The sequence below is a fragment of the Equus caballus genome, chromosome 2 (assembly GCF_041296265.1).
Source record: "Equus caballus isolate H_3958 breed thoroughbred chromosome 2, TB-T2T, whole genome shotgun sequence".
Classification (NCBI taxonomy): domain Eukaryota; kingdom Metazoa; phylum Chordata; class Mammalia; order Perissodactyla; family Equidae; genus Equus; species Equus caballus.
This window is the reverse complement of record NC_091685.1, coordinates 75,256,629-75,328,717: the sequence shown is the minus strand read 5'-3', so window position 1 is coordinate 75,328,717 and position 72,089 is coordinate 75,256,629. Positions and strand designations below refer to the sequence as shown.

Here is a 72,089-nt window from a genome sequence, read left to right as displayed (position 1 = left end):
GACAGCAGAATGCCTATGTATGTGGGATTACTTTTATGTCCTTGAACAGTATTTATTTTATTTTGCACAGTAGATTTTTGGATTTTTTCCAGTGTACTTTAAGGTTACTTTGTTACTGTCATTGTTTTTTCCTCCATCACCAGAATTTATTTTACTTCTGTGCCTTCAATGAGCCATTTTCAGTCTGAATCTTGTGCCTTTATTTAACCTGGAGAAATTTTCTTTTCTTATTTCTTATTTTATTGTCTTAGTTCTACCTTTCTGAAACTTTTTTAACCAGGTGTTGAACTTATATTAATTCTCCATGTCCCTTAGTTCTTCAATTTCTTTGTCTTTTTGCTCTATGTTTTAGGAGACTTGCTTGAATGTAACTTCCAGATTACTAATCTATTCTTCAATTATGGCTATTCTAGAATTTGGTCCATGTATAGGAATTTTTAATTTCAGTAATCATATATTATTTTCCCAGAACTCATTCTTTTACTCTGATTGCTTTTTTTAAATTAGTGGACGTTTCTTTTTTTATGGATTAAATACTCTTTTTCACCCCTGAAGGTACCATTAAGAATATTTTAAAATTCTCTCTGTTCTCTGTATTATTTCTTTTTCCTCAGAGTCAGATAATCTGTTTGTTGATCTTTGTTTTTTCTCAAATATCTGTTGTCATTTATTGTCTATATTTTTGCATCAAGGACTAGGTTGATTGGGATAGGTAGTGAATACGGATTTTCTGGATGTATAATGGGACCCAGCACTACCTCACCCAATTTCCAAAATATAGAGGTCCATGCAGTTCACCATCTCATGTACTTCTCTCCTGGGCCTGGCTGTTTTGCCTTTTTTTCCCTCCTGTGATTGCTGTCGAGAACTGGAGTTTCATACTGGCTAAACACACAGACTTTTGCACTCTCTGAGCTTCTATTGCAACTCGACCACGCATTAGGTGTGCAATCTTGGGCAAGTCACTTGATGTCTCTGTTTCTCTTTGACATGGGGAAAGTAGCAAGATCTACCTTGTAAGGTTATTGTGAAGATTAAGTGAGTCAGTACTTACAAGCTGCTTAGAACAGGCCTGGCACTTAGTAGGTACTTTATAAGTGTTAGAAGTTTTTGTTAATTTTGTTATTATCTCAGTAGTAATGTAAATTAGGCCCCGTTATCCTTCTCTTAATTGAGATACTATTGAAATATAACATTTTATTAGTTTTAAGTGTACAACATAATGATTTGATATTTGTATATGTTGTGAAATGATCACCACAATAAGTCTAAGTTAGCATCCATCACCAGACATAGGTACAATTTTCTTTTTTCTTGTGATAGGCCACATTATTCTTCAAAGAAGACTTCCCTAAGAAGATTACTTAGTTGTGTTAGAGAGCTATTCTCAGGTATTATCCTATATACACACACAGTGCTGGCTGTTCAGCTTAGTGAAAGAATGGGACAACAGAAGCAAAGTTGTTAGAATGTCTTTTTAATTCTTTATTTTGAAATATCATTGAAACCTCTGGTAGTTTTTTTCTGCGTGGTGTTTTGACCCTTGTTTCTCCATTCTTGTTCTCCTTCAATGCTGTCCTTTGGCTGTTAATCTTTCAGGAATTCCTCAAAGTTTCCAATTTACATTATTTCAGTCTTTTTTATTTCTTAATGAAGTTGTCGATTTATCCTTTATTAAAAGTCTTTATGTCATCACAAGAATTATGTTGCAGGAAGTGAGATAAAAAATTATGTTTGTTCCATAACCTGGACCCAAATGCCGTCCTTTGGATTTTGCAACATGAAAATCATGAATGACCCTGATAAGAGCAGGTTTAACAAAGTGGTGGGAGGAATGTAGATTTTTGAGGATTGAACAGTAAATAGTGGATGCAGAAGCCACAGCAGTAAGTCCAGACAATCGCCTATACAATAGTAACATTTCCAATTCAGATTATCATTTGAGATATTTGACATGTGATCTTTGTTTCTATGTAATAGAAACATCGTATAATATTTCAGAGGAACTGATAGCTTGAAATGCAGCATACGTTCCATAACTGTAGAAAGGCAGATCTTGTACAGAGTACAGAGCTCAAGAGACTAGAGGCTCTATTTCCAACAGCTGTTCAAACACGGATTTGTTAAGTCACTTTGAGTAAATTACTTAACCTAGTCTATAGAATATTATTTCTTGTCCCCTGCCCACCTCAGACTTGCTTGGTGAGGATTCATAGGCACAGCACTTCTTGACTCATATATATGATCTGTCAAGGTTATACGTTGATGGGGCATTAATTGCTCAATTAGCGTCTGAGAACACGTTCTCTAAGCCAGTCTTTTTGAGAGATCCCTGGTCCACCAACATTAAAATTATCTGGGTTTCTGAGCCACAATCCAAACCTACTAAGTTAGAATGTCTATGGATAGGCCTGATAATCAGCATTTTTCCAGCCCTTTCGTGAGTCTACCCCAGGCCGAGTTTGGAGGATCACTGCTTTGGGCCAGGAAGCTCTGCATGCCTGCCAACGAAAGAGGTGATTAATGTTCCTGTCAGGTTACACTTATTTATATGTCAAAGAACAACCACAATTTAAAATAGGAAACTGACTTTTAAATCAGCATAATTAGGATGCTCTTAAATGATAACAGTCAAACTTTTGGGGGAAAAATTGGCTTGGTCCGAAGCACACATTTACGGATGATAATATCACAATGTGAGAGACTGTCCCACATTTCTTTCACCTTCATTTTGGAATGTATTGCTACCACATCAAATACAGTTTTCAAGGCAAAATTTGATAGCTTGAGGAGTCATTCACTGAGTCCCCTTTTTCCCTTGGTTCTCCTCTGCTACTGGGTAAGAAAAAAGTCAAGTCTCTAAGTCATTCCAAATACACAAATTTTGTGTATAAAATTGTACACAAATGATAGAAAAGGGGAAAATTACTCTGGTCAAACACAACTTGTGTAAGAGTCCCAGCCTTAGAAACCTCTTGGGGGACTGCAACCTTTCAGAGACTTTTGGTTTGAGAAAGCTAGAGACTGGAACTACGGAGTCACACAGAGGAAATCCTGTTAACTGTTACCAGGTCGATCATGTGACCCAGGGCTCTTTAAAATGAGACAAGAGCTTTGTCCTCTGCCTCTGCTGCTGCCCACAGCACCTAGAGTCGACTCAGGACCACGCACCCTCTGGGCGGTGAGAAGCACCAGAAGATGCTCCAGTGTCCACCTCTTCTGCTTTTCTCCCCCAGCTCCCTCACTGATGTTCTAGAACACTCTAACCACTTGACCCACTCTGTGATGGTCTTTTAGTTTTAACATCAAAGGAGAAGCAGTAGATGGAGCGTTCATATGTCTTGATAAATATTTTCTCTGTCCTATAATTCACAATTTTGGTCTAACACAATTGATTCTATGATATTAAATGATTGAAAAAAAATTTCTTTTTTACTAAATGAGAAATTTCTTTGAAAGGATTATATTTGACTTATTGTTTTTGTGCGTTTGAAACCTCTCATGGCATTTGCATTCCACCAACTGTTACACTTAAATTTTCTTTCATTTGGATTAATAGAGTCTTGAGAGAAGATACCTTGGTATCCTCTTGTCTCTTTAGCTTCCTGTCAAAATCTTTATGAATGTGCTAATGAGGTCATATGCTTTTTAAAAATCACCGGTTAATTCTGAACCAAAACCAAACAATTCCGTATATGATCATCATTACAATAACAAATAATTCAAGCCCTGGAATACTGCAGTTCCTGCTCCTTTAAAGGCCTCTACCAGAGATAGATGAGGAAAATACCTAAGCATTCAGTGAGTGAGTGTTTTTACAGACAAATGTCAAATGCATTTTTTGGTTATCTGGAAGCTTCTATATTTTTCTGAGAACACATCATTGGAACCTCTAAATAATTAGATAGTCATTAAATGTGAACTTTGGTTTTGTTTAGTAGTTAGGACCAATGTTATCTAATCAGAGACTTGGTTTCAACATTTTCCCAGGAATTAGTCAGAAGTAGTAATGAAGAAAGCAGGTATTTTCATTCAAAGTAAAGCATAGAGTTGAAGAGACCTAGCAATTCAGTGCTGAATAGTAGCTTGTAATAATTAGCAAAAACTAACATCTGAATGAATCAATCACGTCTTTGTTTTCATCTTGCAGTAAAGGCAATGAGACTTTAATGAGTGTCCGTGTGTATAAATGAGGTAATTACTTGGGTTTGTTCTGCCCCCCACTCCCTGCCCCCACTCCCCTCACCCTAATCCCCCGCCCACGTTCTCCTCTTCAACCTTTCAGTAGAGGTTTTGAGTTTTTCCACCATTCACGTATAACCTCTGTTCAATAATGGACAACTGAGAGGGAAAAAGACACAAATTCAATTAAATTCTCAGGATGCCTGCTAACTCAGCAAAAAAGAGTTTTCACTTAACTATTTTTGGGAGAATTTGCATTATATATTTGACAATAGTACTGTTAACATCTTGATTCCATAATGATTATATGAATTGTGAGCCCCTTCAGTGTACAATCCAAATTACATCTCTCCATTCTCTTCATACAGACTTGCTTTCTTCACAGCACACAGAAATTATTTCACAAACACTTTCTGAGTTAAATGAGATTTTGCTACCTCTTGGGGTTTTTTTCTTTTTTTAAAAGATTGTTAAGGTATGCTTTTGTTTTTGGTGAGGAAGATTGGCCCTGAGCTAACATCTGTTGCTAAACATCCTCTTTTTTTTTTTTCTCCTTAAAATAACACTACATAGTTGCGTATCCTAGTTGTAAGTCCTTCTAGTTCTTCTATGTGGGATGCTGCCACGGCATGGCTTGATAAGCTGTGTGTAAGTCTGTGCCCAGGATCTGAACCAGTGAACCTGGGGCCACTGAAGCAGAGCCCGCAAACTTAATCACTCAGCCATGGGGCGGGCCCCACCTCTTGTTTTGTAACTCACTGAAGTCCACAATTGCAAGTTTCGGTCCTGCAGAAGAGAGTGGATGTAGCCCTTGAGGAAGAAGAATTTGAAAGTGAGTTTTCCTCTCAATACAATGTTCACAATCTGAGTTTCTGGGGATTAAGGAAGCACCACCGTTGAATGCTTTAATACACCGGGAAAGAAAATAGAAGATTAATAATTCTAAGACTCTATAGACCTAGCTGGGGACAGGGAGCCAACGGGCTTAAGAGAGATCAGGCACAGGTAACAGATGTGCTTTTCTTCAACAACAAAATATCTTGATAATAGAGAAATTGCACATAAAAAAATGTAGAGTTTTGACTTCTCTTGGATTCTAGTAGATTGGGCAACACTTAGCAATAATCCCTTGGAGCTGGAGAGGCTACTCTCTTGTTACAGACTCAGTTCTCTGGTCTAATACGTTCCTGTAAAGCTGTATTGTTTTACTTTGGGCCTTTAGACGTTTGGCTTTGTGACTCCTCTCCCATTACAAAGGCTTAAAACTTAAAATTAACTAGGACAAGTTGGATATTTTTTGGCATTTAAAAACATTTGCAAAGAGGTTGGAATGAATTAAATTTGTACTTTCTTGAAACCCCCATCAGGAACTCCATGCCTCTCTGGAGCTCCCACTAGCACTCTCATTCCCAACAGGGAACTGGAATATCACTTAGGGTCACGTGTACAGGAAATGGTCCTCCCTACAGTGAGTCCCAATGTTGTGTGAAAAGACCTGGGGGTCTATCTTCTAATCATTCATAGCTTCAAAGATCTGGTCCACGGTGTCAACTGATATGATGAGGGATATTGGTAAAACATGATGAGGTGCTGGATGAAACTTCTCTCTTCCAGCCTGACCCACAACCAAGACTTTGCCTGCCTTTGTATCTCATATTGGGGTAAATCTTCAAAAATGGCAAAATTATTTTTATGCTTATTTAAATTATGGGTTTCACATTTAACATTGTGAGTGATCCTAAAGATCCATGGAATATAGTAATTTATTTTATGTTGAATCTATTTATAATTGTGTTGAATCTAGTCTTTGGAGACTGGTAATCAGGACATTAATCACTTCACTAGCTAGTGAGCCTTATGGGTCACACATACCTACATCTCCATGTGGCATTGTTGTCCTATTTTTATTTTTATGTATGTATTTTATGGTGGTATATATATTATATAATACTATAGTTGTAGTCTCAAAATAGGAAAATGTCATGGGTCTACTTTAATAATAAAGCAATGTAAATATACCCTCAGTTTACCTCAAGTACAGATTTAAAATATTTTTTCCAGATTTGGGAACTATTTCCAGTAATAAATCATATGGCATGTTGGCAGAAACATTTCTCTAGGCTCTATCTGTCTTTAATTTTGGATGTTGTTAGTATATTTATTTCACTGCTTCACAGGCCTTCTTCCCTGAGATCTATGGGGTTAGTAATATTTTTACGCAGAGTCACAATAGCCCTGTGTCATTCATCCCAGTAACGTGCATGAGCTGAGAAGTTGGCTTGTCTTACAAATGTTAAGAAAAAATGCTTCATACCAAACTTCTTAACAGTGGCCTCTTCTCAGAGAATAAATCATTCTATGTTTTCTTTAAGATTCACTGCCAAAGTTTAAATATTTATAACTTCACATGAAGCAGGAATCAGGGTTTTGAAGTCCCAAAGCATAAGCTAAAGTCTTAAGTTCTGTAATTAATAATAAACTGCATGTTTGTACAGATACAACAGGTGTGTAGAAGATCAATGTTTCCTATTTGACAAGGAGAAGTGAAAATTAAGTGTTCAACACTCAAGCTTACTTTTCCACTAGCAAAAAGGGGCTATCTTATCAATTTAATCTCACTGTGTAGATATACGGGTGGCAATGATTTGAGCGAAAAAAGTAAAGAAGCAGGCCAAGAAAAGCAGAGGAGACCAAATACAAGCGTCAGAGCAGAAATAGTTCAATGGCCTAGTAAATAACTAAGTCCAAGAAGTTGCTGACTGAGAGAGCTGAGCAAGACCCAAAGCCCAAAGTCCCTGTGGAATAGTTTCCCATCATGGTGTCCATAGGAATGGGGAGAGCAAGGGCAAGCAACTCAATAAAACGACGTGTGTGCAACACTGAGAGTAGGACAAAGTGCTTGGAACAATTAGTTTTCCCAACCTCAACTGCCTTTTCTCACTCTCTCTGGTTAGTGTCAATTCCAATATAATTTGACAACAGGAATACAGGTGAAGCTAACTGAGAAAAACTGGAGGATAGTGTGGACAGGGGTCAGGGAAAAGTCACTGTTCTCTAAGACACTTTTCTAACAATTACAAGAAGAAAGAACAAATTTAGGGTCATTCTTGAATTCCTCCCTTAAGTCAGGTTTTATTTCCAGTGTAGGAGGTAACTTGTTTCTGTGCTTTCTGGCCAATAGCCAAGAATCTTTCTTTTACTTATAAAGAAATTTCCATAAGGATGTGGAATGGGAATCAAAGAGCAAATGGAGAGTGAAAAAGGTTGTGGAGCCAGGGAACACTCGTCACCCCTACTCTCCCAGTCGCAAAGTTCCACCCTACACCCAGCGGACAACCTGCCCTGATCCCAGAGCCCAGGGGATGCCCGCCTCACATGATGGCAGATCTTTGGTCAGAATGAGTTCTCGCTCTTTCACACAACTCTGGTTATAATCCGATCATCTCCCCTACTCTCCTCACTCCTTTTAAATATTTAGCTTTCTTTGCGAGCTCCCTCAAACAGTTTAAGTTCGAAATCTTCATTCTTAAAGGATCAGCGTTGGTCCTTCACAAGAATAGTACTAATTAGGAATGATTTTTGGTCTCCTCCATTAACTCAATCCAGATCTGTCATCTGATATTGCCCTGAGAGACTAGTAGAAGTTAGACGTGCTGGTTTTTAACACTGTGTCTGCTCTAAAGCCAGAGTGAATTCCAAAGATTTAAAGCAAATGTCTCTACTATTCAGGAAGAAATCACTTCCAGCTTAGAGATTCTTGACACAGTCTGGTAAGCCTTCTATAACCTCCACTATAGCTTCAGTAAATAGCTGTCACTGAGTCAACTCTCTCTGGGCCATAATGAGCTAATGTAGACTAGCGCTAATTGATAGAAATAGAATGCGAGGCACAGATGTGAGCCACACGTGCAATTTTAAGTTTTCTACTTGCCACATTTTAAGAAGTAAAAAAGAAAACACAAGTGAAATTAATTTTAATAATATTTTTTTAACGTGTGTTTAAAATATTATCAATACAACATATAATCAATGTAAAATTTGTTAATAAAATGCCTTACTCTTGTTTGTACTAAGTTTATGAAATCTATTGTGTCTTTTATGCTTATAGCACATTTCTCTTTGGACCAGCTGTATTGCAAGTGCTTAATAGTCACTTGTGGCTAGTGACTACCGTGTTGGACTGAATAGCACTGGTCTTAAATAGAGGGCCTGGGGGTGAGAGTTTCTTTTTCTCACACGTGCTGGGATTCCTTTGAGACACACAGTTCCCTAAAAGAAACTAATTTTTCTAAATCCTATACAATTTTTTTATGACTTGAAATATGCACTAAAGATACTTTCAGACACTTTTCCATTCATTGTGATTCTGATTGATTCTAACCTCTTGCTTTTTGCCAAGTGGGTGACTGTCTTTGCATCTCTACCCTATTTCACCCCCAGCCCCTGCTCTACCACCCCTACACAGGAGCAAATTTTCCACAAATTTAAAGAGCCACACATTTTTATCATGGTGCCGAGATTTCCTCCAAGCAACTCATTTGGTTTTTCCTCAACTTAACCTGCAAAAGAGAGAGGGTGAGAAAAGAGAAACTGTGTTCTTTCTGTTTCGCTGGATCTTGCTGCTACAGTGGATTTTGGCTTGAATACCAGCTAAAAATATTACTAATCAGGTGATGGACAATCTCTATCAATTGTCACTTAGGAAAAAAATGTTTGCTGAGACTACATGACATGTGGACCAATTCTCCATGAAGGTGTCTGCCTCCACCCTAAGGCTGTTCAGGTTTAACTGATTATTTGTCTGGGTTTCAAGCCCCTATCTTTATTTGTGCTATAATCTCCTCCATCAACATGTAAATTAAGCTGTCAGTTTACTTCATTTATTTTTTTACTCTTCATTAATCTTAACTTTAGGACAAGCCAATAATTCTCTACACAATTTCAGTGTAAATGAACACAAAATATTTCCGAAATACTGATGACAAGCTATTGTTTAATTTGCAGCGTTTTGGAAGAAATGGAGTTTTTTCCCCAAGATATTTTTCTAGACTCTAGGTCCTCAGTGTGGTGTCTTAGCTCTGAGCCTTCAGGTCTCAGTGGTCTTGTAGATTTCCTGATAGCTGTAGAGAAAAGTAATCCCAACAAGAGCAAAGAAAAAGCTGTTGTGTGTGCAAATGCCCTACTTTTTATCAAACACCATATAAAAGAACAAAATGGAGGGGATGAGCCTCACCTGAACTAATATGCTTGTCTTTAAAATAGGAAATGTCTCATTCAAGAGAAATGCACTCTCCTTATGGCTCTAACTGGTCGGGGAAGACACAATTTCTGCAGGCAGAGCTGTGCGTTCTCTTCTCTGGTCACGAGAAGGTAGACTACAGAGCACCTGGACAAAGGGGAATGTTTTCAAGAATGCCCTCCAATGGGCACACAGTGTGGGCAGAAGAATTCAGTAAGAAATTTAGCCGTTGGACTTTATACAGGATTTCCCCCACTAGTGTAACTCCTTCTCCAGAGGATTGCCCTATTAGTTTTCTTTTCTTCTGGGTCTATCTTAGCAACTGGCATCTTCCATGTCCTCAATAAATATTTGTTGAATTAATAAACCTAATACCCAAACTTCTAAATGTCCATTATGGATACTATGAGAATAATGTTGAAAGATACACTTTCAGTTAATACAGGGTGGAGAATACACTGGTTCAGGTAAATTGTTATAAGCGGAACAGTTGCTAAATTATCGTAATTTTTTCAAAGAAGTTGGGAAAAATCCCCCTCCCCCACTGCCCCAGTCCCTGCCCATCACCCAACCTCCCAGGTCCACTCACTAGAGAATGAAGGCCTTGGTGAAGCAAGGGGTCTTCACTGGCCTTCAGTTCTAATCGGGCAGGTTGTGGACAGCAGTGCTTGGAAGAAAATGTTTTGAATATAATTCTCAAGTGTGTATGGAACAAAACCCTTTGGAAGAGCATATGACGTTAAGTGTCTTAAGATATATTTATACTCACTGAAAAACATTCCTGAAAGGAATTTTTTAAAGGTTTTTGTTGTTTTTCTTATGTTTTCATAAGTCTCTCAAGAGTAAACTATGAAAGAAACTAACTGAAGATAGGGACCTTTTTGTGAAAATAAATTCCATTCTGATTTAGTATGTGCTCTTTGAAACCTCATTCATCTCTCTTATGATTTGTTTGTTGTGTTATTAAAAGGTTTTCTGCATGACTTTGGCATTGCAGTAGTAGAATGTTTTAAATAATGTGGGAAAAACAAATTATCAGTGTTTATCGGGGTAGGGAATATTTACAAATCTTCAATTAAATTTGCAGTAGTTGGTCACATGGAGACAAAAACATGAAAGAATATCTGAGAAAAATATTTGAGATGAGAAGAGAAAAATAAAGCTGTCATGAACATTTCTGATGCCTTTTTTATAGCTGTAACTCTCTACACTACATTGTGTCATTATTTACCCTGCAGTTCAAATCTTACCTTCCATTTTGTGTTTGGGAAGAGGAAAAATGGACAAATTCTGAACAAGATCAATAAGTCAACAAAGAAAAAAGATATTTAAAGAATTCTCGTAATCTGATTATGTGTTCTTAAGCTCTCTCTAAAGTTTGGATATGACTAAATGAATGAGTGTTCTAAAATCCTATTTTTACCATTGGTGAAAAAAATAGTTTGTCAAGAGTATTCCTTTTATAGAATGAAGCTTCAATACATGACAGAGCACTGAATTTTATTAGGTGACTTAAACCATAAAAAAATAATAAATTTTTTAGAGAATTAGGCGATGGAAGACTTATGAAAGTTTTATTAGCATCTGTCAGCTGGATTCAACAAATAAATTTGGTTAAGCATGAGAGGAAACCCATCTGTTTTATCACAGTCAAAATGCTTTCAGGGGCCAGCCCCGTGGGGTAGCGGTTAAGTTCGCACACTCAGCTTTGGCGGCCAGGGGTTTGCCGGTTTGGATCTCGGGTGTGGACCTATGCACCGCTTATCAACCACGCTGTGGCAGGCGTCTCACATATAAAGTAGAGGAAGACAGGCATGGATGTTAGCTCAGGGCCAGTCTTCCTCAGCAAAAAGAGGAGGATTGGTGGTGGATGTTAGCTCAGGGCTAATTTTCTGGAAAAACAGAAAAAAAAAGCTTTCAATAAAAATTAGTGTTGGGGTCCAAATATGTACATAAAATTGCTTTACCTTGGGATACATCCAACCTTAATACTACTAGTCTCATGAATTTTAATCCTCCAAAATAAATTTATAACAAGACAAAAGATAAATAAAGAAATAGAGCCCCCAGTAAATCCATGGGACTCGGTGAGGTCCTTACCCTGAGGACTAGAGATGCAGGTGTTAGGAAAATTAGACTATATTTTGTGGGTCTGCTTTCCTCAGATGCAGTCTGTGCTATCTCAAATATTTTCTCCATGTGCTACACTTTTTCTAAATCTTGTTACTTCCTTTTCTTGTCAAAATCTTGCTTAGACTCTCCCCTAAAATATATTAGTTCTATTAATAATCAGTATTATTGATGCAATAGATTCTTAAAGATACAACATAAAAATTGTTGAATGTGCTAAATAAATTCCAGTATTGATAGTGTAATTACATTTTATCTTTATTTCCCGTTTTTCAGGAGAGGAAGACAGCATCAGCTGAGAAAGATATTTTGGAAGGAACTACAGAACAAATTTCCATGTCAAAGATGAGGGTACATGCTAGTTAATCTATTCTGTTTATTTCAAAACCACTTTGTAATGGACTGGAAAATAATTAAAATTTTGCCTTTAAGAATCACAGTGGAATGAAGGGCGTTAATTATTCCAAGAATTGGAAAAGATTTTAGAAATCATGTAGTCTTGTGCTCTTCATTTTATAAATGAGGATGCCGAGGCCCAGAGAGGATCAATGATTTCTACAAGATCATGTCGCTAGTTAACGGCAAAACTAAAACGGCCACCAAGGATTCCTGTTCCCCATTCCTGTACGTTGTACCATGGCACCTCATTTATACTAGCAAAAAAATAAGTATCATTATGGATTTTAAAAACCACTATCCAACATTCACATACACCCTTAAGTGAGTGCATATGTTAGAACACACCAATTAACATTGTGTATTTTCTTCAATTACCTCAATTTTTCTCGAGGTAGTCTTCCTCTCTTCAGAAGAACAAATGTTTTGATGAAAACCTTAAACTTTTAAGGAAAAGTCACTTGATGGCTAATGTTAGATAAAGTAAAAAAGCAAAATAAACTTTTGTCAATAAGTAAGGCACAACACTATAGTAAACTGTCTGAAGAGTAGACTACTTAGTCCCAAGCACTCTGAGACTTGTCAGAGTTGGTAGCAGGTCCTCTGCTCCCACAAGGGCATTAGAAGGTTGGTTCTTTTTCTTCTAGTGCAACATGTCTGTAGAGTGGTGTTAAATAATGGTTTGGACGCAAGAGCATCTCAAAGTGGATCATATGCGACCTTGTGCATTGCTCCCACAGTCAGATAAACTCCTTCCTCCTTTCTTCCAGCCTCCACACCAGACCCTTTAAAAAATCCCATATGTTATTGCTTTGTGAAACTCAAATCTTGTGTATTCGTCCTTGAATATGACAGTAGTGTATACTTTATTTTCCAGATGGAGAAAGTCTTTGTCATAAAAATCAATAACTTTAAAATATATATTAGTTAACAGTAACTTGGAAATAATTCAAAGGAAAAATAAAGCTATTTTCAACATTAGTAAATCCAAGGGAATCGTAAAACTTTCAGTGGTGTTTGGATCAAAATGGAGACTGCTCTTTCTTTAGTTAATTGAAGTCACATAGGAATGTAAGATACTTCTACTATATGAAATTTCTTAAAATCTTTTATATTTTTATTATGTATTGCCTTTACTTTAAGTGTCTAGATAGAACTAAAATGGTCAAGGCACATTTCTAAATCTAATTAACTACACATTCAGAAAAGCATTTCTCTCCAAATATCAAGAGCAAAGTGTGTTAATTTCATATATCCCAAGCTTGAAAATATTTTAAGGCTTTTCAAGTTTTTCTATTTAACTCACATGTTCAGCCAATTTATATTTAAATTAAAAGTATTCTTATATTTTTGGTCACAATTTTAGCTTCTTAAAATCTAAAAAGAAAACATTTTTAAAACCTAATAGAAAGATTTCTGAGAAATAATTTCAGTGCACGTTAAATACACTAAAACCATTTAGGCATACAGGAAAGGAGATTTCACTGCCTGGATTAAATTAAGAGTTGCCTTAAAAATACATATTTTAATACATAAAATATATTTTCAGATTGTTATTCAGCTTAAGTACATGTTTATAATATCATTGCTTGAAAAGTGAAACTAATAAATTCTTTCATAATTCAAGCTGAGAAAAATACTAAAACAGCAAAAAAAAAATGGTCATAAAATGAAATATGTAGGTGGTGGCTGATTTATGTCTTTTTCAGTCTTTTAGCTATTTCAGATGACTTGCAGTTTAATAATTTAGTTTAATAGCAACAATTAAACTCTTTCTCTAAGTATCCAATTTCTTTTTGACCATGTCACTTCCATGTGTTCTCTTAGATATGAGTTAACAAGACAAATGAGCCCAGAAACTATGAGTACGCTGCAAGGGAAAATGCTCCTGGAGAACATCTGCTTTGGGTAAAGCAATTAAATTACAAAGATCCTGGTGGTGTGGTCAGGATTCTTTTCAAGAGAAGAGCAAGAAGCAAAAGAGGGCAGTGGGAACCCCTGACACCCTCCTTCCTTACGGAATTTTATTATCAGCAATGAAGGGGCCAAGAAAAATCTGTCTTCTTTTGTTTTCCTTTGTATCAATTTCCTCTTCTGAAATAAGGAAGTCTAAACAAAGTGGTCTAACTTTTGAAATTATATATATATATTTTGAAATTACATATATGTAACATATACATAATACATACACACAATATATACACATATATACATAATGCATATACAATATACACACATATACATGGTATATCTATCTGTACACACATATACACACACACGTATTCCAGTTTTAGGTCTATTTAGATGTATTCTCTGAACAGTAAAATCTACCTTAGAGATATTATAGAGACTGTCAATTTTCCTGAGATTTCCATGCCTATTTTAATCTGTAGAGTGATTGAACATCATTCTTATGAACATGTGGGCTCAGGATCAGTGCTTCACCTATATACCTCCAAGACCAACAGTGAAAAGCTTTCTAATCAGGCTTATGTGGGGCAAAGGCTGGTGTAGGAAGTAACATGAAGTAGACTGTGATTTGTGGAGAAATAGTGGCTCATATTAAAAAACAAGATTATAGGAGAAATCAGCTATTATACCATCTGTTTAGATACCCTTCTTAGCATCATTAAAACTTTGATGGAATAACATTTGTGGGATTCATTAACATTTTTCTTTAGTGATAGTGTTTGAGATAGTAAACATTCAGAATTGAAGGCATTTGTCACACCCACTAGGATGGGCAGGCAGGAGCCAGGAGCACACAGTGGCATCACAGCCTTCAGTAGGTTGGCAGGAGTGCCCACGTTAGTTCTCTTTCTCTTTGGTTACCCAGTTGCCTCTCAGGTCTAGACATGAACCAAGAACAACTCTTTCTGGTCAGAGATGAAGAGAAGGAAGCAAGGGACATCTTATGATACTATTCTGAATGAAATGAAAAAATGTGGGCTGTATGACAAGCTAAGCACTTTCAAAATATGGATTAATAGAATGAAGCCAGTCGTAGATGGGATGTCTCTCAACATGTACTTCAAGGTCTACCAGTGGGCTGTGGACTGAAGGACTTAAAAAAGATCCAGACATGCAAGTTGTTTCATTTGTTCTTACAGGTAAGTGGTCCTAAAGTTCTTGGACTTCTATTTTTTTGTATAATTAAAGGTAACTTACTAAAACTAAAAAGCATTGCTGACAGTTGCTAACATTGGGTTTGCAGACACTAAAATGAACATGCTACTAAAGTTTGCTGAAGACTTTAATTCCAACGTCTTACTAGAATTCCAGTGATTTGACAATGTTATAAAACCTCTTGTACAGAGAGTAGAGATAAGGAGTGGTAAAAGTCAAGATTTGAAAACATATCTCCCACTAGCAAGTGCTCTTTATACGTCATTCAGCTGAATAATAGTTTGGATCATGAGGGTTTCAAATACCTTCATAGACTGGAAGGGGATGACAAATCTAAGAGGAAATTTAATTAGGAACAAAAATTACACAATTTTAGACTTCATTTTGAAATATCAGCTGAAAACATAGAATTAGGGACTCTCTGCTTTACATATATGCATGAGAAACAATTTCAAACTTTAGGAGGGACATTGATGAACTTGAGTTTGTGCAGGGAGCAGTGAACGGTCTGGGCAACACGTAGAGTTAAAAGAACTGGAAATGTGTGACCCAGAGAAGAAAGGATTTAGAGTAAATGAAATAGTTGTCCGATGGAAGAGGGATCCTTTATTCTATAGAGTTCCGTGGCTTCATCTGCAGAAACACAAAGAAGAAATATGTTAGACAATTACATAAAAGAGGACGCTTTCTTCTGCATCTCAGCTTCCTACTCTGAAAGAGGATAAAAATATTGATCCTTATACCAGGAAACATCTAATTAGCGTGTGAAATCTTTGGATCATATAGTGGAGGTTGTAACATACGTCCCATTCCCCCCCTTTAGAATGAAGGACTACTTATCCTGGCTGCCAAGAGTGCTGCTGAAGGACAGTTCTTACCTTTTTAGAAAGTTGTAGCAATGGTACATCTGGGATTAGGCACATGCAGGGCTGGCGGGCACAAGTGAGCTGCATAAGTAGGTAGTCCAGAACACTGGGAGCCCCATGTTATCTACCATTGATATCCCGGTGCCTCTCCCTCCACTCACTCCTATAGCTACATTAGGGGACCCACCTTACAACAAAGGAAATGAGACAATGGGCACATGACCGTAAGATCTAGCGATTGTATCCCATACCACACCCTCCGGAAGCTGTTGGGTTGAGAGAGTGATAAGAAGATTGTTGCAGGCACAGCTGAGGCACCAGGTTGGTACGCCACCAACTTAACCATTCAGGATGCAGTATAGACTCTAAATCAACGATTGTTATATGGTGGTGTGTCCCCAGTGGATAGAATTCAGGAATTTGGGAACCTTCACTCTCTCTTATCCTCTTGGAGAATTTGTGCTTCCATTCACTGAATCTCCTGGGCTCTGTGGGTTTAGAGGTCTTGGTTCCCAAGAGGGGAATGTTTCCAGCAGGGGACATAGCATGCATCCCACTAAACTTAAAGCTACATCCTCCCCAGGCACTTCAGGATCCTCAGGCCAAGGGACCAGTAGGCAAAAAGAGGAGTTACCATCATGGCAGAAATAACTGACCATAATCATCAGGGAGAGGGGCAGCTGTTGGTACACAATAGGGGCAGGGAGGAATGTGTTTGACACTCAGGTCATCAATTTGGACACCCCTTGACCAATTTCGATGGTAAATGGATATATGCTGCAATCTGGCCTGAGAACAGCATGAGGACTCAGGGCTCAGATAACTCAGGGATGAGAGTTGAGGTCATGTCAACAAGTCAGCCACCCAGGTCAGCAGACGTGATAGCTGAGAGTGAGCAGTACCTGGAATGGACAGAAGAGGAAGGAGACAATGAGTGTCAGTTGTGGCTTTGAGACCAGCAAAGGGGTCTATAGTCAGTCCCGTTATCTTTCCTTTTTTAAGTTTTCCCCAGGAAAAGTGTATCAGAATCATGGAGGAGCTGCTCTAGGAGCGTCACTCTCCCCTCACACTCCAACACCACCTCCTAGTCCATGTAACTAATGTCTTTCACCTGAAATAGTCTTTACCTTGTCTCTGCTTCCACTCTTGGGTCCTACATTATTCACCACATAACAGCTAGAGTGAATTTTTGACAACATAAATCAATCATGTTATTGTTCTGCTGAAAAGACTCCAAAGGTTTCCCATTGTCCTCAAAATAAACTTCAAGTTCATGGCCCCAGGCTACACAGAACTTATCTCCTCCTACCTCTCTCCCTCTAGCTCACGCTGGCTGGCCACGTTAGCTTCACTCTTTCTTGAGCACATCGAACTCCTTCCCACATCGGGAGCTTGCTTTAGCCTATCGTCCCTTCTGCTTGGACCGTACTTTCTCCTGATCTTCACATGGCTGGTGGGTTCACTTCCTTCAGGTCCTTGAACAGATGTCACTTCCTCAGAGAGGTCTTTCCAGACCACTCTAGCTGAAATACCCCACCTCATCCATCACAACCTAATTGCTTAGGTTGCTTTAATTTTTTTCAATGTACATGAAACATTGTACATGTAACACTTTCTCATGAGACAGTTATTTAAGTATTAACTTGTTATTTAGGTATTACTTGCTGTTGAGGTAATATTGTCAGAATCCCCACTCTGTGTGAGCTTCATGAAGACGAGTCCTTTTCCTCTCTCATTTATCTTTACATCTCTAGCACGTAGCACACCGTTCAGCAGGTATTAAGTGCTCAGTAATGATTTGTTGAATTAATGAATGATGCAGACATTTATTAAATGTTGACCAACCGATCGTTTCATTGAACCTGTTGCCTTCTTTTGTGGTGAATTTGGTTTCTTTTTCGATCTAAGAATAAACCAAAAATAGGGACCATTCTTAAAGATATTGCGAACAAAAGATCGTTATATTCTTTATATTTTAAAGAAAGGGTGCTATTTACATGGCTCGGTTATACTGTCTATTGCTCTGAAGAAAATTGCTCTTGAGCTCACTTTAGTAAGAGTGTTTGATCTGCCTGGCCCAGATTTTAATTATAAACTTCCAGATGAGTCATTCTTTCTTTGGGAACATTTATCCTACCTGTTTCCACCACTTCCTCGGGGGAGGTTAATCTAAATTCTGATAATGCCAAGAAGGGCAGAACTTGAGTTTTGTTCTTATTATTAACAAGTTTAAATGAGTTCTTTTGAAGGTTTCCTTTTATTTGAAACACATTAATTGTGACTTTTTAAATTGAAGTCAGCCATTAATACATAATTCAGAGTACTGACGTCACTGTTCTCTTTCTCAATGGTACAGACAAAGCACTTTGTAAAGCAAAGCCTGGCCTATTGTTACAGTAAAGTTCATGAGCATTCAAGCCTAATATTTTGAAAGCAATCTTTTAAGTCACTAGAGACACTGTCCTACCTTTGTATGCAGAAGAACTTGTTGATTTACATTTTATTTAAACAAAAGGAGTTGATGAAATGTCCAGCTAATCGACCTGAGAGTTCTTTTATTTTCGTTTTGTCAGAAGTCAGGACTACTTTACATTCAATTTAGATATTAAATGACATTTCTCAGGAACATTCAGAATTAGAGACAATTGCAAAAATAAAATTGGAAATGAGCCTGCAGTTCCCTCAGTTGGAGATTTGGGGGTGTGGTGGGTAAGATGAAGTACTATTTTCAGGTGACTCACATGACCTAACAGCACAGCTTCTCTGCTTTCTCCCCCTTTAAAGGCAAGATCCTTTCTCAGACATAGGAGGACCTGTTAAACTTCACCTCAAGACAGCCTACAAGGGGCAATGTGTGTTCACCTTCTGCAGTAGACAGAATAATGGCCCACAAAGATTCCATGTCCTAAAACCCTAAACCTGTGAATATGTTAACTTATGCGGGAAAAGCTAGTTTGCAGATGTGATTAAGTTAAGAACCTTGCGATGGGGAGGTTATCCTTGATTATCCAGGTAGGTCTAGTGTAATCATAAGGGTCCTGATGAGAAGGATGCAAGAGGAGTCAGAGTCAGAAAAGAAGGCAATGAGACAACATGAGCAGTGGTTGGAGTGATATGGCCACAAGCCAAGGAATGCTGACATCCTCTAGAAACAGGAAAAGGCAAGGAACAGATTCTCCTCTGAAGGCTCCAGAAGTAACAAGCCATGCAGACACCTTGATTTTAGGGACTTTGGACTTCTAGAGCTGAAAAAGAATAAAGTATGTGTTGTTTTAAGCCACTAAGTTTGTGGTAATTTTTTACGGCAGCAACAGGAAACTAATACACTTACATTATCTTGACTAAAGCTAGGGTGGAACACGTGTTTAATAGTCCCCTAAAAGCTGCTCTGCCTGGGTGGGTGGCCAGGAAAAGCCTCCCTGTTGTGGTTAACATGTCAGGTTTGCAAATAGGGGTGATGCTAATTTATCTGCTCAATAAGATAATTAGTGAGTACCTAGCACGCTGTAGGAATAACTGTAGGTACGAGGGTTACTGCAGCAAAAATACATCCTAATGTCAGGGGCCCTACCCATTAAATATTTGCCTGCAGCTCCTCCTCTCGGTTTTGGTATAAAATAAAAGCTCTTTGGACTGTGGTTTTGAGGATACATGATACAAGTGAGTAGAGATCCACTTCAAATTACAAGTTCAGTTTAAGCTTAAGCACTCTTTATATCTTAATTCTTTTCTTTATCTATTCAAATCTAGTGCAATGATTCTTGAGCAAAAGGCATAATCCCACAGAAGGCATAGCAAAATCTCAAGAGGTACATGTGTAATTTGAGTAAGGCCACTTTAGAATGGCCATTGCTTTAATTCTTGTTATATTATTTCATACTTTTTGAATTTTCAAATGAAATTAAATGAGAACATGAGACTTAAGGTTGAGAAAGTCTGATTTAGAGTCACTGAGGTCTGTCAATTTTTCCTGGGAAATTCCCCCCCATATCTTATTTTTACTCTTTGCTATTACTGTGACAGCATCTTATTGCATTATATTGACTTCCTCAACCACGCCGTTATTTCCGCCATGATTAGCACCATGCCTTAGTCATCCATGTACTCCACAACTAGTATAGAGTTTACTGTTTAGTATATGCTTGATACATGCTTAATAAATTTGAATTCCTGTTCTGAAATTTTCCACATTCTTTGCCTAATATTTTATAATTCCCAGAGTACTTTTCACAATGCTGATGCCAGCAAGGCATTCAGTACTTCTGGTCAACCAATGAATTATTTGGCTAAACTATAGTTATACCCTTGTATCCTGTATCAATTTTATCTTTAGGTTATTTGATTAATCCTCATTGATTATTTTTATTAAACTTTTTTTTCTGCAGTGCTAATTGAAGAGTTGTTAGAAATAATTAAATTACACGTTTATAAAATTAATTTCTTATCTTATTGGCTAGTGGTTAGGGTTTTTTTTGTATTTTGTGCTTCATAAATCATTAAATTAATATGAAAATATTTATTTCCTTGTTCTTTGACTTCTTTCCTCTCAATTTTGTCTTCCACCCTCCTCCAAGTGTGGTAATTTTCTCCTTTTAAATGTTTTGATTTCTAAATGACTCTATCCCTTAATGTATTTACATCTTATTTTATCTGTAAACTATAATGTTAATTTGAAACCTAGACTCTTCCAGGTAAAATAATCACTTACAATCTTACTAATATCGCTGTTATAAAATATTATATTAATGAAAAAATTTCAATATAATTCATCATGGAACAGTAATTTTCTTTGAATTGCTAACTGATTCACCACCCATACCCCCAGTGTCTCAGTCCAGATAGAGCAAGAGCCAGAAAGAGCTCTTTATCTCTTCCTTAAGTATCTAAAAAATAAAAACCAAAACCTTCACTGGGAAAGATCACTACTCCCATTGGATTTTTAAGCCAAATGGTTATAATTTAGAAAAATCAAATTTTGTGACTTCTTTACAGACTAAGTTCTGTGGTTTTGTCTGAAAATAGGTAACTTTGAGATGGTACAATATAGTACTTTAAAAACAGACTCTCTTATTAGCTGACAGAGCGCTTTCCAAATAGCCATCAAAGCTAATTATACCTGAAAAATGCATTTACTTTTTAAAGTATTACTTACCTTGATTACTCATAAATTTTTTTTGTTGCTGCTTCTGAGAGAAGTCTATTCTTTCTGTAGTGAAAGTTCATAGCACATAGCAGCGCAATAATTTTATCTCTTTTACTCATAAAATAATTGCTGAATGGGAAAACACAATCCCATTGAAGGAAAAAAAGGAAAGACATTTTTGGGGCTGGCCTTGTGGCCGAGTGGTTAAGTTCACGCACTCCGCTGCAGGTGGCCCAGTGTTTCACTGGTTCAAATCCTGGGCATGGACATGGCACTGCTCATCAAAACACGCTGAGGTAGTGTCCCACATGCCACAACTAGAAGGACCCACAACGAAGAATATAATACAACTATGTACTGGGGGGCTTTAGGGAGAAAAAGGAAAAAGATAAAATCATTAAAAAAAAAAAGGAAAGACATTTTTCAGTAATTCTGTCTATGATGTTAGCAAGATGGCAGAATAGGAAATCCAGCGCTTTCCCCACAAAAACTCCCATAAAACAACATTTGGGCCAAAAACCTTTATGACAACTCCATAATCCAGTCAAAGAGTTGCAACACCTCAGATGAGAACTAAATCAAGAAAAACACTTTGAAATGGTTAAGTAGAGCAGTTTCACTTTACCTATGTCAGCCCCTCCCCCAAGCCAGCACAGCTGAGTGCTGAATGCTGAGAGAGATCCATCCTGCCAGCAATTTCCTCCTCAGAGGAACGAGTAGAGTAGACGAAGCATGAATATGAAATCCCCAGTCATTCAGGGTGCTGCCAAAGAGACCTACTTCTGTTTCACTGCACTCAGAGCACTGAGGCAACCAACATAGTTAGTACTCCCAGGCAGTGAAGAACAAAGAAAAGGGGCAGCGTCTCTCAGCATTCTGTATGGTATTACAGGACTGAGAGAAGGTGGACAGCCCTGAGACATCTCCTTCAGGGAGAGAAGTGGAACTTGTATTCAGCCTCATGGCATTCCAGTGCACTCCCCTAGGGAAAAAGGGCAGGCAGCTCTCAACAGCCTGACCTCCTCTGCAGGATTGAGAGAAGGTGCACAATCCTGATATTTCTCCTTCAGGAGGAAGGAAGAGAAGTGGAGCTGACATCCATCATTTGGGCATTTCAGTGCACTGCCCTGTGGAAAAGGGGCGAGTGGCTCTCAGCAGATGGAGCAGCTCTGTGGACTAGGGAGAAGGCACACAATGTAGAATTTTCTCTTTCAGGAGGAAAGGACATAAATAGAGCTTGGACCAAACATCCCAGAATTTCAGTGCACTGAAAAGGGGTAAGAGGGTTATAGTGGCCTGTGTGGCTCTGCGAGATTGGGAAAAAGCATAAAACTTTGAGACCTCTCTCCTAGGAGGAAGGAAGAGGAGTGCAGTGTGCATTCAATGTCCAAGCCTATCAGCACACTGCTCTGGGGCAAAGGGGAGGCTGGCTTACAGCAGCCAGCATGGGTCTGTGAGATTGGGAGACAGCACACAAACCTTAAACTTTTCACCTAGAAGGGAAGAAGAGGAATGGAGTGTGCACATCACAGAAAAGGTTTGAGCGGTTCCCAGAATCTCTAGCTGGTCTTCTTAGTAAAGGTCTTTACCTGATGAAACCAATCTGTAAAGCCTGGAAGAGGTGGCTGCTGCTTCAAATAGGCAGACACCAATAGAAAGCCACAAGGAACATGAAGAATCAGGGAAATGTGACACTACCAAAAGAACAAAAGAAATCTCCAGTAACTCACTATAAAAAAATGGAGATCTATGAATTGCCTGACAAAGAATTCAAAGTAATTGTCCTAAAGAAGCTCAGAGAACTATAAGAGACATAAATAGATAACTAAACAAAATCAGGAAAACAATACATAAAAACATGAAACTATCAACAAAGAGGTAGAAACTATAAAAACCTACCAAACAGAAATTCTGGAGCTGAATAAAACAATAATTGAATTGAAAAATTTTAAGCTTCAACATAACACTTGATCAAGCAGAAAAAAGAAAGAGCAAACTCAAAGGCATGCCAGTGGAAATTATCAAGTCAGAGGAGTAGAAGAAAAAAGAATGAAACAGAGTAAAGAAAGCCTATGGGACTTATGGGACATGATCAAGTAAACCAATATATGCATCAAGGGATAAAGCTGATTTAAAAATTAATGGCTGAAAATTTTCCAAATCTGAGGGAGGAAAAGGACATCCAGATTCATGAAACCAAAAAGACCAAAATAGGAAAAACCTAAACAAGTCTATACTGAGGCACATTATAATCAAATTGTCAAAAGTCAAATACAGAGAATTTTGAAAGCAGCAAGAGAAAAATGCCTAGTCATGTACAAGGAAGCCCCCATAAGACTATGAGCAGTAACCTTGTAGGGCAAAAGGAAGTGGGATGATATATTCAAAGTGCTGAAAGAAAAGAACTGTCAATCAAAAATACTATGCCCTGCAAAAGTGTCCTTCAAAAAATGAAGGAGACATAAAGCCATTCACAGACAAACAAAATCTGGGGGAGTATGTCACCACTAGACCTGCTTTACAATAATGCCATAGGGAGTTCTTCAAGCTGAAATAAAAAGATGCTAATTAGTAACATGAAAACACAAAAGTATAAAGGTACATATATAAACAAATATAGAACACTGTGATACTGTAATAATGGTGTGTAAATCACTTTTAATTTTAGTATAAAAGTTATAAGACAAAAATATTAAGAATTACTATGACTATAAACATTTGTTAATGGATTCACAATATAAAAAGATGCAAATTGTGTTATCAATAACAAAATGTTTGTGGGGAGAAGCAAAAGTATAGAGCTTTTGTATGTGAGTTGAGTCAAACTGTTATTGGTTTAAAATAGACTGTTATAAATATAAGATGTTTTATGTAATCCTCATGATAAACATAGATATATAGATAGATAGATAGATATACATATATAAAAGATATACAAAAGAAAAAGAGAAAGGGATTAAATAACATCATTACAAAAACATCAACAAAACACAATGGAAGATAAGAAAGAACTACAAACCAGATGGAAAAGAATTAACAAAATGACAATAGTAAGTCTTTTCCTATCAATAATTACTTTAAACATAAATGGACTAAATCTCCAATCAAAAGACATAGAGTGGACAAATGGATAATAAAACAAGACCAAATTATATCCTGTCTATGAGAGATTCACTTTTACATTTAAAGACACACATAGGCTGAAAGTGAAAGGATGGAAAAAGATATTCCATGTAAATGGTAACCAAAAGAGAGCAGGAGTGGCTCTATTTATATCAGACAAAATAGACTTTAAGTCAAATACTGTCACATGAGATAAGGAAGGATATTATATAAAGATAAAAGATATATATATCTTCTAATTCATCAAATAGATATAATAATTATAAGTATATATGGACTCAATGTCAGAGCAGGTAAATATATAAAGCAAATATTAACAAAATTGAAGGAAGAAATAGACAGCAATACAATAATAGTAGGTTATTTTAATACTTCAGTTTCAACAATGGATAGGACATCCAGAAAGAAAATAAAAATGGAAACAGCAGACTTGAATGACACTATAGACCAAATGAACCTAACAGAACACCACTCAACAGCAACAGAATATGCATTTTTCCTAAGTACACATGGGAAATTTTCCAGCATAGGCCATATGTCAGGCCACAAAACAAATCTTAGCAAATATAAGAAGACTGAAATCATACCAAATATCTTTTCTGACCACAATGGTATAAAACTAGAAACCAGTAACAGAAGGAAAATTGGAAAATTCACAAATATGTGAAAATTAAACAACACATTCTCAAACAACCAGTGGATCCAAGAAGAAATCAAAAGGAGAATCACAAAATATCTTGAGACATATGAAAATGAAAAAACAATAGATCAAAATTTAGGAGATGTGGCAAAGGCAGTACTCAGAAGGAAATTTATAGCAATAAATGCCTACATTAAAAAAGGAGGACAATCTTGAATAAACAACCTGAACTTATACTTCAAGGAACCATAAAAAGAAGAACAAACTAAGCCCAAAGTTAGCATAAGGAAGGAAATAATAAAGATGAGATCAGAAATAGAACAGAGATTAGGAGAACAATAGAAAAAAAATCAACAAAACTAAGACATGGTTTTTTGAAAAGACAGAAAAATTGACAAGGGGCTGGCCCCATGGCCTAGTGTGACCTAGTGTGGCCTAGTGGTTAAGTTCAGTGTGCTCTGCTTCAGTGGCCTGGGTTCACTTCCTGGGCACGGACCTACACCACTCATTAGTGGCCATGCTGTGGTGGTAACCCAGATATAAAATAGAAGAAGACTGGCATGGTAAATTCTCATATCTATGCCAGGTAAATCCTGGCATCGCTCCGGGTAAATCTTCCTCAAGCAAAAGAGGAAGGTTGGCAACAGATGTTAGCAAAGAAATATTGACAAACCTTCAGCTAGACTAAGAAAAAAAGAGAAAAGACTCAAATTAATAAAATCAGAAGTGAATCAGGAGCCATTACAGCTGATGCCACAAAAATAAAAAGGATCATAAGAGATTACTATGAACAATTATAGGCCAAAAAATTGGATAACTTAGAAGAAATGGAAAATCCCTAGATAAATATGACTTACCAAGACTGAATCATGAAGAAATAGAAAATATGAACAGACCAATAATGAGTAAAGTGATTGAGTCAGTAACCAAAACTCTTCCAACAAAGAAAAGTCCAGGACCAGATGGCAGCACTAGTGAATTCTACCCTTCATTTAAGAAAGAATTAAAGCCAATCCTTCTCAAACTCTTCAAAAAAATTGAAGAGGAGGGAACATTTCCAAACTCGTTTTATGAGGCTAGAATTATCTTGATACCAACCCAGACAGAGACACTACAAGAAAAGAAAATTACAGGCCACTATCCCTGATGATTATAGATGCAAAAGTTCTCAACAAAATCTGGCAAACTGAGTTCAACAGCACATACATCATGATCAAGTGGGATATATCCCTGGGATGCAAGGATAGTTCATTATACAAATCACTACATGTGATTTGCCACAAAACAGAATGATGCGGAAAAAAATCATATGATCATCTCAATAGACGCAGAAAAAGCACTTGATAAAATTTAACAATCTTTCATGGTAAAATCTCTCAACAAATTAGGTATAGAAGGAATTTTCCTCAGCATAATAAAAGCCATATATTATAAGTCCACTGCTGACATAACAGTCAATGGTGAAAAGCTGAAAGCATTTCTCTAAGATCAGGAACAGGGCAAGGATGCCCACTCTTGCCACTTCTATTCAATATACTACTAGAAGGCCTAGCCAGAACAATTAGGTAAGAAAAGGAAATAAGAGGTATCAAAATAAAAAAGAAAGAAGGAAAATTATCTATTTGTAGATTACATGATCCTATATGAAGAAAACCCTAAAGACTCCACAGGAAAACCAACAACTGGAGATGGTTTCAAGATGGCAGCATAGGCAGGCTCTGAACTCACCTCCTCCCACAGGCACAAGAAATTTACATCCACTCTTGGAACAATTACCCTTGAGAGAGAACTGAAAACTGGATAAAAAGAACCCCCGCAACAAAGGACTGTGCTGACTGAGGTGGAAGAGGCAGAAATTCCCTTCAGGAGAGAAGAAAGCCACCTTTAAGCAATGACACTTCATGGCCTGCTGGGAGCAATCTTAATGTGCAAAGCCTTCCCTGAAGGAGTGGGGGACTTGAAGGGAGAAGCATTACTGCTATAAGCAGCTTATGGACTCAGCACAAGCAAGATGAGAGTCATAATATCTGGCTTTGCTGGCTATTAATTACAATGGGGAATAGTCCCAGAAAAGCTATAGGATATAAGGGGAAAAAAGTCAGCTCTTAAAGGCCCATGCACAAATTCACTTGTTTCAGAAAGCAACCTAAAATCACCAGAAAGAAAACTGCACAGTCCTTTTGTGAAAGAGACTTACTTGATAGGCTCTGGGTGCATCTCACTGAGAGGTGTGGCCTCCCCAGGGACTGAGACATTGGTGGCAGCCATTATTGTGACCTAGTACAGGCGTGCTGACATACACACTGGCAGACACCATTGGAGTTCTTCCCTGGCCTGTTAACATGAAGGGGTCTGCCCCATCCACTAGAGCACCAATTTAGTCCAGCTCAGCCAGGACAGGCAGCCACCCTAGGGACTGGCTCCACCCAACAGCAAGCACTTGGGTAACTTGTGGGCCCACACAGATGGGGTGCCTGGAACCTCTGCAGCCAGGTGAGGGGGTCTGCCTCTGTAGGGCAGGGCATGCATGAGGAGCGAGTGGAATGTATGGGGTATTGGTGGAGTGTGTGGGGCCTTTGCAGGGGGGTGACTGGGTCTGCTTCAGTGGGTTGGGGTCTGCATGGGGAAGGACTGTGTTGATGGGGTGTGTGGCCCTGTGGGCAGTGGGGCTTCTCAGCTGCAGCAGACTTGTGATTCTCAAACAACCTCATAGAGGATAAATCCCACCTTCCAAATTCTGAAAGAACTAGGCACTCCCATGCCTGGGGCCAGGCTCACTCAGTTGCAATCCTGAAAGAGCTGACAACAGCCTTGCTGTTGCTAGAGGCCTACAGCAATTGTAAGCCCCTGAGCCGAGCAACCAGTCATACTGGGGGCCTACTCACTTAACAGAAAAACTGCAACAGCAATGTGCTACTAGACATTGCAGTCAACTATTCTGGGGCTCCACATGCCAAATAAAGTGACTGAAGGGCCCATAGCAGTGACACACAGCTGAGCATTATAACCAGCTGGCCAGGGGACAGCCTAGCCTCCCCAGGCACCTGCAGCAAGAATAACCCTACCACAACAGAAAGACACATGTGCCCACAAATGGGACACTCCTGGAATGTTTGGGACTGTTGACAAGATGAAGTACAGTCCTGGGCCTCATAAGGTATCTCTTACATAAGGCCACCTCTCCAAGATTGGGAGACATAGATGATCTACCTAAACACAGATATAAGCACAGAGAAAGAGGCAAAATGAGGAGACAAAGGGATATGTTCTAAGTAAGGGAACAGGACAAAACCCCAGAAAAAGAACTAAATGAAACAGAGATAAAAACTACCTGACAAAGAGTACAAACTGAGTCATAAGGATGCTCATTGATCTTGGGAAAAGAATGGATGAACTCAGTGAGAACTTCAACAAAGAATTGGAAATATAAAAAATAACCAATCAGAAATGAAGAATACAATACTGGAAATGAAAAATTCACTAGAGGGACTCAATAGCGGAGTAGATGAGACAGAAGAACAGAGCAGTTAACTGGATGAAAGACTAGAGGAACTCACCCAAGCTGAACATATAAAGGAAAAAAGAATTAAAAAGAATGAGGACAGTCTAAAGGACCTCTGGGAAAACATCAAGCACACTCATGTCTGTATTACAGGTGTCCTAGAAAGAGAAGAGAGAGACAAAGGAGCAGAGAATCTATTTGAAGAAATAATAGCTGTTCCTAACATAAGGAGGGAAACAGACATCCAGGTAAAGGAAGAACAGAGAGCACCAAACAAGATAAACCCAAAGAGCCCCACATCAAGAAACATTATAATTAAAATGTTAAGAATTAAAGATAAAGAGAGAACCCTAAAAGCGGCAAGAGAAAGGCAACAAGTGACATACAAAGGAAACCCCACAAGGCTATCAGCTGACTTCTCAGCAGAAACCTTACAGGCTAGAAAGGAGTGGCACGATATATTTAAAGTACTGAAAGGAAAAAACCTACAGCCAAGAATGCTCTACCCAGCAAGGTTGTTATTCAGAATGGAAGGAGAGATAAAGAGTTTCCTAGACAAGCAAAAACTAAAGGAGTTTATCACCAAGAAACCAGCCATACAAGAAATGCTAAGGGGACTTCTTTAAGTGGAAAAGAGAAGACCACAAATAGGAATAAGAAAATTATCAAAAAAACCCAAAAGCCAATAAAATCACTGGTAAAGGCAAATATACAGTAAAAGTAGCAGATCAATCACCAATGAAGCTAATATGAAGGCCAAACGTCAAAAGTACTAAAATTATCTATTTCCATGATAAGAGGGTAATGGATACACACACACACACACAAAAGAGGTTAGATATGATATCAAAAACATAAAACATGGGAGAAGGGGAGTAAAAGAGTAGAGCTTTTGGAAAGAGGTCAAACTAAAGAGATCATCAACTTAATATAGATTGCTATATATGTAGGTTATTATATATGAACCTCATGTAATCACAAACCAGAAACCTATGAGAAATACACAAAAAATTAAGAGAAAGGAACCCAAACATAATACTAAAGAAAGCCATCAGACCACCAAGGAAGAGAGCAAGAGCAGAAAGGAACAGGGAAGAACGACTAAAACACCCAGAAAAAAAGCAAAATACCCAGAAAAAAAGTAACAAAATGGCAATAAGTACATACTTATCAATAGCTACTTTAAATGTCAATGGACTAAATGTTCCAACCAAAAGGTATAGGGTGACTGATTGGATAAAAATCAAGACCCATATGTATGCTGCATACACACCTCAGACCTAGAGACACTCACAAACTGAAGGTGAAGGGATGGAAAAAGGTACTCCACGCAAATGGCAAAGAAAAGAAAGCTGCAGTAGAATACTTATATCAGACAAAATAGACTTTAAAACAAAAACTGTAGCAAGAGAAGCAAGAGACAAAGAAGGGCACCACATCATGATAAAAGGAACAATCCAACATGAAGATATAACACTTGTAAATATCTATGGACCCAACATAGGAGCACCTAAATATATAAAGCAACTATTAACACATATAAAGGGAGAAACAGACAGTAACACAATAATAGTAGGGGACTTTAACACTCCACATTCTGCAGGATAGATCACATGTTAGGCCACAAAACAAGTCTCACTGAATTTAAGAAGATTGAAATAATACTAAGAATCTTTTCTGACCACAGCAGTATGAAACTAGAAATCTACTACAGGAAGAAAATCAGAAAAGCCACAAAAATGTGGAGATTAAATAAAATGCTACTGAACAATGATTGGGTCAATGAAGAAAGCAAAAAATTCATGGAGACAAATGAAAATGAAAATATGACATGCCAAAATTTATGGGATATAGCAAAAATGGTTCTAAGAGGGAAGCTTACAGCAATACAGGCCCACCTTAATAAACAAGAAAAATCTCAAATAAACTAACAGTGCGCCTAAGGGAACTGGAAAAAGAAGAACAAACATGGCTCAAAATCAGTAGAAGGAAAGAAAGAATAAAAATCAGAGCAGAAATAAACAAAATAGAGACTAAAAAACAATAGAAGAAAATCAATGAAACTAAGAGATGGTTCTTTGAAAAGATGAACAAAACTGGCAAATCTTTAACCAGACTCACCAAGAAAAAAGAGAGAAGGTTCAAATAAATAAAATCAGAAATGAAAGAGGAGAAATTACAATGGACACCTCAGGAATACAAAAGATTATAAGAGAATGCTATGAAAAGCTATGCCCCAACAAATTGGATAATCTAGAAGAAATGGATAAATTCTTAGAATCATACAACTTTTCAAAACAGAATCAAGAAGAAATAGAGAATTTGGATAGACCAATCACCAGTAAGGAGATCAAAAGAGTAGTCACAAACCTCCCCCATAATAAAAGTCCAGGACTGGACAGCTTTCCTGGTAAATTTTACCAAACATTCAAAGAAGACTTAGTACCTATCCTTCTCAAACTCTTCCAAAAAAATTGAAGAGGAGGGGAAGCTTCCTAACTCATTCTACAAAGCCAACATTACCCTGATACCAAAACCAGACACGGACAACAAAAAAAAACAAAATTACAGGCCAATATCACTGATGTACATCAATGTAAAAATCCTTGACGAAATACCAGCAAATAGAATAAAACAATACATTAAAAAGATCACACATCATGATCAAGTGGGATTTACTCCAGGGATGCAGGGATGGTTCAACATCTGCAAATCAATCAATGTGATACACCACATTAACAAAACGAATAAAAATCACATGATCATCTCAACAGAGGCAGAGAAAGCAGTTGACAATATACAGCATCTGTTTATGATAAAAACTCTGAATAAAATGAGTATAGAAGAAAAGAAGCTCAACATAATAAAGGCCAGACAAACCCACAGCTAATATCATTCTCAATGGAGAAAAACTGAAAGCTATCCCTCTAAGGACAGGAACCAGGCAAGGATGCCCACTTTCACCATTCTTATTTAACATAGTATTGGAAGTCCTAGCTGAGCAATCATGCAAGGAAAAGAAATAAAAATGATCCAAAGTGGAGAGGAAGAAGTGAAAATGTCACTATTCGCGGATGACATTTTATATAGAGAAAACCCTAAAGAATCCACCAAAGCTTTTAGAAATAATAAATGAATACAGTAAAGTTGCAGGATACAAAATCAACTATAAAAATCAACTGCATTTCTATTCATTAACAATAAAGTAGCAGAAAGAGAAATTAAGAATACAGTTCCATTTACAATTGCAACAAAAAGAATAAAATACCTAGGAATAAACTTAACCAAAGAGGTGAAAGACCTGTACAATGAAAAATACAAAACATTGTTGAAAGAGATAGAAGACACAAAGAATTGGAAAGACATTTCATGCTATTGGATTGGAAGAATTAACATAGTTAAAATACTTCCTAAAGCTATCTAGAGATTCAATATAATCACTATCAAAGTTCCAACAACAATTTTCACAGAAATAGAACAAAGAATTCTAAAATTTATATGGAAGCAAAGACCTCAAATAGCCAAAGGAATCCTGAGAAAAAAGAACAAGGCGGGATGTGTCACACTGCCTGATTTCAAAATATACTACAAAGCTACAATAATCAAAACAGCATGGTACTGGCACAAAAACAGACACATGGATCAATGGAACAGAATGGAGAGCCCAGATATAAATGCATACATCTATGGACAGCTAATGTTTGAGAAGGGAGCCAAGAACCTACAATGGAGAAAGGAATGGCTCTTCAATAAGTGGTGTTGGGAAAACTGGACAGCCACAGGCAAAAGAAGAAAAGTAGACCATTATCTTACACCATACACAAAAGTCAACTAAAAATGGATTAAAGAGTTGAATATAACACCTGAAACCATGAAACTTCCAGAAGAAAATATAGGCAGCATGCTGTTCAACATTACTCTTAGCAACGTATTGTCAAGTACCACGTCTGACCAGGCAAAGGAAAGAACAGAAAAAGAAAACAAATGGTACTACATCAAACTAAAAAGCTTCTGCACAGCGAAGGAAACCATCAACAGAATGAAAAGATAACAGCTGGGAGAAGATATTGACAAACCATATATCTGCCAAGGGATTAATATCCAAAATATATAAAGAAATCTTACATCTCAACAGCAAAACAACTAATAACCCAATTAAAAAATGGGTAAAAGATATAAACAGACATTCCTCCAAAGAATATATACAGATGGCCAACAGGCACATGGAAAAGATGTTCAACATCACTAAGTATCAGGGAAATGCGAATCAATACTGCAATATCACCTCACACCCATTAGAATGGCTATAATTAACAAGACAGAAATTAACAAGTGTTGGAGAATATGTGGAGAAAAGGGAACTCTCATACACTGCTGGTGGGAGTGCAAACTGGTGCAGCCACTATGGAAAACAGCATGGAGATTGCTCAAAAAATTAAGAATAGATCTACCATGTGATCCAGTTATTCTACTACTGGGTATTTATCCAAGGAACATGATAACACGAATGTGTAAAGATATACGCACCCCTATGTTCACTGCAGTATTATTCACAATAGCAAAGACTTGAAGCAATCTAAGTGCCCATCAAGGGACGAATGGATAAAGAAGATGTGGTGTATATACACACAATGGAATACTCCTCAGCCATAGGAAATGATGAAATCTGGTCGTTTGTGACAACATGGATGAACCTTGAGGTTATTACGCTAAGTGAAATAAGTCAGAGGGAAAAGTCAAATATCATATGATCTCACTCATAAACAGATGACAAAAACAACAAGAAACAAACATATAGAGATAGATATTGAATTGGTGGTTACCAGAAGGGAAGGGAGGAGGGGGGAGGGCAAAAGCAGTGATCAGGCACATGTGTATGGTGATGGATTTTAATCAGTTTTTGGGTGGTGACATGATATAATCTACACAGAACTCAAAATATAATGATGTACACCTGAAATTTATATAACGTTATAAACCCATGTTACTGCAATAAAACATCGCAATCCAAAAAAACAAAACAAAACAAAACAAAACAAAAAACAAAAGGAAAAGAAAACCAAGAATTGTTAGAATTAACAAGCAAATTCAATAAAGTTGCAGGACACAAATAATCAACACACAAAAATCAGTTGCATTTCCATACACTACCAATGAACCTTTCAAAAAGGAAATTAAGAAAACAATCTTATATACAATAGCATCAAAGAATAAAATACTTAGGAATAAACTTAACCAAGGAAGTGAAAGACTTGGACACTGAAAAGTACAAAACATTGATGAAAGAAATTAAAGGAGACACAAATAAATAGAAAGACATCCCGTGTTCATGGATTGGCAGACTTAATATTGTTAAAATGCCCATACTAACCAAAGCGATTTATAGATTCAATGTTATCTCCATCAAACTCCAAATGGCATTTTTTCCACAGAAATAGAAAAACCAATACTAAAATTTATATGGAACCACAAAACCTCGGAATAGCCCAAACAACCTTGGGAAAGAAGAAAGCTGGAGACATTCCACTTCCTGATTTCAAAGTATATTACAATGCTTACAGTAATTAAAACAGCATGGCACTGGTATAAAGACATACATACAGACCAATGTAACAGAATAGAGAGCTCAGAAATCAATCCGCACACATAGTCAACTGATCAACAAGGGTGCCAAAACTACACAATGGGGAAAGGACAGTTTCTTCAGCAAATGGTGTTGGGAAAACTGGACATCCACAAACAACAAAATGAAATTGCATTGTTATCTTACACCATACACAAACATCAACTCAAAATGGGTTAAAGATGTAACGTAAAATCTAAAACTATAAAGCTTCTAGAATAAAATATAGGAGAAAATCTTCTTGACATTGGTCTCAGCAATGATTTCTTGGAGATGACACAAAAAGCACAGGCAACAAAAGCAAAAATAGACAAGTGGAACTACATCAAACTAAAAAGCTTATGTCATAGCAAAGGAAACAATCAACAGAGTGAAAAGTGAACATACAGAATGGGAGAAAATATTTGCAAACCGTATATCTGGTAAGGGGTTAATTTCCAAAGTATATAAGGAACTCCTACAATTCAATAGCAAAAAACAACCTGATTACAACATGGGCAATGAACTTGAAGAGATATTTCTCCAAAGAAGATTTACAAATGGCCAAAAAGGCATATGAATAGGTGCTCAACATCACCAATTATTAGGGAAATTCAAATCAAAACTACAAGCTATCACCTCACACTTGTTAGGATGTCTATCATCATAAAAAGAAAAGATAAGAGTAGGCATGGATGTGGAGAAATTGGAACCCTTGTATACTGTTCATGGGAATGTAAAATAATGTAGCAGCTATGGGAAAATTTGTGGAGGTTCCTCAAAAAATTACAATGACAACTACCATATGGTCCAGCAATCTCCCTTTTGGTATACATCCAAAAGAACTGAAATCAGGATCTTGAAGATATATCTTCACTCCCATGTTTGCTGCAGCATTATTCACAGTAGCCAAGATATGGAAACAACCCAAGTGCTCATCAACACATGGATGGATAAAGAAAATGTGGCATATACATACAGTGAATATTACTCAACCTTAAAAAAGAAAGAAATGCTGCTATTTACGACAACATGGATGAACCTAGAGGACATTACGCCAAATGAAATGACCTAGTTAAAGAAGGGCAATTACTTCATGATTCCTCTTATATGAGGCATCGAAAGTAGTCCAATTCATTGAAGTAGCGAATACAACAGTGGTTGCCAGGGGCTGCAGGGGAAAGAAATGTGGAGTTATTGTTCAATGAGCATGTTTCAGTTATGCTAGATGAATAAATTCCAGAGATCTGCTGTACAATAGAGTGCCTAGGGTTAACAATACAGTATTGTGCACTTAAAATTTGTTAAGGGGTCTAACTCAAGTTAAATGTTCTTACCACCAAAAATAAAACGAAACAGAGGGACACGAGGAAACTCTGGAATGTGTTAGATATGTCTATTACCTTGATTGTAGTGATGGTATCACGGGTGTTTGCATATGTCCAAACTCATCAAATTGTACACATTAAATATGTGCAGTTCTTTGTATATCAATTATACCTCTGTAAAGATGCTAAAAAAGAAATTCTGTTATGATGCTACAAAGAAATTCTGTCTAAAATAATCAAATACCTAACTGTGGAAATGTATTTAAAAGTAGTAGCAATGTTCCTTTAAATTTAATGCTGACCACAATGCTTTGTAATTTTCCTTTCAAAAACTGGATTTTCCCAGCATGACACCCAGTGCTGGCATCAGTAAGAGACACTTAAAAACACTCATGCCAAGGAGTTAACAGGAAATATCTTGGCAAATTCAGAGTCAAAAGGAAAGCACAAAATTGTCAGAACACATATCGTGTTTCTCAGAATTATCTGTATCATGTTGGAAGTTTTTATACGGAAGTGTGTGTTGACACAAATGATTAAGGCCAGGATTCCTACAATTGACAGGAAAATGACCTGTAAATAATGACCTGTGATGGACTTGTCATATAGTCATTAAGTGAAATATTCTAGTACCAGTTTCCTCCCTTTGGTGTCCCAGTTTCCGGCTTCTGTGAAGTACTTTTCCTCTGCAAAGATCACTCATTTTATCTGAGACCATCAAGTTTTCTTTGGGCTTTATCAAGTGATAATTTCATTCTCTCTCTTAGTAGATAACAATATCAAATAGAGTTTCACAAGTCTTTTTGGAACACATTTTGCTTGCACAGAAATTTTCTCTGGAGAGCTTCTTATTTCTCTTTGTAAATAAAAAACAAAATGAAATGCTTGAAATGTTGAAAGTTTAGAATTTCTTCCATTTAAGATGAAGAATTAATTCTTATAAATCATTAAGCAACCAGTGTGCCATTATTTTACGTAACACAGAATCTGTATTTTTTTATTAAGTTAATAAAGTTCAATATAATTCCTTGGGAAATGATATTCAGAAACAAGCAAACGAGTTAAATATTAAAATTCCATTATTTTACCATATATATAATCCAATGTAAATTTCTGGAAAAATTATTTTATTAACTGAACACTGGATCAAAGCTTCTCCAACTGAGGAATATAACTCTTAAGGCTTGCAGAAGACTAGTAGTGGGGACAGTGAATGAAACTGTAGTGCTCTTTCAGTTTTGAGAGGCTCCAGCAGGGCTCCCTTCTTTGTCGTTTCTCCTTCTCAACCCAAGGAGCACTCTGCGACCAGTGGTCTACTCTTTTTCCGTCCTTCTTTCCTTCCTCCTTTTCTTCTTTTCTTCCTTCCTTTCCTTCAAGTTGATGGTTGGGGGATTACAGTGGAAAAGTAATATGTGACAAGCGCTTTCTTCTAAACCCACAAGTAAGACACATGTATTCAGGCACTAATAGGAAAAGAAAAATGGAGAATTTGAAACCATGTCACAATGGCCATATTATATTAAATCAACGTATGATGTGATAAAAGCTAACCTGTAATTAAGGCTGAGAAATGCTTACAGAAATCACTCCATCACCAAACAGAGGTGAGGATTCCATCACCAAACAGAAAAAATTCAATACCCTGCAAATTGCATATTCAAGGATTCACTGTGTTGCTCTTTCTAAATGCTAATATTGGGATAACATTTTTTAGAACACAAAATGACCACTTTTAAGACCCCTATGTAAATAGTCTCACATTAAATGATATCTAAGAAAGAAATAACATGTTGGTTTTCTACAAATGTTTGGAGGTGCAGAGATAAAAGGCAACCTCTCATTTTATAGATAGTAAAAGTGAATTTGAGAGAGTTTAGGGCAAATGTGACTTCCCGATTTTCACATGACCCAAAACAAAACTGGTCTCTAAATGAGTGAGATTCTGATATAATATGATATATGTCCTGTAAGGCAATTCTAATTATGAGACCAGGATTAAGATTCCTTGGAATTGGCAATTTCTGTTCTCTCTCTGCCATCCTCCTGCACTCTCTTTGGACTGAACAAGTATCAATCAACACTGCTGTGTGGTTTACTCTAGAGGCCGGTGAATATGAAAAGAGAAATAAGTCACAACTCCACCCTTTAAAAAACTTCACAATCATGATGGAGAGACAGGACATGAAAAAAGTAAAGGATAAATGCAATACTAGGCAGTCAAGTCCGTTCCCTTTCAGCTTAGTCCTCATTGGGGTCTCTCTTTCCAATATCTTCAGCCCTTGAACCATTCTCATCAAAGCTGAATGAAAACTGGTGTAAAGCACCTCTTTGACTTTACCTTTTCTCTGTTGAGACCATCAATGGGTGTCCCTTCAGAAAGAACCTACAACTACTTATCAGGTAAGCAGCACTTAACACAGCATGAACCATCCCTCTACCCAGCCTCCAAATTACTTTTCCAACCTTAGGTCTAATACGTCTATATTAAAAAATTTGCTTCCATGCTCCTGTTCACACCATGCTATGTTGGATCCCCTATCTTCATCTTGTCTATCAAAATTCTGCCATCACCTATGGCCTAGGTTGAATACTACCTTTTTCATAAAGCTTTTCTTGCTTTATGGAGTTGGGAGTGATCTTCTGGTGCCTAGAACATCTTTAGAAACATGGTTATATTGTTCTTGAGGCACTTAACACGTTCACCCTTGAACTATAGTTTCTCCTAATAGTGTATGTTCACTGAGAACTGGAAATATCAACCTCTGACTCAGCCATATTATTTAGAAAAATAGTTAGTACAGCTTTTGTCATAGGCAATCTCAAGAACTAATATAAAAAATACTAGTTAAGAAGGAATTTATCATTTATCTGGCCCAGCTTCCCACTCAAAAAAGGAGAAGCAAAAAGAGACTTGGTTTTAGTTTTGAATAGTTATAATCAAAGACAATCTTTGCAGCATTAGAGTAAGCAAAAATTTCTTAGGAGAAAAATTTTGTTTTTTAAAGATTGCCACCTGAGCTAACAACTGTGGCCAATCATCTTATTTTATTTTTCCTGCTTTTTCTCCCCAAGTCCCCCCGGTACATAGTTGTATATTTTAGCTGTGGATTCTTCTAGCTGTGGCATGTGGGATGCTGCCTCAGCATGGCCTGATGAGCGGTGCCATGTCCACACCCAGGATCCGAACCGGTGAAACCCCAGGTCGCTGAAGCGGAGCACGTGAACCTAACACTCAGCCACAGGGCCAGCCCCAGAAGATTTTTTTTTTTCAATTAGACTCAATTAAAAGTAAAAATACTTGTTCTGCAAGAAACTCTACTAAGAAAATGTAAAGTCAAGCCACAGGCTGAAAGAAATATTCACAACAATTTAACAAGATGACCAAAAAGCTGGGGGGGTTGGGGGAGAAGGGATTTGAACAAACACTTCACACAAAGACATACAAATGGCTTAATAAGCTCAGACACAGAAGTTGAACTTCTTTAGTCATCAGGGAAATGCAAATTAAAACCATCATAAGATACTACTACATACTCATTAAACTAGCTAAAATTAACAAAACAACAATACAACAAAAAAACAATAATACTGACAATACCATCTGTGTTGAGTATGTGTAGCAATTGAGACTCATATGCTATTAGTGGGGGTGGAAAATGGTAAACCTCTTTGGAAAACAGTTTGGTGATTTCTTTTTTTTTTTAAGTGTGGTGGTGGGATTTTATTGAAGTGACACACAATACTCCTTTTTTTTTGGTTGGTGAGGAAGATTGGCCCTGAGATAACATCTGTTGCCTATCTTCCTCCTTTTGCTTGACAAAGATTGTTGCTGAGCTAATAGCTGTGCTCATCTTCCTCTATTTTGCATGTGGGATGCCACCACAGCATGGCTTGATGAGCAGTATGTAGGTCTGAGCCCCCGATCTGAACTTGTGAACCCAGGGCTGCTGAAGCACAGCATGTGAACTTAACCACTACACGACTAGGTGGGCCCTGGGTTTGGTAATTTCTTATAGTTAAATACATACTTTTTGTATGGATTCATTAATTTCACTCTTGGGTATTTACTCAAGAAAAAATGAAAATATATGCCCACAAAAAGACTTACAGATGAAAGTTTATAGCAAATTTACTCATAATAGTCCCAATCTAAAAACAACCCAAACAGGTAAATAGATAAGCAAATCATGAAATATTCATACATTGGAATACTACTCAACAAAAAAAGAAACAAACTACTGATACATGCAATAAGATAGATGAATCCCCAAACATCAACCTGAGCGAGAAGAGTTAGACAGAAAAGAACATGTAGTGGACAACTCCATTCTATAGTGGCACGCGTGGTTGCCATGGCGACAGTGGAGAGGGCATTAACAGCAAAAGGGCTTGAAGAACTTTTTGGTGTGATGGGAATGCCCTATATCCTGAGTGTTGAACTCTCATGACTTCACAGTAAAAGAAAAAAGACCAAATGTGCCTCTACAAAGGGTAGATGCTTCCCCTTGGAAGTCTACTTATTTATACACTAATAAATTACTTACGAAATACGTCCCATTATTTCAACTTAATTTTAAATATATTGAATTAGTGAAACTTTGTTATATAAACTTAGCGTAGCTTTTGCCTAATTGCAACAGAGCTGACCATGAAAGAGAAATGAAATTTTACAGTTCATTTTCCTAAACTCTTGGGGCCAAATGTGTTTTGGGATCCAGAATTCTTTGAATTATAGAATAGTGACGTGGTGCATATACCATATTACACACCAGCCGCAGCATCCTTTAGTTAAAATGTTAATATTCCTCGTGTGAAACACATGGAAATTCATACCAAGTAAGTTAAAGACCATATATAGCCTCATGTCATTTTTAGGACATGCTTTTGAGCCAAATGAGTTCTAGTACCACACTCCTCTAAAATTTTCAGTTTCTAAAGATTTTTGGATTTTGGAATTGTAGGTAATGTACTGTGGACCTGTAGTTCAATTCACCAATAATTATTAAAATGCCCTAACAGGGGTCAGCCCCACAGCCAAGTGGTTAAAGTTCCGCATGTTCTGCTTTGGCGGCCCAGGTTTGTGGGTTCGGATCCCAGGTATGGACCTACTCCCCTCATCAGCCATGCTATGGAGGCATCCCACATACACAATAGAGGAAGACTGGCACAGATGTTAGCTCAGGGCTAATCTTCCTCAAGCAAAAAAGAGGAGAATTGGCAATGGATGTTAGGTCAGGGCAAATCTTTCTCTCTCACACACACACACACAAAAGACAACAAAGAACATGCTTACTGTGTTTCAAGGTTATATAAGTTGCTGTGATGAACTGGTACCTCTGTCAAGTATAGGAATCTTGGCCAACATTAGATTCATGGCCCTGTTCTTTGAGCGTGGAAATATAATCCTGGCCAAAGATAAAGTTTCTGGTTTTAGTGGACTGACTTTGAGAATAAAGTAACATTTTTTATTTGTATGAAACATCCTTCTACTATTTATCTTCATTTTAAAATTTATAGCAATGTCAAAAAACTACAAGAAATGAAGGATCCTTCTGCAGAAAATACAATTTTCTCCACTAAAATGGATAAACAAAAAGCTCAACATGGAATCGAAGACATACAATATTAAATTTTTTGTTAGAATCATTGCATAGTTCTCATTCAACCGGGCCTGATTTCTTCTATGTCCTGGCCAGTGTTTATTGTAGTGTGTGTTTGTGTGTGTACACACACATTTGCCTCCATTCCTAAGGAAACACTGGTAAACATGATATGGCATGGAGGTAATGTGACATAGCACAAAGAGCATGGGGATGGGAGTTAGCAAACCTGGTCTTAAATTCCAGGTCTTTGCTTAAAAACCTTATGACTGCAGATAACTTAGCTTTTCTGAACCTAAGTTTTATCATGTGTAGTCTGAGAGCTGTATATGGAACTTTTCAGGATTGTTTTTAGGATAATGCGAGATACCGTCAATCCTCTAACACAGAGTAGGCACTTGATAAGTGGTAATTATAATAATGTTTATTACAGTATTATTAAAACCTTAACAAACAACTCTATGATTGATTGAAAAGGGAAGTGTAATTGTGTTAGAGATCAGCTTAAAACCTCACCTTGTGAAATGTTATTCTGCTTCTCCCTACAAAACTATTACATATTGTCACCCCTGGAATTTGGCAAGAGCTATATTTGATAGTGTTTGATGAAACTGCACACTCTCTACTGTTTTATAACATGCCCTAAAAAGCCCGTGGTCAGGAATTACAATCCAACTAGTATAAAAAGTTTCAGAATTCTAGGAGAACAGGAAAAAAGTTTTTCACTCAATAGGAAAGATGTAAATTATAACTGGACATCACTAAAAAATTAAAGCTCTGATTGAATTTTGACATAATGAATGAGATTTAATTCATTTTAAGAAAGTTTGGCTATATTATCTGATGATGCAAGGGAGGGAGGGTGTTTTATTGTAAAATGTCAAGTAGGAACAATCAACTAGAGCCCAGTAAGCCATTTATTCTTGAAATAATTCTTTCAGATTGATTACTTAAGTATCAAATGCAGTCAAGCAATTGACTTATTCCTCTTTTATTTATCTATTTACTTTTTCACTACTTAGTTCTTATGGGAGAGCCTATCCAGGTCATCATAACACAAATGAAAACAACTGATAATGGAAAGAATGCTAATTGGTTTCCTCTCTCTCTTATCAGTGATCTGTACACAAACTGACGCTTCCACATTCTTCCTCTTGTTTGTATCCAACCTCTCTATATATGTAGACTTCAAAATTTTTTGGAAGTCATCATGAACTAACAAAGCAGTGCACAGCATTGATAAGCTATATTGAGTAGTAGACAGTACAATTAACTCGGACTAGAAATAGTGTATTTACAGTCATTGGATCAAATATTTATTGAACGAGCATGAAGCCAAGTGCTTAGGATAAAAGCTAAGGATAAAAAGACAAGACTCAGTTTTTGCCCTTTGAGAACCCAGAGTTAAATAGGGGAAACCTGTAAATAAACAAATGCAACCCAGAATGGTACATGCAATAACAGATTGTAGTCAAAGTTATAAACATTTAGGGAAATAATAAACATGCTGGGCCAGCAGAGACAGGGCCATTGCACCACTCAAAGCTCTGTGTTCTGCTCTGAGACTTCCGTGGCCAAACCAACATGGCTTCAAGCCCTTGGGTGAGCAAGGAACTGTCTATGAGTCCCACAATTCCACCTCCTTCAAAGAGACTGTCAGGACAAAATTCATGAATCCCCAGGCCTTTAATTTTAGCTTAAATTAGTCAATGCCCAAAGTCTTAGTGACTTCTTTAAAAAAATAGTATAATCTGTTGCAAAAAAAATATTTTGCAATAGATGATTCTGTTTACCTTCCTAAGACAACTTCGCCCAGCCCATCTGCCTTCTTCTTTCTTCCCCTCATATAACAATGCCCTTGAAAAGGTCTATTCCACAATGTAAAAATTCCTCTATACCATCAACTTCTGTTTAGAATATTCCTTCCATCTCTGCCTCAACTGGACCCTGACTCTCTTGAGAAACCAATTTCACCTGTAGGCTTTAAGAAGCGGCTTTTATTTTTCTGTCACCTCCATATACTAAGCATCAAGCTGTAAGCTTAGCAGATTTCAGACATTTGCTTTCTCAGTGTCCAGTGAGCACTCCTACTGCTGTCAAGCTTGCCTCAGTCATACCATTCACTCTCATCCCTTATAGGTGGCACCTCCCAACCACTCAACAACCCCACCTCTTTCACTGAAGGTCTTGACACCTAAGTTACAGATAGGCTTCCTCTTCATTCCAGATTCCTGCTATCATCCTGTAAGATTTCCAGGTCCATGGCCAACCTATTCTGGATTAGGTTATAACCTAACCGCTTGTTTCCAATGTTCTCCTCTACTTCACGCTGACAGCCATTCTCAAGGCCCTAATCTGGACCTGGCCATAACCTGAAGCTAATCAATTTCAAATCATCTTCTGTCCATAAGGTAATTTTTTCAGTTAATTCTATGATGACTACTCTTTGACCTTTTCAGGGTCTTTAGTCCTTTGACCCTTCCACACTCTACCCTACCCTTATTCCAATCCTAACCCTAACACTAACTGCAACCGTAACCATAACCATAACCATGATCATGACCATGACCATGACTATGACCATAACCATAACCACAACCAAAACCATAACCATAACCATAATTCTTATCTTTACTATCCTCCTGTTTAGTTAAGGTTCCATGGTTCATTATTTCAGCTACTTTTTTCCTTGTAAATGCCAATTCCTTCTGTTTTTTCATTGCATTCATTTAGCAAAAATAAAAATAAATCCTAAAGGAATCAATTTTTAATGTCTTGGGCAGTGAATGATATTGGAGGAAATAACAAACAGAACAAAGTAACACTATAAATTTGTCATCACCGACCTCATCTAGGTCATTAACAAATCTCTCACTGGCCTCAATTATTCACACGTTCTACACTTTTCTCAACTTCTATTTACACCACAACAGACTCACAATTTTTCAGGTCCAGGTGAATTTACTTGCTAAAAGAGAAAAATCGAAGCTATGGAATGGGCACACCCTTAATTCCCAACCACTCAACCTATAAAACTAATCGCGTTTGCACCCATTCTAGTCTCCTTTCCTCTTGTTCAAATAGAAGAAGCATTGTTCCTGATCCTCTTAAGGTCAGTCCTTGCATCAGCGCCCTAGATTCAATCCCCTCTCACCTTCCCAGGAAGCATGCACATTATCCTGTTGCCCTCCTATATAATCAACCTCCTTTCTCAACAGTTCCTTCTCATAAACATTTAAAGAGCTCTTTTCATCTTAAAAGCAAAACAAAAAACATAAACAAAAACAAAACTTTCCTGGACCTCAGTTTTATTTCTATCATCTTATCTCTCTTCCTCTTCTGACCTTGGCAGTCATATTTCTTGAGAAAGTTGAGGACCCTCACTGTATCCTCTTCTTACCTCCCCACTCTCTCCTTAACGTACTCTGACAGGCCTCATGTTCTACTGCTCCAATAAAACAGCTCTCATTACTATCAGCAATGACCTCCACACCACTAAATCCAAAAATCAACTTCCTGTTCCATGGCCTACTTCTCTCTGAGTAGCACTGACCACTTTTAGTGAGAAGTTAGTATAAAGTAATTGTCAAAACTGTGGACTCTGGAGTCAGAAGGTCTAAGATCGATTCCTGGATCTGTCAATTACTAGCTGGGACTTTAAGCAATTAGTTAAAGAAAAATCTTTCTATGTTTCAGTTTCCTTCTCTGTAAAATAGAGACGAAAATAGTACTTACTTCATAGAAATGTTGTAAGAATAATGGAAATGAATCTTTGTAAAGTTCTTAGAACATAGCTTGGCACCTAGTAAGTGCCCAATAAATGTTACTATTAATTCTACTGATCACTCCTTCTTTCTTAAATAACTCTATTTTTTGGCTCCTAAACTTCATACTCTGTTGCTTTTCGTAGAATGGCTATTTATGTCTGCCCTGGATACCATAAAAAAGGAAAATGACATGTTCAGGAATTTAACAATGTTAAATCAAATAGAGAGCTTCTTTTGTGATCCTAAAAAAACCCTCATACTTTTATATATATGTATTTATTTTTATTTGTATACAGCAAGGCAGAAATGGCTGAAAATTAAACTTAACATTTAAGTATTTGGGTTAGTTATAGAATCAAAATGTAAAGTGTATTCACAGACGATCCAAGTGTCCTAAGTCAGAATTAGGACATTGACTAGAAAGAGTGGGGATATTTGGATAGAAGGTGAAAATCTTGAATCTGCTTTAAGCTTTCTTTCAATGGGGTGCTTTTTCTCCTCAAGACCTATGCCTACCACCCCTACTGTGTCTAGAGCTATAACTAGAGAGATCTGAGTACATTCTACTAGGGACAAGTGAAAAATCCAACCTAGGAAGAAATAGGATACACTCCAAAAGATTCGAGATCTTTCTAAGTTATATTGGCATAAACCTAGGAGAAATATGTGAGAATATATTATAAGAGTGTTAGACCAAGGAGGATAAAATATGACATTGGATCAGGCCAAATTAATCAACATGGGTGTACTTATTCCTGAATTAATACAGTAGGTTGAACAAATAAAAGTCTTCTCTTTGTGCCTCACTTTTTCTATATGTTCCAAGGCTCAGTTCTGTTTCCTAATTGCTCCCCAGATAATAATATCAATACATGTTTTAAAATACTGGTTTTTTTCCCATGACTCTCAAACATATATATCATATCTGTTTTTTCTCTGAGCCCTAGACCTTTAGATTTCAAATAATCTCCTCAAAATCTTGATTTGGATATTGAAGAGAGAGAAATTTCGAACTCTATATATCAAAAAATAAACTCATAATTTATCTCCTAAAGATAGTCACACTAGAGTGCTCCTCCTCTGTAAAGGGCTAGACTATCCACGTATTTGCATACGTGAGAAACCTGGGATTGACTCTTGACACTTCCTTCATCTCCACTGCCAATAACCAATCACTAAGTCTTGTCCTTTTGTCTGCCAAATAGCTTTTTAAATCATGTATAATAATAAATGTTCTTATTTTGACATTTCCTTATTCCTTGAAGATTTTAGCACTTGGCTCACTATTACTCTCTTCAACTTTTCAGTATCTGTGAAGATCATCTGTCAATATCATGGACTCTAAATTCTTTCACAATCTCTCTCCCAGTGATCTTTCTTGCCCCCATCTCAGGTAATAATTTGCAAGTTCATGCTCTTGTCTTCGTAAATGGCAGCACTGCAATTCATCCAAATTTTCCATTTCAAGCACCTCATTCTCCAACCAGCAGCTCCGTCTTTCCAGCTAGTTTTAACTAGAATGACAACTCTAACAATCATTTCACCACTCTGGCACCTCAGCACATCAGTCTTCACATCTTTGCTCTCTCCTTGTGCCCTCTCTTTCTCCTTATCCAGTTTAAATTCATAGTCAACCACTTCTCACATATGTTCTGAACTCCCTTGCCTTGCTCTCCCTTTTGTGGTACTGCTGCAAAATGACAACCCTGGTTAAACTCTTTGCCTAGTCTCTGCTTGCATTGACAGACCGTGTCTCTTCTTTCCACAGAGATTGGCTAACAGTTCACCAAACCTATTTTCCTTTCCCCCTGGGTCCAAAGCTAGACGATATTTCCTATCCTCTGTTGACTTAAGGTGTAGCTATGGCATTGAATTTTAGTCAATGAAATGTGAATAGAAATGATGCATACCACTTCCAGGCCTAGCATAAATAAAATTTCTTGAGATACTCCACATTTTCTTTCTTCCCCCGTTTTCCTACTGGGTGTCAATGTCCAGGATAACCTTAGAAAACACATGCTGAGCTTCTATCAGCCACCTCCACTGTCATGTCCCACTACCTATTAGACTTTAGGTTACCGAAATATTAATTCTATTGTGTTGGGCCACTAAGATTTCAGGGTTCATCTGTCACAGCAGCTAGCATTACCTTAACAAATAGAACCACTGTAGAACCATATCTGTAGAAAATACACAACTGTGCTAATCAGTCCCATTTTTAAATTCATGATCACTAACCTTAATTGTCGCCTAACATTAGCACTAAATTTCCCTACTCTATTCAGTCTCCTACTTTCCTAGATAATAACTCATACTTTTCCTCTTTCTTCAAAACTCACACTTGGTCTATCTACAATTTCAATCATCAATGCCTTCAAACACATGCAGAATTTAACCATTTCTTCACCTCAGGTCCATGCTCTCTTCATCTATTTCTACTGAAATAGTCTCCTAATTGGTCTCTTCTTTCAATCTTTTCCAACACAGCAGCCAGGATGATCATATTAAAATGCAAGACCAATTATTCCAGATCTCAAAATCCTCCAGTAGCTTTGTATGAGTTAGAGAGTAGTCAAGAAAATAGAAACGAAGCTGGATATTTCATACTGAGGGGACTCTTGCATAAGTGTTGGACAACTTAAAGAGCACAAGGGTAACACAGAGATTGATAACTGTGGGCAACAGTTGCGTCACTGGGCTGGGGAACAAAAGGAAGAGGTTGGTTCCAGAACCTAGGAGCTTAGAAGAAGGGCTCTGCAGAGCTGGTTCTCATACTTCTAAGGGAGGAGCCACTGCCAGGGTGTTGCTGTTTCCTCTGAGAGTGTACCCCAGGGCTGTACTGGAAATGTCATAAAATGCTGGAGGCCGGATCCAACTTCTGCTTCTGGGCACTGCTGTCAAAGACAGGGACAATAGGAAGGAAGTCCCTTTCTCTGTCTTCTCTCTATGTATCCTGTAGGTAGAATCTAAAAGGAAGCCAGCTGGCAAATATGACTGAGAAATGTAATTGGCAAAGTCCCAAAGTCTCAGCATCATAAAGCCACCGCTTTGTCTACTCAGCACTCATAAAACTCCTCTACACATATTTTAACTTCCATGCAACAACTCTAACAACCTCATGCTTCCACCTAGCAGGGTCCAACTCTCTTATACAAATAAAGTCACTCTCACACTTTCCCCTATAAAGAGGAGACGCCAAGTCCTAACATTTACCATGTCCCAACTCTCGGGGATATTAAATCTTCTTGTTAATTTACAATTTCACTTAGAATCCTTACACAAAGTAATAAGGAAAAAAAAAGGGTGAAAAAAATTAGTGATTCCTCTGGACTCAGATGGATTCACTCATCTGTCTGTGGTCTGCTGCTGGGATGGCTGTGCTGGTCTTTGGGCTGTCTTGTGCATCTGGGGCCTTGGCTATAATGGCTTGTCTCTGTTCCATGTGGTTTTTCATCTTCCAAATGGCAAGAACAGGCTCTTTTACGTGGCAGTTGCAGGGTTCCAAAAGAGAAAGCAGAAGGATACAAAGTCTCTTGAGACCCAGGCTTAAAATTCACGCAATTTCACTTCTGCCATAGTCTATGGGCCAAAGGAGGTCACAAGGGCAGCCCTTTTCAAGACGTGGCAAAATAGATTCTACCTCTTGAATGGAGGGGCTACAAAAATTGCTATTTTGCAATATGCTATATAAGCAAAGAAGGAAACATCCACAGCTCTCCTTTTTCCACTACATCCTCCTCCTCAATTGGCCTTGTGAGTTGGATTTTTTTACCAAACTGCACAGGAACCCACTTTGACCAGTAGTCTAAAATGCTTTTTGAGTTCTAGGAGTAGCATTAACTTAAGTCTAATGCATGGTCACCAGTTAAACGTGTGCAAGCATACTTTGGGAAGGCTTAGAAAAGTTTTATAGTAGATAATTGTGGGAATATTGCAGGTTCTTTCTCAAAGGTATCCAGCCTCCTTTTCAACCATAGAACTCCAGGTCAATGAATTGGCTTAGGTTTGAGAATTGGGTGAGAAACTGTGAATACTCAAGGCAGTTCTGCAGTTCATCAGACCTAGAGTTTTCCTACTGTATTGACTAAGTAATACTTTAGAAATCTGCCCATATATTTTACTCCTAGGATATTTCACTCTTAGGAATTGAGGAGACATAGTCTAAGATCCTGACAAACCAAGATATTCTGATTACCAACGTTTCCTTGATGTTCATTACAGTAACTGTATAAATCCTGATTCTTGAAGTTAGTTTTGCTACTTAACTTCTGCTACTCTGTGACTCCAGGATCTCCACTGAAATTAGGGATCCCTTTTCAGTGACAGCATCTCCCATTGTCATCTTTAGCTTTTAGAGGATAGATATCATAGAGCATTACAAAGACACTGGTGCATGCCTTAGTGAGGGGAATGTCCTCTGGACCCTCTAAAGGGATGTTGTGTGGTGGTACATGTGCAATTTTCACAAGTTAAGTCCATTCTTAGAGATTCCTAAATCCCTAAGCCTTTTTTTATACTAGGTTAGGAAATTCGTATCCAGTCTCATTGAAAGAGGGCCACTATTAGATCAAATAAACCAAGAAAAGTGTTAGAACAAATTTCATGCTCAACCCATCATATTAAATCTGGAAGAATAACACTTATGTGTATTACTTTGTCCTGATCCAATGTCACATTCCATCCTCCTTGGTCTAACATCCTTATAAGGCATTCTTACATATATCCCTAGCTTCATGCCAATATAATTTAGGAAAGTATTGTAATTCTTTTAGAATATAACCTGTTTCTTCTTGGGTTGGAATTAGAATGTACTCAGATTTCTCTCGCTGTAGAACTAGACACAATAGGAGCAGCAGGTCTTGAGGAAAATAAGCATCTCACTGAAAGGAAGGCTCAGAGTAGATTCAAGATTATCAGCTTTATTTGTGTTCACCCAAACATCCCTACTTCTTCCCAATCAACGTCCTAATTTTCTTTTAGGACACTTGGAACATTTGTGACTACAACTTCCACTGTAATTTTATAACTAGCCCAAATACTTAAATGTTGAGTTTAATTTTCAGCCATATCTGCTCTGGTAAGTACAACCTAAAATAAATACTTCATAAAAAGGTAAGAGATTCTTTTGGCATCACAAGAGAAGCTTTGAGATTGTTAAACTCCTGAGCGCATCATTTTCCTTTCATATGGTCTCCAGTGTAGTCAGAAATAGCCATTCTACCCCACAGTCATATGGTACCATTACCACGATATCAGTCCATTGCAGCAGCCACTTGGTCCCCTAAGATATTTATTTCAATAAGCACTTTATCCCAAGCAACTGCCTGTGGTAATTTAATTAAATAGTGTATGCCATAGCAATATCAGTAACCCATTTTCTATCCTAACAAAGAAGTTGGCATTAATTAAATTTAAGGTCAAGGACATGACATATCTAAAACAACACCATAAGCCCATCTTTGAGGGTTTCCTGGGATCACTCTTGGCACCTGATGCTGTCACAATCAAGAAAACAGAAACCACATTAAGTATTTTGAACAGAGGGTATTTAAACAGAAAGTTGGTAACCCAGGCACGTGAAGGTGAAGGGACAAAAACGGAACACTGCAGTAACCCAGATAGTAACTCAGAGGGGAGTGCCATCCCTAGGTCCTGGGGACTGGGAGTAGGTGAGAAAATGACCAGGACCTGGAAGGTTATAGGAGGAGCCCCATGGCAATGGACCTCAGACCTCAGAGAAGTGAGTCCCAAAGGGCCGCTGCTGGAAGCTTTGAGGAGGTGCCTAGGGCTGCTCCAGGAAGTGCTCAAAGAAGGTGAAGGTTGAAGATGCTGCTGGTTGATACAAAGAGAAAACAGGAAAAGCAGAAGGGCGTATCTCTTCTCTCCTCCCCTTGCCTTCCAATCTCTTTTTATTGCCTTCTATCTGCAAAACTTAACAGAGAGCCATTTGACTAACTGGGAAATGTAATGTACAGAGTCCCATCTCCATCATCATAGAGAATAATATTGAAGGACGTCTTTAGATCCAAGAGAAAATAGATAAATAACTGACACAGGCTTCTCATCTCACCCAGAGTAAACACTAAAGTCCTACAATGATCTATAGGTTCTGCATAACCTAGTCCCTTGTTACCTTCCGATTTCACCTCTTAATCTTCTCCCCCTACCCTCTGCTTTTAGCATAAAGACTCCCTGCTCCTTCTTGATCTCAGTACGCATGCTCTCATCTCACAGCCTTCACACTTGCTGCTCACTCTGCATGAAATGCTCTCCCCGAGATCTTCATAGCTAGCTCCTTCATTTCCATCCACTCAAAAGTTACTTTCTCAGGGAGGCTGTCCACCTAAAATTTCAATACGCAATGCCATTTCAAATTCCTCTTTCTTGATTTCTTTTTTTTTCCTATGTACTTGTCATTCTGTAAAATACTATTTATTGTCTATATTTATCGTATTGTATACCTTCTTCAGTAGAGTTTTAGATTCACGGGGCAGAGACTTTTGTTGTTTTGCTCATGGCTGAATCCCCAGTGCAAGAACAGTCCCTGGCACATATTCAACATTCAGTAAATATTTTTGGAATTAATGAATATCCAGTAACATAACCCTAGTCCTCATCAACTCTCACCTGGACACATCCAATAGTTTAACTGCTGTCTCTTCAACCATTCTTGCCCCTGTTGATCCATTTTCAACACTGCTTCTACAGTGATTTTTAAAAATTAATTATATATTAGTCAATATTCCAAGCAGCTGGAGGGCGAGTCCTGCATTATTTATAATTATATCCCTGCTTTTTTGCTCCAATCATGGCCCTATGTCGAAAATTGACTGACTTTGGTAAACTTTACTTATTGCGAGTTCCTTTAATCCTTCAGATAATGGAGATTTCTACATATGGCAGCTTTACCAACAGTTCTTCATTTTGCTTGTGGCTCTAATGACCTTATTTATAAATCTTTGCAAAGTCTCTCATTATCTAATTTGGCTTTCCACACCATAGAAAACAAATGGACCATTCTTAATCTGGTCTTTGTCATATCGACGCAGGATAGGAATATATACATCTTCTGTAACATAAAAGTTATGGTCTTGAAATGTTGCCTGCAGACTGACATGTTTGTCACATTCTAGGTTTTTATTTCAAAGAAGTTTCTAATAAATTGAATATGCATTCCTTTGGAAAATTTCTTGAGAATAAGACATCATAAAATCTCACTTACGATAAGCACTCATGTAAAAAACAAAAGTCCTCTAAGTCACACAATGTGAATGTGTACTTTCTATTTGGCATAGTTGTTTAAAGGTCTAAAGGGGATAACTGTTTAACAAAAATTGTGTAGCAAATTGTTCTTGTTTCTAAAATACAGTCACACATCCTGTACTGTGTTGTCAAGCTTCATTCGTGTGCTCTCTGTAAAAGCTGCATACTTTTAGAAATGAACAGGGTGATATAAACTGATGGGAGGAGAAGATGCTACAAGATTCTGGGCAACAATTCATCATGCCCGCCTGTTATTTCTCTTTGTTCTGAACTGCCATATCCTTTGAGCTTTGCTTATGTCAAGCCGGTAGTTGGATATGCGTGCCTTCTCTTAGGGGGCTGCAGTGGCCTGGAAGTTAGGTTTTATTTGCTTCGTGTCCCACAGAAAACTTTTTACAGGGTAGGTACTGAAATTGGTTGATATAATTAATATAAAAATTGGACGCAGCGAGAAATAAATGAAGCAACTCTACTAACACATCGTTGTTAATTGTTAACGTTAGGAACTTTAATAAGTTAGGAACTTATTAAAGATAACACAGGTCTTCAGATTCAATGCAAAAAATGAATGCCCAGATTGATCAAATATGTAAAATTTGATGTTCTATGCAACAAGCTAGGCTTATACCTCTTGTGAGTGTGTTTGTGTGTATGTGTGTATTTGTGTTTAATGGTTCAAGCTAAATTGAAAGGAGGGATTTTGGTAATTCTCAAAACAGTGCTGGCTATTGTTTTTACAAAATACAAATTGCTGTCCTGCTTCAAATAATATGTCTGAATAGAAATTCATGCATGTTCATTTCCTACCTTCAGCTTTTGCCCTTCAGATCCGGGGTCCTACGACTTTGCAGGGCTGTCTTTTCCTCCGGCTTGTGCTTCTCTCCCTCACTTCCTTTAGAGCAGATGTTATGCAACGTATTGAAAAGCAAATCGCCTATTTCAGAAAGGGTGATTTCTTTATGAGACCCTCTTAATCTCCGAGGAAAATGCAGAGTCACGCAAAAAATGTGCACAAACAGCTGGAGTACAGGTTGACGTTGAGAAACCAAACCTTTTTTTTTTTAATATATTGGAAAACATGAGTGAAGATACTTTTTATAAGACTTCCCCGCTGTTTTCACAGCACAGCATGCAGCCCTGTGAGACTGCATAAGCTATATTTTCACACAAACTTTTCTTAAAATGAGCCAGTACTGATCGTCTAGTCTTTACAAAATACTTACACCTTTGATGAAAAAAAATAAATCCTCCACATCTAATGGTAGGGTTGTAAAAACATATCATAAGGGAATTTTTTTGAAATACTGTGCTGCCAAAACATATGAGTACAAGAATATACTTACTTTTATCTCAGAATTACTTTCACTGATTTATCTTTAATGTAATTATTTTTTTCTATCATGATTTAACCTTGGCTTTAAGCAGGATTTATCTGGTTGGACAGCAGCCAATATTTATGTATTCCTTTAATGTTTAGTGAGTGCTTACATATATATTATCTTACAAAGTAGGCATTCCTCTTAGCCCCATCTCACTAACGTTTGGTGATTACTTTTACAGATGTTTTCCAAAGATGTTAAGGTAAAATCTAAAAAATCCCAAAAGCTTAGAATATTATTTTTCTAATAATTTCTAATAAACTAATAATAATAATTTCTAACAAACTTTCAGAAACTTGTGTAATAAAATAAATGTCTTCAAACTTATTAGTGTAAACCCATGAAAGTAGGAGGAGAAATAATAATAAATTTAATTTATCAGTTTGCATATGATGTTAGTATTTCATCATTGAAGAGATGTTTTTAAGAATTATACTCGGCTACTAGTGACAATTGTCTGAACAAGATACATGTAGCTTTGTCTCATGTTAAAGGAATCTGAAGTTAAGAAGCTTGGCATGGTCAAGGGAAGTATGTTATAGATCACATATATATGCACTATATATCAGAGACTATGCTCTTTCTTTCTGCTCTGTACTCAGCACATGTTTTCCATTTTCAAGGGCACAGTGTAGTTTCTGGAGCTCCAGCATCAGATCACCATTTCTGTTAGGATACAGGAGAAAGCCAAAAGTTTTTCCAGAAGCCACACCCAATAACTTCCACTTATAGCTCACAGGTCATCCTAGTTGCCAGAGGGCATGGGAAAGGTAGGTTCTTGGCAGGCTCATCACTACAGGGATAAAACTAGAGATTTGTTACTAAAGAAGAAATTAAGAATGGGTCAGGGCATATAATTTGCTGTTTGTCCCTCATCCCTAAAGGAACAGGATTTTCCTACTTTTCGTTTCTTTTTTTTTTTTTTGAGGAAGATTAGCCCTGAGCTAACATCTGCCAGTCCTCCTCTTTTTTGCTGAGCTAACATCCGTGCCCATCTTCCTCTACTTTCTATGTGGGACACTTACCGCAGCATGGTGTGCCAAGTGGTGCCATGTCTGCACGGGATCCCAACCGGTGAACCCGGGCTGCTGAGAAGCAGAACGTGCAAACTTAACCGCTGCGCCACCAGGCCGGCCCCACGATTTTCCTACTTTTAAGAAGAGTATTTATTCCAACTATCACCCCACATGTAAAAAATGTCCCACTAACAGATTAAAAAGGATCCTTGGTCAATTTAATCCTCTGATTGAAAATTAATCAGAGAAAACAAATTGAGTTTAGTAAGTGAAGGCGACAGTTGAAAATGGAAAATTATCTACTCCAGTTCAAAAGACTATGATGGCAGTAAAAAAATAAGCTACAACTAGAAAATGTGAAATCATTAGTAGTCATTGGGTGCATAGTGATTTACTAAGAAGTTTGACGAAGAGTAGAGAGTTTGGTTAAATGCCAATTTTCTCAAAGAGTTTGCAGTCCTGTTTGTTATTCAATACAAAGCTTATAGTCATTATTTTTAGGAGAAAATAAATAGCTATAATTTCTATCTCATTCAATAAACTATTTATTAAAAATACATACTATTCTCCCATAGGGATCACTTTCTGAAAGTATCTTGTTACCATTAAGGAACTATATTTAAATTATGACTATTGTTTTCTGGAATTCTGAGAGCTAGATAGAATTAAATCATTTTCCAGAGTATTACTCATTCCAATACCGGGCACGACTTAGAATATAAAATCTCTTAGACTTTTGACATCAAACGTTTAGAAGAACAGTGAACTACTGAAAATAACATTCACTCACAATTTCAAAATTTTTGTAATAAACATATAAAAGCATGCTAGACCACACTAGTAATACAGTGCAAGTAATTAAAAATCAAGATACAATTTAATATATAATTTTTTTCAAGATTGGGTAGGAAAAATGATATAAACATTCCTTTGCATTACCTGGAGAAGAACAACAGGCAAAATCTTTTGGAAAGATACACACACACACACACATGCATTTTAAGCCATACGTGAGTGTGTATAAATACATAGAGTATTAAAACAGCCATATTCTTTAACACAGTAATTTCATTCCTGGAAAACTACCTTAAAGAAATAATCCTAAATACTGAAGAAGAAAAAAGCGTGATGCATAATCTTCACGGTAGCGGTGTTTAGAAGTCAAAAATTGGAAACAGTAGTTGTTCAACACAGGATAATAACTAGTAACTCATGGTACGTTCGCTGACTGAAATAGAGTATTGCTAGCTAAGTCACTGAAAGCGTAAGAAGAGAACGCCAAGGTATTGCAGACGCACCAACTGTTAGAAGCAGCTATCACCCCTGGGGCTGGAGGAACACAGGGAGGAGACAGGAGTTGGTAACCTTAGTACCTTGTTTCCTGAAGCCCAGATCTCTGAAGGCAGCCTAGCCGTCTGAAGCTGGTGTTTTTGAGGTGGAGCGTGATGAAGCGGGTTCTCAATGTTAAAACAACTACAGACTGGATTCACTTGCTGCTATGGGAGTGAACTGCTACTAGCAGGCTGAGGTAGCATCTCCAGAGTGATGTTCAGGGCATAAGTAGCAGATAGGAAGCTTCCAGAAAGCACAGGTCTTTCTCCTCTAGCCCTTCACTCTCCCTGCGGCGCCCCCTGTTGGCAGAGCTTAACAGGGAACCAGCGGGCAAAGCAGAAATCTTCAGCCCCTACCTGTATTCCCACCTGTGCGAGATCCTGTCCGTTGTGCTCCGCCCGTTTCGGTGGATGCTCACTCTCTCTCTATCAGCTCTTATGGCTTTTGGCATCTGGCAAATGGAGAGTGAGCTAGAGTGGGTGAGGGTGGGGGGTGCTCCCTGGGTCCGCAGGGCTGAGCTGGAGCCTGTGCCCAGCTGCAGTGAGCAAGTTCCACCTTGGCGGATGTGCCAGACAAGTGGTACCCAGGGCTGGCCAGGGAGGGGGAGCGTGTGCCCCACCATCGCAAAGCCGACTCTAGAAAGATGGTTTGGAGATGAGAGAGACAATCACTTAGTAACTGGCACACTACTTATTACCTGTCTCTCCATCTAGAAAATAAACTCTTAAAGGACAGGGTAGCTCCAGTTCTTAGAGCAGTGCCTGGCCCGTAGCAGGAGCTCCATAAATATTGCTGAATTAATAAAGAGGAACTCTCTGTTGTTGAAGAAGGGAAAAATATGAAAAAATCATGGCATCTTTATTTCTACCTTTTAGATTTTCCTAGTCCAGAAATTGCTCCAGCCAACGAAAGGTCTAAGCTGAGGAACACCTCTGCTCTTAGTCGTTGCTGTTCCATCTCTTTCTAACTATGTGTGACTTTGGGAAGCTACCTAACTTTAGGAGCACCAGTTTCATAACCTAAAAATAGAAACAACACTTACTGCAAAGTGTAATTGAAAGGATTGGTAAGATGATCTACACAGAACACCTACTACCATACAGGGCACACATTTGTTCAGTGGATTGTGCTGTTGAAATCATACTCATTTCCACTCCCTTCAACCATTGTGCCTCTGGCATTATTTCCAAGTAGGTATGGTTTCTGAATGATAATATAAACCAGCATTGATTGGGCGTTTATGTTTGTGCCACATGCTGTTACAAGTGTTCTCCTTATGTGAAGTCACTCAATGCTTCCAACAATTTGTGAGATAGATGTTTTTATTTTTCCAGTTTTACTGAAGAGGAACTAAGGCACAGAAAGTTCAGGAATTCTTCTTAGGTGCAGAGTTAGAAAGGAGCAGAGCCAGGATTCGAACCCAGGTAGTCTGGCTCCAGTGTCTGTCTTTTTAGCTACTGTTACGGTGTTTCTTTAATAAAACTACTAGTAATCTTACTGTTAATGCTAATTCTGGGTATTTGCAGGACTGTCTTGTGCAATTATTAATAGGCATTGCACCAGTTCCACCAAAATTCCTGAGTAGAATCATTGGCTTAGAGAAACCACATCTGACTCAACTGAACACACCAAGAATGAGGTGAGGTGGTGTCTCCTTCCACAAGGGTATCTGGACAAAGCTTAAAGTCAGTCAACCTAATTATAAACTGTTATCCCTCTATTATGGAAAAACCCTGTAATTGGATACAAGAAAATCCTCTGTGAAAGCTTGTCCCTCAGGCAAGGTTTAGCCCTGGTCTCAGAAGCCCAATTAAATATGATCAAAACTGTGTTAAAAAAAACCAAACCAGTTATACTTAAAAAAAAATAGATTGAAGGGAAATACTTCACAACATTAAGGCAGCTGTCTTTGGATGGTTATACAATGGGTATTTTTTTTCATTTTCTTTTCCTTTTTTAAAACATTTTTCTTAAATTTTTCTAAATGAGGAAGTATTATTTAAAAAAACATTTCTTAAGAGAGGAAAATGCTATTAAAAGCAGAAAATTTAGATAAATAAAAATAAAAGAAATTATACATGATCTCACCATTGTATGTTAAAACTTTGCTATATTTTCCAGGCTTTCTCCAGTGTAAGGACTCTCATATATCATGTATATGTGCAGAAATTTTTACCCCCAAATTAGGATCATATTGTTCATACTGCTTTATACTCTGTTTTTCTTTTCACTTATCAGAATACTGTGAGTCTCTTCATCTATCAATAAATACACATATGTAGAATAATTTGCAGTATATTTATTCGTATTAACATATTAGAATTTTTAACCATTTTTCTATTGTTGGATATTTAGGTGGATTCCATTTTATAACTATTATAGCCCAAGATTTATACATTTGTTTTAACCACTTGTCTGATTAGTTCCTCGGAATAAATTCCAAGAGTGGAAATACTGGGTTAATGGGTGTATGCTCTAAGTCTTTTAGTGCGTATTGACTAATTGCCCTCTAGAAATGTGGCTCCAAACAACTCTTTTACCCAGTTGTATGTGGTTTTTTTTCTATTGAGGTAACATTGGTTTATAACATTATATAAGTTTCAGGTGTGCATCATTATATTTCGATTTCTGTGTGGACTACATCATGTTCACCACCCAAAGACTAATCACTATCTGTTCCCATACACATGTGCCCTATTCCCCACTTTGTCTCCTCTCTCCTCACTTCTCCTCTAGTAATCACCAATCTAATCTTTGTATCAATGTGTTTGGTTGTTGTTGTTGTTTTTATCTTCCACTTATGAGTGAAATAATATGGTATTTGACTTTCTCCATCTGACTTATTTTGCTTAGCATAATATCCTCAAGTCACACCCATGTTGCTGCAAATGGCAAGAGTTCATCTTTTTTATGCCTGAGTAGTATTCCATTGTATATATCACATTTTCTTTCCCATTCATCCTCTGATGGGCCCTTAGATTGTTTCCAAGTCTTGGGTATTGCGACTAATGCTGCAATGAACATAGGGGTGCAAATATTTACCCAGTGGTATGTTAGAATACCTGTTTCCTTAGAGACTTACCATGCTCTTTATCATCTTTCTCAATAAAATAAGCTAAACAAAATCTATAGACATTACTTTTTATTTCTTTAATAACTGCTGAGCTTAATGTGCTTTTGTCATCTGTTTTTCTTCTGTGAATTTCCTGTTTTTATCTTTTGCTCATTTATTTATTGTGTGTTTTTAAACTGATTTGCAAGAGTTGCTTATCTTATATTATTTTTAATATGTTGCAAAAGCTTTTACTAGTTGGTGAATTAATTATATAGAAATTCCCATTACCATGTATTTCACATATGGTATTTTAAAGAAAAGACCAAATGTACATTCAGAGGAGTCCTGGAGTGTACTACATGCCTAAGCAGAAACAAGAGCATACAAATCACAGAAGCAGAAGAGACTCTCTCAGCTTGGCACCAAAGTTACAGGAAAAAGTGCTGGGCTCACAAGAGACTCAGGAAGAAATCCAATAATTCAATCTGAGTGAGAACTGTTCCCTCAGCCACACAGAGAAAGGTTTCTCCTCACCACAGTTTCTTCGTGAAACAAAACTAGAGCTTGATATCAAACCCCACAGTATATCCTTCCCAGTTCCTCTCTGCCGGGTCAAGGTTACTCATCCCTTAGATCTCAGCTCAAGCATCACTTCCCCAAGGAAGCTTTCTCTGACCTTGCCCCTAGATCAAACCTCCTTTTTTATGTTCATGAGACAGTGTAATCCTTTGCAGCATTTCTCACCATTATGATTTTACCTTTATTAACCTGATTATTTGAATCCTCTCTCTTTCTTGTTCACTAGAATGGATACTTCCCGAGGGCAGAAACCATCTGGTTTTGCAACTCTTCATCTCTGTATATTTAGCCTGTCACACAGGAAATACATGGCAAAGATTTCTTAGGTAAATTGATTATATACAAATATGCATTATAAATTATAATTAACATTCATTGAGAGTGAGTTCAGACATTCTCCATGAATACTTGTGACATTTTCATGAAGTGCTGACTTTAAGAACCACTTTAGATATTATTAAATAGAAAAATCTAGACTTGGGAGATCGTGATTTACCAGCAAAATGTACATTCTGGTGTCCCAAGTGAGCAAAATACATTTTTCTCCCTAGAGTTCTAGGTAAACGACGGCTGTTTAAGTAGAATTACTTTCCATTAAATCCCTCATAACATTTAAAAAGGCTGTTGACTAGCCCCACAGAAACCTAAAGAATAAAGGAAAAAAAATCCTCTGTACTTGTACAGTCCAATACGATAGCCACCAACCACATGTGACTGGTGGACAGGTCAAAGATGGCTAGTTGAAATTGAGATACGATGCATGTGTAAATTACGTGTGGGATTTCAAAGACTGAGTATGAAAAAAAGAGTGAAAAGAGTCAATAATTTTTATATGTTGAAGTGATTTTTGGATATATTGGGTTAAACAAAATATATTATTAAAATTAATTCCACCTGCTTCTTTTTACTTTTTTTATTGGGTCTAGTAGCAAATTTACAATTCAATATGTGACTCACAATATATTTCCATGGGATGGTGCTACTCTTTACTATAACTCCCAGATGCTAACTGAAATTGGCTTTATACCTTATATTACCTATTTAAAAGAATTGAAAACTCAGAATTCTGCAAAAGAGATGTTTGAGTAATAAAAATCTGTTATAAAAATCTAAGTGCTAACACTTACTCACTGAAAGTCTTCAAGTTTCCACCCAATGTCCATTTTCTCTTATTTTACCCACAATTTAACAAATGTGCCTATTCACTTTCTAAGGTCAAAGAAATATACTATAAGTGTTGAGAAAGGTCGCCACTAGCAAGTACACTGACATCTGAGAATTTCAGCTCCTACTCCTTTGCATCTTGTTAGCTGACCACCTACTAACAAGGAAGGTAATAAAAAATACTATGAAAAGAAGATGGAACAACAAATCTACGTTGTAGGGGGCCACATAGTGTGCTTAGTGCAGGAACAAGAGGGCTACACCCTCCTTATTCTCTGAGAACTTTCTAATATAGTCCAGTACAGTTACTGATGTTAGAAAAAGTTAAATGATCCTAGGGCATGCACACTCCATTTAAGAAAACATAGGACAAGTGCTATCCAAAGTGATGAAAATAAAATATGGAATTATGGTGAGTTTGTCTACTAAGAACAGCTTCTTCTAAGATAAAGGGAGAAACAGTGATGGGTGGAGAGAGGTAGTAGGAGATGAGAAAGAATAGGGTTGTGTTCTGCTTGGTCAAAGTTTTATTATTAAAGGAGCTGACTTTAAAAACTGAGTCATCTTCTATTGTGTAACATAAGAATTCTTAGGACAAATATATATTAGATAAACAGAATGTCATGAAATAATATCTTCATATTGATACCAATTATTGTAACCCATTTATTAGTAGGAAAATGTTCTGCCCTGCTTCCTATGTCAAATGCCATCTTCCTTTGCTTTAATGACAAGATTTAATGGGGCCTTTGGATTATTATACGCTTTGGCCTAAGCAAGTGAATGACCATTAGGTCTGTTCACTGACTTCAAATCACATGTTATCAGTGAAACCTTCACTGCTGAGTTTCCTTTCATTGTATCTGCAGGCTGACCATTTCCTGTCAATGTCCTTAGAACGGAGAATATACTGAAAACTGAGGTCAGCCACTATGCCGCTAACTCTACCCTTCTGGCTTTGGAAGATAAAGCAGTTTTTATTTTGTTTTGTTTCAAAATATTATTTTTTTCTTTTTTAAAAAACCAATGTTAGATTTTTCTGTGATTTGTTTCTTGTTAAAAATCAGCAAGGTACATTTCCAACAATATATAGTGTTGTCCAAAGATTTACCCACTGCAAAGTGAATTAATTTCTTACTGTGCATCTTACGCTTCATTCAAGAATTTGCATGCTCTGTCCAGCACACAGTTTTTGAGACAGCACAGAGTAGGAGTAACTAAGATCTGAATATGACCCTTGTGATATGGGGACTCACGAAAGACTAGTAAATAATGCGCGATGACTAGCTCAAGAAAAAAATTTTTGTTTAAGTCCAGCATATTAATTAGAACTATAATGCAATATCTATACATATATATCTATACATATATACATATATATCTATACATATATATCTATATATATTGTCTATACATTTGTGTTCACAAACTTGTGTTCTTCTAGAATAAATTTCATAGGTTACTTTTCTTATTTCTTCATCTTTTTATCTTTGAAAATATAATTGGGTCATTATTTTGACCATGTTGATGAAAAGTGAGCAATATTTAAAAGAAGGTAAACAAAACTCCAAATATAAATATCAAAATGGGAAGACTTTAATGGTGCCGGGTGACCAGAGGACAGTTAGCTCAGCTGCTTGGAAGTGTGACAGTCATTCTCGCCCTTTGTATTTCTCATATTATTATTAGACTGGCTAATGACCAAGGTGTGAAGGATTCAGATTCTGAGCTCTCAGTAATTAGCAGTTTACAACCTGTTTTGATTGGAATGACTGAAGGCGGTGGAAACCACTTACATGTGGGGGGAAACGGGATGAAGAGGGAGACAGTGGCTGTTTATTTCTGGAAGGTTTGTTATTGTGTTGTCATTGCTACCACTTAAGTGAGTTCCTTTCTTTTCAGCTTCAGACCACGTTTCGTTTCCTGCTCTGTTGCAGAAAGCCGTCTTTAGGAGCAATAAAATCAACTAATTGCATAAAATGAAAAAAATATTACTTGAATCAAGAGGTAAAGGGATCCAGCCATTTTATGGTATCACGTGGTGAAGAATGCTCTTAATGACCACTCCAATGAAATTGTTTGCAATAGGCAAAATCAGGGCTGGATTCACACACAAGCAGATTAACGTAATTTTGACAGGTGCGAGGAAGGGCTCTCCCCTAGAAAGGGCCTAGACTGGGGTCTCTGAGCAAATCTAATCCAAGGAAATAGTGTACTACAAAAAGAAGAGAGAAGAGCCAGCCTGGTGGCATAGTGGTTAAGTTCACATGCTCCGCTTGCTTCAGTGCCTGGGTTTCTGCAGGTTTAGATCCCGAGCATGGACCTAGCACCACGGTTGCAGCCACACTGTGGCAGCATCCCACATATAAAATAGAGGAAGATTACCACAGATGTTAGCTCAGCAACAGTCTTTCTCAGCAAAAAGTGGAAGATTGGCAACAGATGTTAGTTCAGGGCCAGTCTTCCTCACAAAAAAAAGAAAGAAGAGAGAAAAGAGTGAATGACGGTAAGTGTAGGCCTGAAGAAAAGACATCTTACTTTTTGTTTCAATTCTGATTAAGCCCTTGAGCAGGAGTGGGATAGGGGAGAAAATATATCAGTTGCACAGTTGTCTTCAAAGTGGTTTTTGATATTATTATTTTATCTTTTTGTTTGTTCACTGATTTTTGGTTGGTTAATGTTTTAAACTAAGCCAATCACTCAGTTTCCTCACTGGTCAAATGCCAGTTGAACTACTTTTGGCTTCTAAATGGAAATTTCTGATTCTCTTGCAATTATCCACTAGTGTGATTTTTCTTTCTTTTTCAAGTCCCAGGGTCTCTGCTTCTCTGTTACACGCACTCCAGGGACAGATGGCAGAGAAGACACCACCTGTCTGACAAAAGACACTACCTAGTTGGTGCTCTGAATGTCATGCTGAGAAGCAGTAGCTGTCACCGAGGAAGTATCGATTGTTATATAATTGTCCATTCGAGTGTTTGGTTATATTCCGTTTTGCATTATGTACTGCCTTATATTTTTAAACTTGATATATATGTCTCTGCAAACTGTTAAGGACAGAGACAACAATGTAATGCTTCTTTTATAGTCTCCAAATAAGAAATTCAAGAGAATGAAATAAACATTTAATAAATTATATTCAACAGTGGACCATAGTTATGAGGACAATGCTGTGACCATTTTGCTTACCGTTGTGTCTCTCCTGCTCAATACAGTTCTTGACGTATGGTTAAGTGCTTCACAGATATTTGTTTAATGGATGAATAAACGAACTTTTTAAAATCACACATTAAATTGTCAGCTGAGATTGAGGCTGCACTGAAGGGCAAGAGTGGAGCGAAAAAAACTTCCTGCTCTTGGATGATAGGTACTACTAAAGGTCACGCGGAGACCATCTTTCACAGTTGGTTTGCTCTGTCTTATTGGCCTATGGTCAGAAACAAGGGCAGAGTCAGGGAAACTTGGATGGGGTCTAGTTATGCTTTTAAATCTTCAGAGCCAGGATATATGCCACCACCCACGACCCCATTCCCAACTCCCAGTTCCCTCATCAAAGGATGGACTTGGACTGAACGCCTCACTCTGTTTTGGTTAGGGGGACCAGCTTATATTTTCTGGTCAAGTAATACTATCCTTTGTGAAATTCACAGCACATGGTTTTGATCATTTTACACTTTAAACTTGGAGGAAAAAAAACCTCTTTGTAACATTTTTTGCAAGACCAGTTACAGCTCGTGGCTATATGAGCACCTAGATTCATCCAGAAGACTCACGGGTTTCACCCAAAATTTGTTAGTTCTGGGGCCGGCCCCCTGGCCGAGTGGCTAAGTTCACGCGCTCCGCTTCAGTGGCCCAGGGTTTCGCTGGTTCGGATCCTGGGCCCGGACATGGCACTGCTCGTCAGGCCATGCTGGGGTGGCATTCCACATGCCCAGCTAGAAAGACCCACAACTAAAAATATGCAACTATGTACTGGGGGCTTTGGGGAGAAAAAGGAAAAATAAAATCTTTAAAAAAAAATTTGTTAGTTCTACTATTTCAACACATAATCCATTCTCTCCTCTTTTTATGCATGCTAGGTTAGAAATTAGGTGCCATGCTTTTGGCATTTCGGTGTCTCCTGCTTGGCACATGATGTGTTCATTAGATTTTGTTAAATGAGTGAATGAATGAATGGCCATTGTATTTTCTGTTACTATTAATACATTTTCTTTTTCTCCTTGGGAGGAGTTACTATTTTTCAGAATATATCTATTTATCCTCTGATTCATGTTCATGTCCTGTATTTTAAGACCTCATGCTGGGAAATCCTAATTTCCTGTCATAAGGTTGATTTGACTACTCAGAGTCTTCTTAACCTTGATTTGTTACAGCATGTTCCCAGCATTCTGATTCACGATCGCCTCATTAAAATTAGAACAAAATATACAGAGGGAATGTTTTCCATACAGTCCTTAGGATCTATTTTTTTTCAGCTCTCCCTCTGCCCACTGAATTGAAAATATAGCTAGAAACTTAAAAAAAAAAGCTACTGAATGGATATTTCAAATTACAATTTACTAACCGGAGATAAATATGAAAAAAAAAGGTAATCTAATCATGGTCATCTAATATAGTTAGGAATATATCTAGGAATCCATTTAGGAAGTACAAATAAAAATAATAAATATTGATATATTTTTTAAAAATAAATGTCCTTAGGATGTAATGTACAACATGATAACATAGTTAACACTGCTGTGTGATATATAGGAAAGTTGTTAAGAGAGTACATCCTGCGAGTTCTCATCATAAGGAGAAAAATTTTTCTTTACTTTTTATTGTAGCTATATGAGATGAAGGATGTTAACTAAAGCTATAGTAGTAATCATTTCACAATATATGTAAATAAAATCATTATGCTGGATGCCATAAACTTATACAATGATGTATGCCAATTATTTCTCAATAAAACTGAAAAAAAAAATAGATGCCTTTAACCTTTGGGTTTACAACTTAGGTCTTCTGTCATCATAATTATTTGACATTACCAGAAAGATAACATTTTAAATGAATGCATCCTTTAAAAGTTTTCAGCCTCTCTTTTCAGTAGTCCATCAGATAAGGTAGTACAGGATTTTCCCCTTATGTTCTGAAGCAATTGGAACCAATTAGCTGATCTGGGGAACTCTCAAAAGAGTACTATTATGAAATTTTCTAATTCTAATACTCTCCCCTCTAAGATTTCCAAAGAAATGTTTGGAATATTTTTCTTTTAGAAACTTTATGCTTTTCCTTTTAATCTACAAATCTGACTTCCTGAGATAGTTTTTGAATACACTCCTTTTTGTTTCCGTTTATAGCAAGAGGAGATGAAATAATTTATTTCACAATAACTTTGGGAAATTTCACAAATTATAGCATAGGTAAAACTTGACCTTGCTCCCATCCCTCTGTCTATCCCATCTGTTTGGCCTCAGCCCTCTCTGTCTATTTTGAGCCAAAGGACCTCACTCTGAGCAAGTTACTAAATATCCTGGAAAAGGTGTTGGCTGGTAACCTAAATTGCATCATCCCCAGTATTATATTTTATCACAGGATTTTATAAGCAGAATATCCTTGACAATCCAGAAGAAACGGTTGTTAGTAATGAAATTTCCTGTGGCAATATTTAAAAGTGTCCTACAATGGCCACCTGATCCAGTCAGACCCTGTGAACAGATACTTTAGGAAGTACTGGACAGGTGGCAGGGCTGGATAGATGTGTAAAAAAAGAAAAAAACATTTTTCACAGCAAGCATAATGTATGGGGGATCAGATGACAGACAGTTTTTCTCCTATTTCCCCAAAAGTCAAAAAACCCCCCAAACCCATGTAAATTCCCCACATATATGCCTCAAGCTCTTCAGTGGGTAGTTGTGTATATAAATAGGGTGAGGCGGTTATAAAAGAAACAAGAATGAGAAAGGGTTTTGCTGGTATATGTCCGTCTACAGAAAGAACAAGTCAACTACTAGACTCTAGAAACCCAATCAATTTTCTGATGGAGAGATGTCATATCTGGAGAGATGTCACATGGCAAGTGTCCCCGAATGCTGTACAAGTTATTACTAAGATTTACTGATTCAACAGCTATAGAATCACCTCTTGGACTAAATGAATTAAGAATTTAAATTTCAAGTCTTCAATTTTTCTAGTTGAAAAGCTAAAATTACCTTTTAAAACATACACTTTTAAAACAATTTTTGGAATATTACTTTAAGAGGTAAGCTTCCTAGAATACTTTGTACATATGTTTTACAATTACTCCTAATTTGTGTATCTGTGTGTATGTGTTTGTAAATTTATTTATAGGTACTCATTATGTTTATTTGCATTTTATTTATAAAATATGGAAAAGGACCTCCACTTCTAATATATATATTAAAAATTTAAAAAGTTTATAAGTATGAAGAAGTACAGTTTACATTCAAGTTAACTTTAAAGTACCAAATATTTATAAATCTAGTTTATAATGTGGATAAATAATGACATCTGATTTGCTGTCTCTGTCATTCCATGAAAATACTCATGAAAACCGGAAAAAGAGAAACAAAGACTCGATGTTATTTTTATTCTTTCAGTTTTAAATTCTACTTTTTGATCAATTTAAACAACTCTTACCACTACTTACTTTTGATTTTTTTCTTTTTTGTTTTCATCTTTTTATGCAATATTTGGTATGTCCAAAGAATAAATGTGACACAGATTTAATTTACAAGGCATACTAATAAGATGAACGACCAGGTACCCAACACCGCTGTGCTCTTTTCCTATGCCATCCTTCTGCCTCACCCTCTAGGCATAACTACTATTCTGAATTTTATGTTTGCCATCCTCCCCACCTTTTTTAGTTTTATTGCATATGTATACAGCCCTAAATACCATATTGGCTATTCTTCATCTCCTTAAGAATGTTATACACAGTCTTCGGGGATTTGCTTTTTTTCACGCAACATTCTATCTTTGAGTCATCTTTGTTGTATAAAACTGAATGATAGTGTTCTGTTGTACGCATATGCCACAATTTATTTATCCATTCTCCTGCTGATGAACAGTTGGGATCTTCCAGCTTTTTGCCACCGTGGACATTCTTTTACTTCCAGTGCACATGTATAAATCTTTCTCTAAAGTAAGTACCCAGGAGAATTGCTGAATTCTAGTGTGTGAACATCTTCAATTTTAGTAGGAAGTATTACTTTTTCTAAATCTGTTGCTTACACATCCTCATCAATACTTGGTAATATCAAAAAACTTTTCCCAATTTAGAGGGATAAAATAGAATCTCATGATGCTCTCAATTTGCATTTCCCTCATCATTAATGAGATTGGATATTTTTAATGTACCTATTCAATATTCTTGTTTCCTCTTCTGGGAAACGTAGATAATCTGTAAATGTTTTCTTCCTATTTTTTCTATCGCACTATCTGTCCTTTACTGATTTGTAAGAATCCCCTATACATTCTGCATACTAACTATTTATTGGTTATATATTGCAAATACATTCTTGTAGAGTATGGCTTGTTTGATCACTTTATTTATGATGTCTTCTGAGGAATATAATTTCTTAATTTTTAATGTAATATAAGTTATCAGTCTTTACTTTTGTAGTAGTGCATTTTCTGTCCTCTTTAAGAAAGTTTTCACTGCTTGAGAAGATTGGATTTTCCCATGACGATGTTTTCCTATTTGTTTCTCTAAAAGTTTTAAGTTTGTCTTTCACAGTTAAATTCTTAATCTATCTGATAACTATTTTCATATGCATTGTGAGATTGGGATCTAATTTCATTTTTTGCACATGGATACCCAACTGTCACAGCACTATTTACTGAATAGCTTTCCTTTCCACAGTTATTAAATGTATTCCCTGTATCCTATAGTAAATGTCTAAACAAGCATGAGTCTCCTTCTGTGTCATCTAGTGTGTCACTCGGCAATGTATTTATCACCGTGCCACACCACAGTTTCCAAATTAGTTTAGCTCAAGAGCAAAACCAAATAATTATAAGGCACGTCCTCTCACCTTATTTTTCTCGTACAGGAAGTTCTGTTTTCTTGGTTATTTGCTCTTCTGCGTGTATTTTAGAATCACTCTGTCAAATTCTACACAAAACTCTAAGGATTTTGATGAGAATTATATTAAATGTATAGGCAAATGCCAGTGAGAATTAAAACTTTGTGATACTGAGTCTCCCAGCAATAAACACTGCTATCTCCCCATTTCTTTAGGTCTACTTTACTACCTTTCAAACAAGTTTTATAATTTTCTCAAAAAATATTTTCACAGCTTTTGTTAGAATTATTCTTAGGTATGCAATAGCTTTTGTTCCTATGGTAAATGGTAACGATCTTAAAATCTGATTTTGTTAGTATTTGGTGCTGATATACAGAAATATAACGGGTATTTTATTAGTGATCACATCACTAGCCAGCTTGCTAAATTCATGTTTCTAATAGTCTGTAATTTTGTGGGGCACTTTTGTTTCGTGTTTTACAAGCAATTATATCACTGGAGAATAATGACATTTTGGTTTCTTCCCTTTTAGGTTGTTTAACTTTTATTTCTTCTTCTTGTATTGCTGTGCTAAGACTTCCAGTATCACGTTTAACGGTGCAGTAAGATTATATGTCCTTAACATTTTCATGATTTTGAAAGGAATTCTCTTAATGTTTCACCATTAGCAATAATGTTTCCTTTATCCTCTTAGTGGAAACCCCTTCTCAGGTTAAAGAAGCTCCATTTTTTTCCCGGTTTGCTAAAATTTTTATCATTTTCAGGGCTGAGTCTTTTCAACTTGTTGTTTTATGCGTATTTAATCTTTAATGTGGTGAAAGATATTTATAGATTTTTAAATGTTAAATGTTGGTCATTTGTGAATTATGTTTTTTATCAACTGCTGTATGTATTTTGGGCCTATTGTAATTTTCTTCATGACTGAAACAGGCCTATAATTTTCCTTTCTTGTATAATTCTTGTTTGATTTTGGTGTCAAGGATATATTGCCTTCAAAGGAGGAGTTGGGGAGTATTTCTTCCTCTTCAACCATCTTTAAAAATGTTTATAAGACCAAAACAATGGTGCCTTGAAAGTTTTGTCCAATTTGCCTGTAAAATCATTCTGACCTAGTGTTTATTATATGCATATTTCATCTACTGATTCAATTACTAGTCTATATTTAGGGTATTTCTTCTCTTTTTTCCTTCTTCTTCTCTTCAAAGCCCCCCAGTACATAGTTGCATATTCCAGTCGTAGGTCCTTCTGGTTGCCCTACGTGGGACACTGACTCAGCATGGCTTCATGAGCGGTGCCATGTCCGTGCCCAGGATCTGAGCCAGTAACACCCTGGGCTGCTGAAGCGGCGTGTGTGAACTTAACCATTTAGCCACAAGGAGGCCCCTATATCTTCTTTTCTCTTTTTTTTTTTTTTTTAAGATTTTATTTTTTCCTTTTTCTCCCCAACGCCCCCCAGTACATAGTTGTGTATTCTTCGTTGTGGATTCTTCTAGTTGTGGCATGTGGGACGCTGCCCCAGCGTGGTCTGATGAGCAGTGCCATGTCCGCGCCCAGGATTCGAACCAACGAAACACTGGGCCGCCTGCAGCGGAGCACGCGAACCCAACCACTCGGCCACGGGGCCAGCCCCACCTATATCTTCTTTTTTAAATTAGTTTTGTAAGTGCTATTTTTCTCAGAGTTTGCTCATTTGCATATATTTTCAATACTATGAGGTTTTTCTTGATATTTTGTTACTTTCTTTTTCTCTCTGCTTTAATGGTAGATTTGTTGTCTTTTTAATTCCTACGATTGCTTGTTGGTCATGTTTTCTCTCCTTTTTCCAGAACAATCTCTGTAGAGATTTGCTTTTGGGCTTAGGTGATCCTGTTTAGGTCACTTCTTTCTGCCATTTAAAAAGTTATCTCCTAACATCTGCATTCTTTGAGTTTATTCCATTGTTTTTCTGTTTTCATATATTGGATGATTAGCTCATTAATTTTCGTTTTCTCTGAATTTGCATTTACAGGTATGAACAGTTATCCTCGAAAGTACTGCTTTCACAAATTCACAGGGTCTGATGTGTGATATTTGTATAATTGTTCACTTTTAAATACCTTAAAGTTCCCATTATGGTCTCTTTTTAATCCGTAACTTATTTAAAAATATGTTTCTAGATTACAAGCATATGTCATTGCTGTTTTCTGTTATTGTATCTTAATTGCACAGTGTCCAGAGAATGGAGAACAGGGTCTCATAAAATGATTTTTTAAATTACTTCAGACCTGATTTTGGCTTAATGTATGGCTAATTGTTATAAATGCTTCATGTATACTTTAGATAACAGATATCCTTTAGTTTTTGCATGTAGAAATCAAACTTGCTAACCCTGTTGTTTATACCTTCTCTATCTTTACTAATTTTTGACTGTTTGAACTAAGTGAAATGCATTGACATTTCTCATCCTGATGGTGGATTCACAATTCCTCCCTCTTGCTCAATGTACTCTTACTTTCCATATTTTAAGACTAATTTTTTCCATAGGGATCTGAGTTTATATTTGTTAGATCTTCTTGATGAATATAAATTTTTATCACGATTTCATGATATTTTCTAATCTTTAACAATGATTTCATTTTAATGTCAGTTTTGTCTGATATTAATCTAGCCGCCACATCTTTCTTTTGATAGTGTTATTTTGGTCTATTTCTGTTGGAGCCAGCCTTCAAAATGGCGCCCAAGGATTCCCAACTCCCCTCCCTCCACACACACACACAGTGAATAGGGTTGACATATGTAATCACTAAGGAGTTACATAAATGGCAGTGTGTGCCTTCAGGCCCAGGTTACAAAAGACACCATGGCTCCCTGGATCATCTACTCTGTGGGAAGCCAGATGCCATGTTGTGAGAGTACCAGGCCTATGAGAGGCCCTTCAGCCCCAGTTGGGTCTTGAGATGACTGCAGGCCCAGCCTGCATCTAGACTGCAATCTCTTGAGATACTCTGAGTCAGAATTGGGCAATTAAGCCAGTTCCGAATTCCTGATCCATAGAAAATGTGGAATGATACATGTTTATTTTACATCATTAAGTTTTGAGATCATTCGTTATGAAGCAATAAATACATATTGAGAGATGATAGATAGATAGATAGAAGATACAATCTTATCACATCCTTTTACTTTAATGTCCCCATGTTCTTCTAGCAGGAGTGAGTAGCATATAGCTATGTTTTATAATCCAATTCAGTAATCTCTTAGTTGAGGGCTTTATTGATTTACTGTGATTATTGATATATTTTGACATTTTTCTACCATCCTATTTTTTAAATTGTCCTATTTCTTTATGCACCTTTTCTTTCTTTTTAAGTAATTTGGCAGTTTCTTTCTTATATCATTTTCCCCTCTATGATGTTAGCATTTATATCACATTACTTTTCATTTATCATTTATTACAGAAAATTTTGCCATTCATATTTAACTTATAACATCCAAAGATATCTAAAGCTCTGCCTAAATACTAAGTTGATAGAATATAGTAACATGATCACTCCTTTTTGTGACTTACGTTCTATTTTTGCCTACTATTTTAGAGTTGTCTTTCTAAATAAAATGACAAATAATTAGACACTCTTTTTATTTTAT

At 37.1% G+C, this 72,089-nt stretch overlaps 1 long non-coding RNA gene across 2 annotated transcripts; it reads right to left on the bottom strand.

Annotated features, from left to right (window-relative positions):
- Positions 1-14,071: 14,071 nt before the first annotated feature.
- LOC111772529 (uncharacterized) lies at positions 14,072-52,923 on the bottom strand. 2 transcript variants are annotated; one of them, XR_002806451.2, is made up of 5 exons: positions 52,715-52,923; positions 40,571-40,682; positions 35,353-36,740; positions 21,092-21,447; positions 14,072-17,842 (listed from the first exon to the last, which is right to left on the bottom strand). It is a non-coding gene; the product is annotated as an uncharacterized lncRNA (long non-coding RNA). The 2 variants fall into 2 exon arrangements; XR_011434712.1 differs by lacking the exon at positions 40,571-40,682.
- Between the last annotated feature and the right edge of the window lie 19,166 nt (positions 52,924-72,089).